At 35.7% G+C, this 72,089-nt stretch overlaps 1 protein-coding gene and 2 long non-coding RNA genes across 7 annotated transcripts in view; 1 reads left to right on the top strand and 2 right to left on the bottom strand.

Annotated features, from left to right (window-relative positions):
• Positions 1-11,518: 11,518 nt before the first annotated feature.
• On the top strand, positions 11,519-36,420 carry HPGD (15-hydroxyprostaglandin dehydrogenase). Of its 4 annotated transcripts, XM_027635876.1 has the most exons (7): positions 11,528-11,689; positions 11,860-11,983; positions 15,913-16,019; positions 26,049-26,145; positions 32,240-32,316; positions 34,203-34,366; positions 35,457-36,420. In XM_027635876.1, exons 1-7 carry the CDS (start codon positions 11,597-11,599, stop codon positions 35,593-35,595), a joined length of 801 nt encoding a protein of 266 aa, XP_027491677.1. In that variant the 5' UTR covers positions 11,528-11,596; the 3' UTR covers positions 35,596-36,420. The 4 variants fall into 4 exon arrangements, with proteins under 4 accessions (XP_027491679.1, XP_027491677.1, XP_027491680.1 ...); XM_027635879.1 differs by lacking the exon at positions 34,203-34,366 and having other exon boundaries at positions 35,457-35,592; XM_027635878.1 differs by lacking the exons at positions 15,913-16,019; positions 26,049-26,145 and having other exon boundaries at positions 11,519-11,689.
• A 3,254-nt stretch (positions 36,421-39,674) lies between these two features.
• LOC113943943 lies at positions 39,675-59,870 on the bottom strand. Of its 2 annotated transcripts, none has more exons than XR_003526515.1 (2): positions 59,564-59,870; positions 39,675-40,276 (listed from the first exon to the last, which is right to left on the bottom strand). It is a non-coding gene; the product is annotated as an uncharacterized LOC113943943 (long non-coding RNA). The 2 variants fall into 2 exon arrangements; XR_003526516.1 differs by lacking the exon at positions 59,564-59,870 and adding an exon at positions 42,793-42,906.
• Positions 59,871-63,197: 3,327 nt separating this feature from the next.
• The window catches only part of LOC113943942, a 20,238-nt gene continuing 11,346 nt past the window's right edge, over positions 63,198-72,089 (bottom strand). The window contains exons 3-4 of the long non-coding RNA XR_003526514.1: positions 71,393-71,565; positions 63,198-63,295 (exon numbers count right to left, since the gene is read on the bottom strand). This is a non-coding gene — a long non-coding RNA (uncharacterized LOC113943942). The remainder of the gene's footprint in view (positions 63,296-71,392; positions 71,566-72,089) is intronic.

Below are 72,089 nucleotides of genomic sequence, written 5' to 3' on the forward strand. Positions count from 1 at the left end.
ACATACACACACACACACACACACATATATATACATATATAGTAAGTTTCCCACATTTTGCTATCTCACCTTCAGTGATGGTAATTTGGTGTCTAATTAACGTAAATCTCATTGATAATTTTTGAACCTATTTAAAATTATACAACATCGTATGGCAATGGGTTCCACAATCCACAGGTGCACTGGAGCCAAATGAACAGACACCCAAAGCACAATGCTTGTGCATAAGTCCTACACAATGCTTAACATTCTTACCCACAAGCTCTAGGTGGCTTAGTAGAAACGTTTCCCATTTAGATCACACACCACATTCTCTCAATGAACTGTATAAAAAGCTTATGTAAAGAATACTTCACTTGAGTGATATGAATCAACCATCTGGGACCATATCATATGCCTCATATCTTGGCATTGCTTTGCTTACTTGGAGATGGTTGAACAATGGTCATTAACAGTAGATTGATACATGTAAGATATATAGATATAGATATAGATATATATGCATAACAATGCTAACTGGCACCATGAGCCTGAGAAAAAGTTCTGTTGATGAGGACTTTTTTAATTACAGTGCTGGATTATGAATATGTTCAGATCACCAGAACACTTTAATTAAACTTTGTTGTAGGCTTCTGCTGCAATGCTTCTCCTGTAAATTGCCTTATAGATTTTGCTGTCTCTGCTGCCTAGAAATGGATTACATAAGTCTTTAGACTTAGGTTACGATTCACAAAACAACACAAATTTTCCCTCCAAAATTGGGAGGATGATCTTTTTATCATGTCCTGATATATCTACTAAATATTTCTACAACACACATTTGAGTACTTTGTGGGAGACTCATTATTTGAAGCAAAAGAAAAGGCAATAATTGTGAGGCAATAAAAATTAGGGGGGAATTGAATAAATGGTTTCACTCATAGGAATTCAGTCTAATACTATTATCCTTATTTGTTTTCCAGGCAGACAATCTGTCTAAATGTGTTTGTCTAATAAGCCTTAAAATGTAATATGCCTTAAAAACCCCTGACTAGAATGGTTGATGTTCAGTTTTATGGAAAATTCTCACATTTCATAAGTACTTTTTTCACTACTAAGGAATTCATAGTCAAGAAATTATTCATGGAATATGAAATTAGAAATTCCGTGGGAAAAAGAACTGCTAGAAAATTGAAAAACATTAAAAATACTGTATATAACAGAAACTATTTATAGCATAACACAACTATTAGAATATAAAGGCCCAGATAAAAAATAACAAAACCAATTAAGGATAAAATTAATTTTGCAAAAAAAATCCTTATTAATAAAATAAGAACAGTCTTTTTATAATGATTTTTTTCTTTGAAACTTGTAAAAAAAAATATGGTTCCATAAGAGATCTAGGTTCTCTTAATACTGAAACTCTGAACATCTCTACTTACAGAAAATAATGACCTGAAATATGGTGTGGTATAGGGAGCTGGAAAGGTGGAATGATCCAGTCTGATTCACTTCACTTTAACAAAAATACTTAAGTTGTAACCAGGACTCATTCTGGTCTTACAGGGTTCATGGTTCACAGATTTTTGTCAGATTATGTTCCTTTTCATGTTCATTCCTATGTTCAGTCTCATATTCTTATTTTGGATTTTTAACTTCTCAGTTTTCGTCATTTTCTTTTACTTTTCTTTTGAAAAGACTAAGCAATTCTTAGCATCTCAAACATTATGTTGTTATTCAGTAGTGTTACAGGATATGAAATAATTCAAATAGGAGCAATATTTCTCTCTTAATTGAAAAGCCATTTCAGAAAATTGAAAATTTTATTTTAATAGCATAGTATTAAGGTACTCACAATCTCCATTCTAAGAAATGAAATTCAGTCACATAAGGAGGAAGGTCTAGGTCCATAAAAAGGTGACTTCACAGAATATATTGGAAGGGACCCACAAGGATCATCAAGTCCAACTCTTAAGTGAATAACCCATATAAGGATTGAACACATGACCTTGGCATTATTAGCACAATACTCTAACCAACTGAGCTAATCTCAGGATTGTATCTATATCTCAGTAATCATGTATATGTTTCATTTCTCAACAGTAGTGCCTTATAATATTTAGGAGAGAAATTAAGTATCCCAATAAATAGTCTGCCTATCTTAACACAAAAATTAATTAGTGTACTGTACACATTTCTAAATACTTTCAAAGGCGCTAAGTAAGAAACAGTAAGAAGAAGGTATTTGCTGTGTTTCTGCATTTGTATCTGGCCTATCTCTGTTTGTATCTGGCCTAATGAAATTCCATCGTTACCCTGTGTCACATGAATGCCAGAAGTACTTAAACCCTACAGGCGTTTTAAATTATATAGGTAAATGACATCTCTCAAAAGACAAAAATGTGGATTGAACAGCCTCCTCTCCCTGATGAGAGGAAAAAGAAAAGAACTAAAACCAAGGCAATTATTTTGCTATGGAATTATTTTGAAAAGTTGGAGTTGCAGGAAAATATAATGTAGTGAGAGAGGCATTGCCATGGTATTAAGCACAAAGCCCAGATGAGTATCTGTGCTCACTGTTCACATCACAGCGTATAGGACTGATCACAAGACTGGAAGATTTTATGCATGAACTAGACAAATATTAACACAGAGTTTACACTTTGCACATCAACACCGTCAGTGAGACAGTTTTCCTGGTAAAAACAAAAACATCCTGAGGGTGTTGTGACTGAGCATTTGTTTGAAAAATACCAAAATACTTTTGCAGATGTAGGGAGTCTCAGTTCTTACTTAACTTGTCTTTACCTGCAGTTTTCCAATTTGATATGAAAATATCTTACTTTTGACACGGTACAATTATGAAGAATTTTAAGCAGGCAAATTCTAATGAGAAATGTGAGACAGCTTCTTGGGCTGTGCTACCAATCCTGTTTATAGATGCCCTCATAATAATTTCTAAGAAAGTACTTTATGATCTCTCTCATTGTGCTGGTTTAAAGGTAAACCAATAGGAGGAATGAAGGCAACTCAAAAGAAATCACAAGTCAGAGTTACAATTTAACAAAAAATAATACAATAATACAATCATACAATTATACGGACAGGCAATTGGTTTTAATCCACAAACCCAGATGTATAACCCAGCACCCTGGGGCATGAACAGAATGGTGTCCGTTGACCCCTGTGCTGAGCCCCACGTGGTCCCCCTGAGTCCAAAGTAAAAGGGGGTGGAAAATCTGTTGGTGAGAGTGCTGGTCACAGTCTGGTCAAGGGTGGTGGTCATAGTCCAGTTTAGAGTGGTGATTGCAGTCCGGTCAAGGTTCTGGTTCTCCTCTGGATCCAACGAATGGTACCAGAAGTCCCAAGACCCCAAGATTATATACACACAGGTTCGCGTGGGAATGCCCAGTAGCTCCCCCAGGGTGGGGAGTTCCACAGTGGGTGGTTGTGAGTCATGAGATATTTTTGGAATCCTTGGTGGCCTGACAGCAGACATGATCCCTCAGGCTGGGTGTGAAGGTGCTAATGACTCCCTGGAGGGGAGTTAACATCACCCATAACTATAATCTGAGGGGTCAGGGCATCACCCATAACTATAGGCTGCTCTGGGCAGCTGCTGCAAATGGTCTATTGTTAATAGTTCCTGGGAAATGACATGGAGGGTGTAGAATACACAGTCTGGGTTACACCCACACAGTGATAAACTGCTCCCGGCTGCTCAAACTAGGACACTCACGAAGATCTCTTATTGAGAAAATTAAAAATAAAATATCAAAAAATTTTTAAATAAATGTTTTTTGAAATGTAGTAGTTTAGTGCATGAGCAAAATTAAATATTTCCTGTAAATACTTTTTATTGTCTCCAGTTCATAGACATATGTGACCTCAATCTTTTCATGGTATTTTCTTAATGAATGTGCATATATGAAATGAAATAAGGTTAAACTACTTTTGCTGCCAGCTTCTGCCTAATTTCAAAATGGAATTAATCCAATAAATGTTGAGGGGTTTTTTAATTCTGTACTGTAACTGCTAATTGGAAAATATTAAAATATTTAAAAGAATGTATCAGTTACTTTTCTGTCACAAATACCTAAGTATGTTACCATATTTGATGTGGTTGTGCATTCTGTTTTTATATGACTTCTGAAGTGTCTTGAAAGACTTATTTATATGACTTCATGCAAAAATTTTTGCAATACATTATAGATTTACCATCCAAACAAAACCGTTGTGAGGTTTCAAGTTTCATAACATAGTCAAAGATATCATTTTTCTAGTAGTAAAAAAAGGCTTTCAGTTAGACAATAATTCTAAAAATGGATAAGTTTATTTCTACTTGCCCAAATAGCAGAAATATAAAATGGAAGAAAGATACCTAGTTATTTACACTGTCTTAGAAGAATGTACCTACTAGTAAGATTTTCAGATATTCTAGAATATAATGGCAAATTCAAACTTAGCCAAATAATTACATTGAGGATTTCAGCTTCTTTCTAATGGTGATATGAAGGAAATCCTATTATGTAAGCAGGAATTCCTTCAGTAAAGGAATTCAGCATGTGCAGATAATGCCTCCACATAGACTTGCACTAAATATTTAGTTGGAGTTTTTAATATGAACAGAAGGATGCTTGTGGCTGCATTCATAAAAAAATAAAGATTCTTATACCAGCATAACATGGTTCTTTTATCAAGCCGCATAGATGAGTTCCTTAAAACCCTGAATGTTCCTTTGTAAGTCAAGATTCATCTAAGAATTTCAGCCAGAAAGTCCACAATATATCATTCTCAATTGTCTAGCAAATACATCTTATTTTCTCTGAAGGTCACACAGCTGAGAATTTGTGAAAGGTACCTGTGTACACCATCCATAAGCACTCAGCACTAGCTGAGAGCTTTTCAGTGATCAAAAATAATATTCATTAATTGACTGTAAACTTCTATTAGTTAAAACACTTCAAAAACAGGCTAGTGGCTAAATTTTTAAGTATTAGCTACAGTCCTCCCTTTGGCATAGGACACTTCATTTTAATAGATTTTTTAAAAAAATGTTATTATTTTTAATATCTGCATCTAAGCTTATATTGATCATACCTGAAGCAAATATTTATGCTTGTTTTTTGTATTTTCACCAATATCAACAATGACATTTCCTTCAGAAATTACAAAATTGATTCTCGTAGTTTTATGTATTTTTTGTTGGTTTTACTCAGTTTCTGATTCAATTTCATGTATTTCATAACACTAAGCATAAAAAAATAATTTAAAAGAATGAAGTTCCTACAAGAAAAAGTGCCATGGTGTTAACATTTGAGATTTTTTAATCATTTCTTAATTTCATTTTACGTGATAAGTGTAAAACTGGTAAGTACATCACTCACCAGTTTTTTTGCTTCCTTTTTCATAATTTTCTTTGAGCTTTGTTTATGTTTTTATGTAATTTCTGAATGTCACTACATCATTCTTATGACCAGATGTTTATCTATAGCACAGCACAAGTTTTCTGTAGCATTTCCAAGTTTTTGCACAAAGACAGTTGTGGAAGTTTCCTAAAACATACATGTAACAATCACTCTGCAGCACAAAATAGTCTGCCCCAGCTCAAAAAATACTCTGTATGAGACAGATTTTTTCTAAAACAGAACATCCAGAAATTGATGTACTTAGATAGAGATGTGTATAGAAAAAAAAAGGAAAGAGTCAAAACACTAGCTTGAAAGACAACTATCACCATCAGACAATACATAAAACTGGAAAGCAGAATAAGGAGGGCTCACTGGATTCATGTCTCCCTGCTAACTCCTTATTTTTCAGAGTTGGAAGGAGGGCTTTCTGAGATTTCTCTTTTTTTGTAATATTCTTACTTTTAAATGTTAAAATATAATAAAAACCTGTTTTTCTCTCCTCAACTGAATATTACTCAAAGAAGGCCCATTAATAGTATTTATCAAATAAAATAATTAATCAGACTCTAGCATTTCAACAAATATCAAAACCCATTATTTTTATCTCTGTGGTTTTAATCCTTAAAGGAAGTAAACAAATCACTTGCACTAGAATTACATAGTTCTAAGAAACACAAGTTACTCTGCTGGGTGGCTGGTCTGATTTTGATTGCTCACACTAGATTTTAAGAAGCCCTTCACAATTTGAGTGTAAACCTACAACATTTTCTTTCCAAATTTGTAGATATTTGCATTCTTGATGGGTTGATAATCAAATTAACAGAATAGAGAGTCAGTCCTGCATATAGTGTGTTGCCAAAGTTGCAAGAGGCATGGGAGGGGTTCACATATTTTTGTTTCGTTTTTGCTGCCAGCTGCCATACTGCTGGGGTGTTTAAAGAGAGTGCCAAATACAGGGTTTTAAAGGTTCTCCTATAATTATATCAGATAGAGAAAGGGCAGGGCATCCTTTAACACTGAATCCTTCCTTATTCATTTAGAGCCTGGCTCGAGCCTTGAGAAGTTTAACACCTTGCAGAACTGCCTTCCTAGCAAGGCCTCATGCTCATGTTCTCATTCTTCCAGCAGACTCAATTTTTTTAAATGTGTTATCTCAGGCATCAGATTAACCCCAAATTTCCTACCTTACCTAGTAAGTTTTTAAAATTTATTTTAATAGTAATGCTTATATCCTCATTGAGCATTGTGTTACATTAATTGTTCTGAGCTTTTATTTTTCCTTAAAAGTATTAAGTATCTACAGTGAAACACAAATAGCTTATTGATCCTCAGTTATTTGATCTATATGCAGGACAATGGATTGAAAACTTTACAATTGTGATGCCTAAGATACAGGCTGAATCAATATTCAGCATGACAGAAGGAATTTGGTCAAGGAAACACATGCTGGAGAGCTCTCTCAATAGGTATCCAGGACAGGGTTCCTAAATCTTTTGTCCTTAGCTTCCTAGGCAGCTATTTTCTTCCCCTTTTCCCTAGATATCTGTTACTACATTATTTTCTGTATTTCAAAACTTTTCTTTCAGTAGTAGTAGATGCTTCCAAATGGACAGGAAACTCTCCCTCTTAGCATTCCTTCTCTAATATCAGTTGAAGGCAATCTAAAAACCAGTCATTGCCTCTCTTGCCTCTCATTTACTGTAACATCCTCCCACATGCTCTGACAAATTGTATACTTTTCAGATATTCTTAAGAATCAGGAAATTGCACTATATGAGTTTCTCATTCCCTTTTTTAATGACCTCAGTGACTTCTCTTTTCTATTTTATAATGCAAAGTGATCTACACTGTATGATTCTCATTAAGCTACTAAACCAAGCCTTTTTATTCTCATATACTGCTAATGCATTAACTGTCATTTCTATTATGACAATAATACTAATCTCAATTTCTATTTCTTGTATTTAAAAAAAACTACTGTATTGTACTGTCTTCTATCCAGCCTGCTATTTTTGAAAAGACAGACAATCATAGGACTGTTTTAGTGTCTTACTCCAAATCTCAACATGGAAGTCTTGGCATCTCAAGCATGTAGTATGAGCACCATAAAAGTAGATTTTTCGCAACTATTTTCTTGTACTCTACTCTGATGTATCCTGTTTTCACTTATTTTCACCAAGTAAATTACATTTTTGTGCATCTACTGCTGTTGTCCTGGATGAACAAAATAATTTAGCCATTCACCTACCATGAGCTGACATGATGTTGTGCTTTAAAAATGCATTTTGACAAATCTCTGCGCCTGTTGCTCATTCAGTTTCTTGCCCTCTGAGTTAGTTAGATATTTCTGGCAACCAGCCTATGTCTTGAATTATTTTATATTATTTTATATTATTTACATATAATATCTGAAATAAAGCCTAGCTGCATAACCTCATCTTTTCATGCAGTAATTGATGCCTTTCAATTTAATACATGCAAAGAGATCATACAGAAATTTCATTATGAAAAAGCCTCTTGGACATGGAAAACTGTTTTATACTTGCTGAACAGTTAAGTTTCTTGTTAAGGAAGGTTTGGTTACACCAGATTAAGTATGTGACCCGAAATCAGTTCTTTATTTACCCCATGCAAAGTTGGACATTTGTGTCATTTCTCTATCTTTGTTTCCCACTTGTTCTTCTCAGTAGAAGCTGGGGAAATGCACTAAGCTACATACCAAAGTGCACATGCTGCCTGTGTTTGTATATCCTGCTATACGCATTGCCTGATAATCCATTCACAGGTATGATGTCACATAGCAACTTGGAAAATACCCTGCAGAGAATGAAGAGATGGTAACGAAAATGAGGAATGGGTTGCTTTTTTGAAAAACCATTTTTGAATGAACGGACGGCATACATCTCAGAGGGATCATATTCCTTTACAAAAACAGATTAAAACTACCTGGAGTCTCTTCCACTTTGATGGCACTGTGTTCTATGAGGAACAGTGCAGCATAAACCATTGACTAAGTAAATGGAGGGAAATGGAAAAGAAAGCACCACAAACACAAAAGAAAAGCAAAAAAACCAGACATTTTGCTAGTGATTTCAGATAATAGTTGTTTGTGATATTTTTGAGTCTAACTAATGTATTGGATAAGAACCCCTTAGGGTGAGTGTTAGCGCACATTTCATTTTGATGAAAAAAATCATAAATGTGGTAAGATTTGGTTTAATTCTACCATTGAATAATGCAACCTCTTCATTTTCTTAAATGAACATACCAGCTTAAATCAACATATCAGTACACAAAGAACAAGGTACCCAAAGGTACTCAATCTTCTGTAAACTGGCCATTTAGGAAGACAGATTCTTTATAGTATGCTACTGTCTGCTGTGACAGTTCTTCCAACTTTTTATGTGAACTTGGGTACTTTTCTTCCTTAAGGATGGGTTATCTGAAAAGATGGACCATTGAAACACTGACAAATAGAAATCCTCATGCTTTTAATAAAGTTTTCCTGAAAATTGAATGAAAGGTTCAAAAATTGTCAATCTATGAACCACAGAAGAAAAATATTTCATAAGTACCTCCCCCCTCAGATTTCACCAAGAAGACTGAGATGCTAACTCTGGATTTCTAACACGGCAAATGTCTACAAGGAGCTTTTTCCTATGGGCAATGTTTTGTCCTTATTGCAAACTTGGGGCAGTAAAGGACTATGTTCCAACAAATTTTTTAAAAGTACCTGTAGTGAGCTGGCAACAAATCCAGTGCGGGTTGAATGAGAAGAGTGTACATATCCCTTACAGTCAAGCTAACTTTGCTGCCTGCAGGGGTAAGTCACAGAGTCATCCTTCTATTACTTCTGCCTAGATTTGGAGGATTGGTACATACTGTTTTAGCTAGGAAAACTGTGTCTTATTTCAAATATATTTTTCCAAATTTACTGGTATCAATATGGAACCTTTTTTCTGCCATCTTGCAAGATATGTCATTTAGATTCTTGAATGGAATAATGGAAAGAGCCTGTTCAGCAACAAAAACAGATTAGAACCCTGGGTTAGTTTATCATAATACTTTCAAACTATTTCAATCTATGATACCCAGGACTATATTCAATCAAGCTGATCTTTGGGATGCAGACTTACAAGCTTTGTTTTATGGAAAAAGTGTGTGCACTCAGATTTTAAAACATTCCAGAATCTCTAAAGAGTCCAGATTGTTCTTAACATTCATGCCAAACTATCAACAATTTAAGAAATGGTTGCCAAAGGTCATTCCAGCTACAGCTGTTTGGAAATGCAAAGGGCATTATTGATCTTTTCCCTTACATAGCTCTTTAAAAAAATATTATTACATCACAGAAATAAAGACCATGACAGATGTTGATAAAGAGTTGGTCATAGGGGGTGGAGAACAGGAAGGGGGGGCTAATCAGGTTTGGTTTGAGGGTGAAAGACTCCACTGCAATGCTATTGTTAGGTCCCTGTGTGGTAATACTGCTCTCATGATGTGACTTAGACCTGGCACTGTACTTGTCTCCCAACAAATTAGGGAAGCTGGCTCAGCTGGTTGGGAAAGAAATCATTAGGCATGGCACTTTAGGTGGCACAAATTTCACAGCTCAAAAGCAATCTGGAGTCCTCCTAGAAACATGGGTATCATATTCAAGCAACTCACTAACCCCAGAGGCCAGTTCTGACTGCTCTTATGAAGTACTGTGAATCATGATCTTTAGGAAAACTAAATGGCTGAGATCCAATTTAGCAGCTGCATTATATTAGTTCACATTTTTAAGGACAAAGGTTATAATAACAAGATCTTGCGTTACCCAATTGACTCAATTTACTCAATTAGGTAACATAGTTACCTTAATGGTTCTGTAATAGTTTGCTGGTGTTAGGAACAATGTAATTTCTTTCTTCTAGGTAATACAAAAGAGGAGAATTTCATAGATGAAGGCAGACTAGTAGAAAATAGGCAGTTGGGATAAGAGAGAAGGCATGGTAGGCATACTGTTGCTGAGAAGTTAGGAGAAATGACAACAGACATTAATGATAGAGATGCAGTCTTGAGTCAGAGTACTTCAGGGCCTTGAAAGCATAAGCAAGAAGTTTAAACCTGATACACCAGGCAAAAGAAAACAGAGAACACAAAAGACAAGCGTGTGTGTGTTAATACACACATGCACTTGCATGATGTACATGTTTAGAGAACTTAAGACTGAAACAATGGAATTTTTCTGCCTGCCCAACACTCCACAACATTGCATTTTCTATGGGATAACATTTGTGAATCTCATAACAGACTGTTAAGCAAGAAAATTTATTTCAGCTTTCAGATTGTTAAGGTCGCACTTATTTCTAATGTACAGTGATATACCTTGGTATTGAGAAATTTTAATTGCATACAGTTCACATTAATGTAGCAGACAGAATCTGGCTTATAAACTGTAAAAGTGGTTAAACACATTTTAAGGTATAAGCTACTTTATCCACAGATCTGCAAGTTTCTAGAAAGCACTTATCTTGATATGTCTAAAAACCATAACATTTAATGGATGCTTTTTCATGCAAATAGATTCTGCTTAGCGGCAGAATAAGAGGTAGAAGGCTGGTGGACTGTTTTGAAGTGTGAAAAAGGGCTCTATGTTTGTTTTTTTCGAGGCTGAACTCTTAATTCCTCACCCTGCTGCTCATGCAACTTGGGCCAACCAAAACTCACACAGCCCGAAGAGTTGCCAAGAGCCCTTATCAAAGCTTGTAGCAGCTTCTCACGCGATTTACGGAGTCTTAAATACTCTAATACACACACATGCATATCCCCCCCTCCACCGAGCGGAGCTGTAGCTGGGACCCGTTCTTCGGAAGACACAGCGATCCGGTCCTCTCCGGAAAGCCCGGGAGTGAGAAGAGGGCATGAATCTGGTCTCCACTTTGGCTCTTGATCTCTGGGGTTCATCCAGGCACTCGGGAGAACGATTTAATGACCCGCTCCGCCCCTACTCCCCCCGCCCAGGCAGCTCCGGGCGGCTCTCGGTCACACGAGAAGGGAGCGGGGGGGAATGAGCCACAGCGGCGGCTCCCCCCTCCCAGGAGGGGGAGGAGGAAAGGAGGGAGGGCAGGAGGGAGGGAGAAAGGAAAGCGGGCAGGTGACACCGCGCTGGGTTGCTCGGGCTCAGCGGGCGCGGGGCGGGCGGCAGGAGCGCGGCGGCCATGCACGTCAATGGGAAGGTGGCTCTGGTCACCGGCGGGGCGCAGGGCATCGGACGGGCTTTCGTACAGGCGCTGCTGGGCAAGGGGGCCAAGGTAAGTCTCGGGAAAGCGCGTCATCCCTCCCCTTCCCTCCCCTCTGCCTCCAGCCAGCACCCACGGGCGCGAGGTGGCGGCAGCCCCCGGGGCTCGGCTCGGCTCGGCGGGGCACCCGTCCGTCTCTCCATCCGCCAGACCCCCACTCGTTTTCCTCCCTCCCCGCTCAGGTAGCCCTCCTGGACCGCAACTCCGAGGCCGGACAGGAGAGCAAGGCGGCCCTGGACGAACAGTTTGAAGTGCAGAGGACGGTGTTCATCCAGTGTGACGTGACGGATCAGGAGCAGCTGAAAGGTAGGGAAATTCAGCGCTGCGCTCCGGTGTAAAGCGCAGCGACCGGAGCGAGCCCGGTCTGCCGCACCGGTAAGAGAGCACCGAAAGGTTCTGGGGGACAGCCTGCTCCCGACCGCTTCTGACAGTGACTCAAAAAGGATTTGTTTCCGAACCTGCAGATGTGAAATATTACTACCACAATTTCACCCTTTTCCTTCGCACGTGGGAAAGAAAAGCCAAAGAAATCTTTTTTATTGAGGTTCAGTGTGTGATATTTTTGCATTAAAGCCTCTGTAGAAAATAATTGTTATTTTATGAGTAATATATATAAACTTTAAAGCTCAGACTTGGTTTTTATAAGGCTTCAGTACAGATTCCAAGCTGCATTCCCTCGTAATAAATTCTGCGCTGGGTTGTAGTGCTCCTTCCATCCAGCACACTTACTTTCATTGCATGCTGCCACAGCTGAAAGCAGAACTGCCACAGTTGAAAGCAAAAAATAGCATGCTACTATACTGTGATGTTATCTGTGGGGTGATAACACCTCACACACATTTTGCAGATGCAGGGAATGCAAGGAGCTTCCCTCATAAATGATTTGCACTTCTGTTTTCACTTAGTGAAACGGTGTACCCTACTGAGTTCCTAGAATATCATATAATGTTGATGCACACCCTTCACAATATTTCATAACAGGCACATCACTTCATCAAAGGTTCATTATTAAATGATACAATCATAGGTAGTGACTCAGATACAGATTTTGACATCCCTTTTTTCAGCACTCTTTCCCCAGATTAATTTCTGCCAAACTAGATGTGAATATTTTTAGTTCTGTTTTTGTTTGCTAAACTTCACTGGTCACTTTCTCAAGAGTGGTCATTGAGCATATCCATTCCTCTTTTAGAAAACATTACAGTTATTCCAGAATTCAGCAATATTGTTTACAATTTCAAGCTAGCATGACAATGCCTAAGTCCATAGCTTTACAGTGCCTGTCTGAAAGAGAGATGCTGGACTTTAAATATGAGATATTCTCTAATCAGCAAACAAAGTCTTTATCAGCTAGGTTGATTACTGACTGTTTCTCCAAGTGGGAGGAGTAACCTAGGACCAAGAAAAAGCATCCTAGGGGTAGGAGTAACATGTGCTGTAGCATGGGTGTTAACCCAGTGTGCCTTCTCTCCCACAATTCCTCCTTTCTTTAGTGCCAGGGTAGTGCAGGACCAATAGGGTGTGAACTGGGAGCTGGAGTGAGCAGAATGGGTCAGCAAGGGAGGTGTTAGAACCAAATTAGTAGGAAAAGAGTAGGATTGGAATGGGCTCTTACAAACAGAAAGAGCAGCTGTTGTATATGCTTCTCTGATAATCATATTAATCCTGCTGTACATTTCTTACCATAAATTTGCAACCATGTCTTACAATCTTTTTGGGTTTATGTGTTGTTTTTGGTGGTGTTTGTTGTTTGGGGGTTTTCTGACTGCTTTATTTTCAATTTTTTCACTTGTAATTGTATGCTAGTGCTTAATGAATTTAGATTAATTTCATACCTAATGTTTAAAGGTCTTATGGGATGAATCAAGTCCTGTATTTTATGTTAAACATCATGTGCATGAATGCAGTTCCTCTTTTTATAACAGTAGGAAACAAGTTCCAATACTAGAACTAGTATCTGTAGGTACACAAGGCTTATGGGCAGGAAATCAGCTGCTTCATCTACTTTCAAGTCTTACCTGTACTCTTTTCTCTGGTGGTTCTTTCAGTCTCCCATAAAAGTCTTCTATTTTGTCCTACTTTTGAAAAATCACCATACATTTACTTTTGCTTTCCAAGGGTATCTTAGAAGCTCCTCTATAACTGCTGTTTGTGCTTGGTTTCCACTGTTTTTCTTACTTTTCCTTTAAAATGGAAACTCCTCTTCGTTTTTACTTCTTCACTCAATGTTTCATATGATCATCTGCTTTTAATTTTTATGGTTCCATAAGCACTAACTAGCGTGCAATGTAAAGGAATTGTTCTACATTTGAAAAGGCAAAAACAAGTCAGATTATACTGATGTGTGAGTGAGAACTTTTCTAAGAATTTACAGCGAGTTCTTCTTTTTGGGGATAGGTAAGAGATGGGATTACTGTAGACAAACTTTTACCAGAAATATTCCAAACATAGATATGAAAACAGCTGAAAAGCATTTGGCTCTTTTCTCAATGGGTAAACTAGAAAACTACAGTCAGTCCATGAATCTAATAAACAAATAATTAGCAAAATTACTATTATCCCTGGTGGGTTTTGAAGGCAAAAGAGTCTATTAAGAATTAGGTTGATGAAAGATGTTATTTAGAGAAGGCCTAAGAGGGAATCAGCCAGTTTCCAAAATTTGGAAGTTAATTGAGGACCCAAATGGTATTTATTTTACTCATTGAAACTAAGTTAAATACTCAGTTCTGCTCGTAATAAAGCCAAAGGTTTCCATTTACCCTTGTTGATGCAGGATTGCTGAGATGAGAAGTGATTAAAGAGTTAAGTTGAGAAAAGACAGAAAGAATTAGCAACAAACATAAGAAAAGCCAAAAAGGCAGACAGCCAAAACTAGAGGATTTAGTAATATTACAATATTCTAGTATGGAATAAGAATATTAGAAAAATCTGTACAATAAAGGCAATCAGACAAATAAAACCTTTTCCATCAGCTGCCTAGCTCTTGTTTTGATGTGAAGAACATGATGGACCTGCAGCATTCAGGCAAAGAAAAGGCTGTAACAGTACTGACTGTTTTTCTTGTATGGTACAAGAAAAAACTTTGTACATCCCTTCAACTGCTGTAAAAATATGTAGGTGTCTGAAAGCTGCTGCTATGCTCCTGAATAGCCAAATACTAAAGATCAGAGAATGAAGATGTTCCTGGGATCATCTTTCAGTGAAATAGTTTCATTAAGACCTATCAAGCATAATTTCAGTACACCTGAAACACTGTAGATTTTCAGTCAGTCATCAAACAATGTTTTTTAAAATAATACTGTAGAGGTGGTGTCTTGGTTTACACAATAATAAATATTTAGTGATAAGAATAAAGGGAAAACCAAACAAGCTATATGTGCATGTAAGATAATGTCTTTAGTCCTGGAAAATCTTAGTTTGGAATGAACATCTGGAAGTCATCTCATCCAACTACCCGGTCAAAGCAGAGGCAGGCTTGATGAGTTTGCTCCTCACTGTGACATCATGATGTTTTTCCACACACATCTTTTATCTCAGTTCTAAACCTTGTCACCTGGGAGAACACAATGTCATTGTGGCAGTTTCCCAGTTCTTTATTTTGAAATTCTTTGGAAGACAGGTCACTACTTTTATCATCAAAATGAAGAAGATTTGAATTTGAGAAACAGATTATTAAAGTTACCACACAAGAAAGATGTATAACATTGTATCCATAAATATATACATTTAAACAAGAATCATGATGAAGTATTTGTACTTGAAATATTCATATTAATTATTCATTAAATAAAAATTGGCTGAATGAAGAAAATTGTTCTGAATACATGAAGCTTTTTAGTTTTCATTTAAAATAGATGGTGTCAAATCTTGAATTCACTAACTGTGTCAAACTGTTACAAATCAAGCTGTAAATGCTTATTTTACATAATTAGGGTGTCAAAATCCTATCTAATGCAAAATGTATAGATGATAAGAACTTTTATTAGCTCCTGTTATCAGACATCATAAAACCGAATGAAAAGGCAACTATGGTATTTTAATCCTTTCAGTTTCCCTGATTATGTCTAATATTAGTGCATATTAGATAAAGCATTTAATTGCATGTTGCCCATTAGTGGCTAAGAAAACAATGAAGACATTTTGATAGACTAATAAAGAATTAATTTGTACACATGTACTTTTATGTCTTACTTTCCACAAATGCTAAGAAATTTCACCCTTGGATCTTCCTATAGATGCTTTCAAAAAAGTAATTGAACATTTTGGAAGGCTGGATATTGTGGTTAATAATGCTGGAGTGAACAACGAGAAGGACTGGGAAAGTACTATACAAACTAACTTGGTAAGCATTATCTCTTTCACATGTTCATATTTAAAGCTGAAATACACTTAACAGCCTTGGCTTGTACAGACTGTGCCATGTGACAGAGCATTAATTATTGGACTGGTAAGCACAGCTATTGAAACAATAACCATGTAACCGCATGTGTACTAACCAAAGAAAGGGTGCGTGGTGGGTCCTTTAAACTGTCTGAGACATGCAGCACTGTGTAGAAGTACTCAGGCTATCTATCACTAGAAAATGTTCTCTTTCTATAAAACACAATGAAATTCTAAAGAGGAGTAACAATCAACTGCCAAAGCAGTAGAGCTGCATCCACAGTAGGCCCAGTGTTTATATGAAGGTTTTAGAATATTTTAGTTACTTGTGAGACTCAGCTGGCCTGCATTAGAGGATAAGTTGCCATTTGCCGTTCAACCAAGAGCTCCACATTTTCTTCACCAACAAAGCAACCATATAATCTGAGCCATTTCACCATTATCACTGGTAGAAGCACACCTCTTAAGAGCACTTACTTGTTAAAACCCAGTACGTTCAACAAGGTTGTAAAATTCATTTTTGAACAGACTATTACCAGTTTTTTGATATAAGAACCACAATATCTGTTTCTCAATGGATTTTTTTTTTAATTTAGAGTATATTACTGGGACATCTAAGCTCCAAAGGAAAGACCAACTTTCTAAGTTAAAAAAATTCTGACCAGCTAGTATTCTACCACCTGTGAAGTCCTAATTCAATGGTGATTTAACAAGTCACCTCATGATCATACTTACTGCAAAGAAAGTAGCAAAAGGAAGCTCTGAAGAGTGAAATGTGAAGATTTCTCATTTGGAATTTTTCAGGCAACAAGAAAGCTCAGAATAAGAAAATTGAGTTTGTTTTTGTCAAAAATTTTGAGGACCAAACTACTTGTCTTTGAATCCTAATGTCTCCATGAAAACAAACTAACAAAACAACCCCAGGACAAGTAAGACAAACTGTATATGATAGAAGTTACAGAAAAATTAATGTCAAAATAGGTATTTGGGGAAAAAAATTAAGTTTCATACCACCTTTCTCTTGACCTTTTATATCTGTCTATTCTTCACATATTCTTCAAGATTTAAGTACATATATTTCTTCCTCCTTCTCTCATTTCTACAATGTGCTGAAAAATCAAACATCAGGAAACTTCATATTGTGAAGTAACAGTACTCTGTCATCCTCAGTGATATGCAATATCAATATCTATTAATACAGATCCCTTGAATTTGAAAGAAGACTTTATCTGTGTTCTAGACAACTTATTTCTATTTTTGTGCCTGGTTTTAACACAGGATATAAGTTACTGTAGACATCCATTCACCTATCAAATTTGCAAACACAGATAGTCATCATTAGAAAAACCAAAGTCCATGTGAGAAACATATTTGGCTGTCACCCACCTTACAGTTTAGCTCAAAAACTAAAGGCACTTCTGATCATGAAATCTTGAAGATATATACTGTCCAGGTAAATAATGTGGTGTCTTAATAATTTTTCAGTGACAAGAGCTTCAAACAGAAGACATTGAGAACCTCCTTCTGCTGTTTTGCAGATGACACCAAGTTGGGTGGGAGTGTTGATCTGCTGGAGGGTCTCTACAGAGGGATGTGGACAGGCTGGATAGATGAACCAAAGACAAGTGTCTGGGGTGCAATAAGGCAAAGTGCCCAATCCTGCACTTTGTTCTCAACAACCTCATGCAGAACTGCAGGCCGCAGGAAGCATGGATAGAAAGTAGCCCAATGGAAAAGGACCTGGGGGTGTTGGTTGACAGCCAACTAGTTGAACGTGAGCCAGCAGTGTGCCCAGATGGCCAAGAAGGTCAATGGCATCCTGGCTTTTACCAGAAATGGTGTGGCTAGCAGGAGCAGAGCAGTGACTCTCTCTGTATTTAGCACTAGTGAGGCTGCACATCAAATTCCATTTTCACTTTGAGCCCCTCAGTACCAGAAAGACATTGAGGTATTGGAGAATATCTGAAGAACGGCAGCTAAGCTGGTATAGGGTCTTATAAGGAGCAGCTAAGGGAGCTGGGGTTGTTTGGCCTGGAGGAAAGGAGTCTCAGGGGAGACCTTATCAATCTCTAAAACCACTTGAAAGGAGATTGTAATGAGGTGAGGGTCAGCCTCTTCTTCCACGTTAGTGATAGGATGAGGAAATGGTTTGAAGTTGTGCCAGGGGAGGTTAGACTGGATCTCAGGAAACATTTCTTCACCAAAAGGGTTGTCAAGCATCGGAGCAGGCTGCCTAGGGAAGTGGTTGAGTCACCATCTCTGGAGGTATTTAAAAGACCTATAGATAGGGTGCTTGGGGTCACAGTTTAGTGGTGGCCTTGGCAATGGTGGGTTATCAGTTGGATATGATGTTCTTGAAGGTCTTTTCCAACCTAAACAACTCTAGGATTCTGTTCTTTTTTTTTTCTTATTACAAGTGATTGAGCAAAAGCAGACCCTAGGTGAGTTTTTTGCTTCTTGTTGAAAGGAACAAAGTATGTCTGAAATACATGTTTTAAAAATGTCTCTGTTTCCCTGATGTGGGATATTTTAAGTATTCTTTGTATTATTCCTAAGAACAAGAATAACTGCTACAGTCACACATTGTGATACACATAATACACATATTTTTTATTTTAAAAAGGGAAAATAAGCCCTTTACATTCCAGTTGTTGTCTTAGTGATATCATTTATATATTGAAATGACAAATATTCCTTGCCCCAGTTTAAAGTACAAAGTACAAAAGTAGAGCAGTACAGAGCAAGATAAATCAGAACAAACACATCTGGGGTGTGTTCTTTATGGCAAAAACAGTTCACAGAACCGGTTGGTCTTCAAGAATATTTTTAAAGGAGTGTAAGGGAGTTCTCTGCTAGTACTGCTTGAGAAAGCATGAAGAACAGAAATGAAGAAGCAAGTTCAAAAACTGGGACTTAATTCACAAGGAAAAAGAGGAAATAAAACACAATTCCTACTTGTATCCATTACAGTTTCCCAAGAGCAAGAAAATACAACTTAATAAAGATGGGGATGGGGGTAGAAGAAGTATCAACTGCTAAAAAGGTATTTCTCTTGCAGTGTTTTCCACCATTTTGCTCCATTTTGTGCTAAACATCCATATGCTCATTACTTTATAAATATTTCTGTTACTTTCTTTTGTTAAGTATTCCAGAAATGCCATCTATTTGTCACCTCAAAACTTCAAAGCTCACGGTGTGAACTTGATCAATATCAGCTTAATCAACTGCTCATACCCATACGAGTGTTCACTCCTGTTACTATGGTGCAAAAGAAAAAATCCATACAGGAATTCCACTTTAAACAGATATTACCAGTGTAGTTTCAACAGTTCACCACACACACACATACAAATGCACAGAATAGCACAGGGGTGTATGACATATATGTTCTTACCAAGAGTCCTACCTACAGCACTCCAGCATAAGAATAGTGTTTATTGCATTCAACTTCATATGAACTTTTACCTTAGGGATCCAAAAATTTCATAATCTGACTTTTTTCTCTTCAAATCCCTAAAGCAAGAAAAGGGCCCACATCTTTATGAGCCTTGAAAATATATGTTAGTTAAACATAATTGGGTATTCTAAGAAATTTTGGTAATTTTATCTCGTGTTGATGATGTAGGCTTTCTGGAACCTCTAAAATTAGAGTGGCCACTATAACTACAATATTTTCTCTGTACAAATGCACTTAGCACATTTTATATTAAAGACAATCCCCCAAATTACATGCAGATTCCCTTTTTATGTTCATGTCAGAGGTTTCTGAAAACTGACACAGCTTGCAGTATACAGTTCAATGTAGCAGGACTGGTATCACATTTTCTTGCATTTTAAGTATTACCTTAAACAAAAATTCAGAAGCACTTTATGTGACATTTTGACTACCTTCTTGTTTTATTATGCCAAAAAATTAATTTTGTACATATATTTAAACAAATTTCCCAAATGTAATTACACAGATTAATGAAAAAAATTGAATGCAAAATCACAACTACCTCCTGTTTTTGTGATGATTTTGCACACTTTAATACATTATGGCAAAACTTTAAATTGCAGGCCAGAAATTGGGCACATCAAAAAAACCCAGTCACATGGAATCCAATTATTTAAGCATTCCCCAGAGAGAAGTAGAATTCAAATGCGTTACTAGACAAAATGTTGCAATACCCAACAATTCCAAGTTTTTACATTTTTTATGGGTTTGCATAAGTTATTTCCATAAATGAGAGAGGTAACAATTTGCATAAATTTAGAAAAGTTACTAAAAGAAGTCTACCAAATTCATAGTTTGTCCCTGCAAAATATTTGGATTGGAACTATAGAGAAGATAATGCAACACTGTATATTTACGTGTGACTCCTTTCAATATAGCTCACGGTGCAATAAATGTTCCAGTAATTAGCAAACCTTGCAAAATCAGTTTGCTCATCAGTAAGGAAATACTCCTCAAAAGGGCAGTTAATGTCTTGGTAGAAACCAGAAGGGTAACTAAGTAAACATCAGAAGTGATTAACTGAATTTATTTTTGGGACAAAGACTTCATGATCATCACAAGGCTGTTCCACTGTGCAAGCCATACAAAGGATCCCTTGGGAGTATGCTGCAGCCTTCGTCTGGTCCATACACATTGCTTGCCTTTCCCAGTGTACCAGGAGAAATGACAAGGACTGAACTTTCATCCCAAAATAATGTGACCCAGACACATAGCTGGATTCAGCAGCTGGAAATAAACAGTGGATCCCACAACACAGACAAAGGCAAGCACTGTTTCTTAATGCCATCAACACAGAAACAAACCAAAACAAACTGCTATCTGTAGAAGATAAAATGGTATATGTGACTGATTTACAACGTTTGCCTTCTAAGACAACTAGAAATTCACTAGCTCAGTCGGCTATTCTTCAGCATAATTTTATATCAGGGGACCAAGTGTCTATGGAGAGATGTAGCCAAAAAGAAACACTTCCTTTGAAATTAGTGACATGAGGGTCAATCCTCTAAGTGCATAAAGAAGCATATAAGTATAATTATTTTTATTATTCATATTGCATTAGGAAGGACACAGTGACCTACCTTAATTGCACAGTAAGTCAATGAACTTTTTAGCTTACAGTTTTAATGTATGTTTATAGCAACCACAGCTGAAGTACAATGAAAAGCAAATGTCTTTAAACTAAGAAAGTACTTAAGCATAGCTATTCAAAAAGCAATGGTATTCAAATGTCCTTCGTGAATGGAGGCGTGTGGAGTGGAAACGGGGGAAGTAAAGAAAACTACCATAAAAAAACTAAAAGATAGTGTTTCACTCCAACCTTGTAAAAAAAGCTATGGATTTGCAGCAAATGAACAAATCCTACTGCACATTCCTTTCTCCTTTTTACCTCTCCCTCCCTAGACTTCTTGTTTTCCACAGTTTGAGCTGGAAATTCAAACTCAAGAGCCTCCAATTTCATTTCGTAGAAATTAAATTAACCTCTACATAGCAATGCCAAGGGACTTGCATCCTTGCTACAACTTGTCTACTTCCTAGAAAATATACATTATAAAAAAATCAGTCCCACCTTCCTGTCCAATAGCAAAATGCTAAAATTTTCCATGGGTACCACTAGCAGCACTTAGTTTTAGACTTTTGAACTCTGTCTTATGCAGTTTACAAGGTACTTTAAATGTTTCCTTATAGATAGCCATCAATTTACAACATCACAGTACGAAAGGCAAATGATCTTGGGTCAAATTCCAGCTCTGTGCTAACCTGCTTTATGAAACCGCAAGTCCATGGCTCTTTCATTTTTGTTCATTATCCCTAGCACTGAACTATGTTAGCTCAGGAACCTATATAAAACGTTAGGACTGATTACCCTTTTTTTTCCCTCAAAGGAATTCATATTGCTGTACCATCTTAATAGCAATATAGTACTTATCTTCAACACTGAAGAGCGAATATATTTTCTCAGCATGAAATACTAGCATGCATAAGGAGACAGCAGAAGTATCAGACAGAGGTGGAAGGGAAACCTTATTAGATAGGTAAAACTCCTGTTAAATAGGAGAAACTATGTCAGTTGGAATACCTGCCTTGAAACACTAGAAGAAAGCACTGTATACTAAGTTACCTTCAAAGAAATTGTCACTTGCAAAAGATGATGATTAATGATGTTCTGAGCACCATCACTGAAGAACCTTTTTTTTCTTTTCTTTTTTTTAAATGGATAAAGCTAGAATGGAATACAAAGTATGAAAACTGAGTTAGAGGTATAATGTTGGGATCCAAGAATTTGTACACATTGGCTGGCATTGGTTCCCAAATCAGAAAAAACTGAATTAGTGCTCTATTGAAGACTTGGAGTCTAGTTAGAATCAGAGTTTCAATATATGATTTCCTTTAGAATGATACAATTAAAGCTATACAGCCATGGGATACATAGAAATGTCAAGAATCAAGGATTTTTTAAAACACTGATACCTAAATTGCCATTTAAGAAATCATTAAATAAGTTAGCAATTATTGATATGATACTCTCAAAAATACTCTCAAAAGCAATTGCAAATGCTCAGAGTATTTGCATAATTATTTTACAATGTTTATCATGCTGTCAGATACCACTTTGAGTTTATTACTTTATAGTACTTCAGAAGGTCTGATCTCTAATCTAAATATGTAATTTATGAAAACTAATGTTTATATTATAACTTTATTGGAAAGAATCCCAAATTTTCCACTGGCACTTGAAGAGTAAAATTGTCCTCTTGGGAGACCACTCAGACTTCCAGTGCACCTTGATGGCCTATCTTCATTATGTGCTATAGCAAAACACTGTATACTGGTAAGAAAATAAACAGCAGTGTTGCTAAATCACATGGTTTTCAACAGCTAGAAGGACAGTAATTTAGATTATTTTCTGATTTTAATGATACTAGTTTTCCATAGCCAGGGTCAAAAAAACTGTGTGAGAGTCAGCTGTCCTAATTCTTGATTAACCTACATTTAATTACAAATCTGACAAATTTCATACTCTTTGTTCTTGAAATGTTTATGAACAACATCCATTCCACTAACTTCAGTTTTAAACAAAGGAACTGTAAAAATTTCAGCTCTGAATTGCTTTCCTGTACAGTCTCTTAGCATATTTTTATCTTAAACCAAGTCAGACAATTTTTTTAATTAGGTAATTTTAAAATTAACTTTCCCAGAATTTCTATTTGCAACAGACAAGCTATGAATTATTGTTGGTTAAGAGCATGGAATTAAATTATTTTAGAAGTTCAATTAGAGAACTACACAATCTGAAGAGACCTTTAGTTTCTTTCAATTTATGGAAAGGAAATGAGAGACATTTTTAATCATATCCCAAGCCCAGAAAACTGTGCAGAAAACACATAATTCTTTGCCCATCTCACTTTCTATTGTGTATTTCATGGTATAAGGAAGTAACAGATGATGATCTTTCTTCTAGAGTGCAGATTAATCATTCTGACGTCAACAATTAGGAATCCAAAGTCACATATGAGAGGAGGCCTGAGGCTGCAAATTGTGCACTTGCGAAGATGGATTTCATAACAAAACCAAAATCAAATGTGCTATTGTTCTTTGGAAAACAGTAATCCAAATACTGTTTTTCTTTGGGAAACCTCTTTCCCATTTGAGTGTTTGACACCCAGATTTGAGGAGCCAGCTTCCCTTCATGAACTCAGCTGGATCAACAGGCTCAAATGGAAAGTGGCACTAAGTCTGCTAAGCACACATTGTTGACTTCCATCCTATAGTAAGTTCTGCCACCGCTATCTTCCTTGGGGAACTACTGAGAGAATTTTCTCTCATGGAGAGAGGTGGATTCTGGAAAGAGAATGGGAAATCTATCACGCAGTGCTTTTCATCTGAAGTGTCACCTGCTGAGTGTGCAGACAGATAGGTTCTTCTCACCCTGCATATGAGGTTCAGAGTTTATCTATCTGCAGAATATAGTAATTCTTTACTTTACCAGCCTAAACATCATAAATAGCCATTTCACCCCAAATCAGTCACACTCAATGAAGTATTTGCAAGGATTACAGGTAAGGATTACAAGGATATAGCAGGTGTAAGGGGCAATATCCAAATGGAAGTCTGTCTTTATTCTGAAGACTACCTCTCACAATACCTTTGTGTAAAGGAGAACATGTTCCCAGCCACTTGAATAAATACTAAGTTAATGGATTCTAGAGAGAAAAAAAGAACAATACAGCAATTTTCATAAGAGAGTCAAGCAACCCACTTTTTTTCTTGTTTTATAATTGTAGTTTGTACAAGGACTAATCTAGCTCTATTATCTCTTAGAAGGCTGGAGGAATAGAAAAATCCTTAAGGAGCCCCAAGCTGCTTCCTTCTTCAATTGATTTATGTTCTCTAATCATCCTAAGTGGAATTCTCTTTTTCTGCTCAACAGGCTGAGCCACTGCTGCAGGGCATGACAGGACCTGCACCTGCTCTCCACAGACAATATTAACCCCTTTTCTTTCTAAAATATCTTTTGTACAACCCTTTTCTTCATAAATATTTTCTGTACATCCTATCATAAGTATATATTAAAAAATACCACCCACCCTTAAGTCCAAATCTAATTTCAATTGAGGTGCCAGTTAGTTTATGATCAGAATAAGTATGCCTTATGGCAAAGCTACTGGACATTAACAATCTTGGGTTTAATAAATCAAATTTATATGTGACAATCAACATTAAACAGCACTAGATTACCTTTACAAGGGGATTTGCTACTTTCCAGAACATGTAAGAGAAATCAGATTTACTTTGGTATATTTCAAGACTGAACAACAGTGAAGAGAATTTTGAAAAACAGAAAGGTTCTGTTAAAGCTTCTGTTATAGCATCCTTTCGATAATAATCAAAATATTTTTAAAAAACATGTTAGCTGACACAAAACTTCCCAGGAGAGAAACAAAAAAAAAAGCTTTTCTATGCTGTAACACTGTTTCACTAAAGTTACTGTCTTCCACCAGGAGCCCTGTCTGCTGCCTTTCTCTTACTGTTTGTTTAAATCTCAGGTAAAGTGACTCACTCTCTGGGAGAAACTGTCTCTCATGATTCATCCAGGAGGCTTATAACCCCAGGCTTGTTGTACATTTGGACATCTCAGTTTAAATGTCTGAAGTTCAGTGAGAGGAATACCAGCAGAATTTCTAACTGCATTAGGGATCAAAACCAGATTTTAAGGAATCAGGATTATATAGGTTTCAGAAATTTTCTTTTTCCTCAAAATACTTTCTTAAAAAAAAAAAAAATTGTAAAAATCACATACTGCAACTAATATTAAGCTAAACATTTCACATTTCTTAGAATGTTTTTTTTACCTTATCTGTATTTGCCTGTTTGGGCTAACTTTCATTTGAGAGGACTAGTAAAGCTCCCATAACTTTAGCCAGAAAATAATACAGATCTTTAATATCCTGGGACCAGAAATATATTCTTAATCCTAAAAACTGTAAACTTCTTGTGACTTGAGCCAAATGCAGTTTTAAGTGTTAATGTTATTTTCAGATACAGTCCGTACAGTTTTTTATTATGCATAACAGTGTGTCTCAACAAAAATTATGGGATTTAGATCAGTTCATCTGCCACTTATATTTTTAGATAAGGTGTGTGTTTGATCTATAATTTACTTATTTAATTTCTTTCGTGGCTCTTATTTCACTTTGCAGTTTAATTATTGATATCTTCTTAAGAAAAATAAGTAAACTGCTATTACTTCTATTTATTGCAGTCCCACTTCTGAAGTTATGGAGTTGCAATACTGTGGAGTGTCTTTTGTGTTTATAATCTTCAAAGTATGAATAGGATCACTGGTAAAGCAATACACACCACAATAAAAACAAGTTTCAGTTTGTAGGAGCACAATAGAAAGATACTTTGTATACCATAAATAATTCAGTAAAATATTTTAATAGTTTCAAATAATCTTTGAATATCTTTGATAATTCCTTCCCCTTATACCAGACATCTGTGATTAGAGGAACCTACCTTGGCCTAGAATACATGAGAAAAGGAAATGGAGGCAATGGAGGAGTAATCATTAATATCTCATCCTTAGCAGGTGAGAATATTTTCTGCAAAACACTTCCTACTACTTTTTTTTTCTAAAGTAAATGAATCATACTTATCAGTCATATTTTTTCTTCTTTCTTATGGCTCTTCTCTGTTTATTTTTCCATGTTTATATTTATTTTGACATGGTTTTCATCATAGCAACAGAAGCATATCAAATCACTACAACTTTCATTTGCTTTTTTAAGCATAGTTCAATAGAAAAATCAGTAATTTTCCTAACCTATCGGTCTCATATTTAGAATCTTGTGCATGATGTAAATTCCTCCATTCAATTCCATAGGAGGACAGTTGTAGGAATATCTAAGACTAGACTGTATCTACTTTACTAACAAAGATTGTCATACACCCACTCTGTTCCAAGTCCTCTCAGATGTGATCTACTTGTGCTTGAGAAGCCATAAAATTAACATATTTCACCGAGCTTAAGCAAGTGTTTTCTTTGCTCACTCTTTGTCTATGCTATAATTGTGTTTCAACTTATCGGCATAAAAATAGCATTATATGGGTCAGGGTTATTGCTGCTCAGCTGTGAGGCAGAATTCTGCACCATTTCCTGTGGTACAGTCAATGTTGCAATGACTCGGCTCACAGCAAAAAAGCACAGCTGAAGGGGAAACTATATACGGACAATGATGTCATCTGACAACCTTCCTCAAAAAATGTGTGGGGAAGTACTTCCATTCTCTCTTTTTCATTTGAAGAGTTTGTTCTCTCTTTCTACTGTTATACTGTCTGGGAAAAATAATATATATGCTAGCTTACACTTGGATTGTCAGAGCTTTCTTTGGTATCTGTGCAGATTAACAAATTAGAGCAATTTTTTCCAGGATATTCCTATCTGTCTTAACAATGAAAAACCATTTAAGAGCACTGGCCATAGTTACTGACTGTGGATAGGTGTGGATGTTCTGAGCATTAAGTTCTCTTGTAAACCTTAGCTTTTGTAATAAAAAGTCTAGTTCACCCTATTAAGATAGTGCATATGGATCCTGAGGATCTGACTTAATACATGCACATATCTCATACGGGTGAGAGGTTCTTTATTAAAAGCCTCTGTGTACTTTTAAGTCAGCATTTGTAATACTGCCTAACACATTGCCCACTGACGCCTCTAAGTTTATCCCTATTGGCTCGAATGGACATTGTATGAGGATCAAATTAACCTGAAGGAACTGCCGTTGCAGTACAAGAGTTCATCAGCACAAGTAAAAGATTAAACATTTTCACAGGAACACTGGTGTCCAGGCAGTGCTTAAAAAAGGGCAGAGGTAGCAACTAGTTTGATTCCTTTTCTAAATAGTCTCACATATGCACAAAATGACTTTGTTTTTAAGACCTAAAAGCTTGGCTGTTCTGTTTGTTAAGAGCTTGTAAGAGCTGTTTTAATTATTTGATTAAAATTTGCATTTATTTACTTGATTTTTTAACATATCCATTATGATTGTGGGTATCTAACAAAACAAAGTGTTCTTTGTTTTGTTTTCTTTTACATGGCTTGTATTTAGGAATTGTTTCCAAGGGCGTAAGAAAAAACACACTTTAAAAGCTAACATATACTAATTTTTATTGCTTACTTATTTACTACTACTTGTGCTTTATGACTCTAATTCTCCTCTCCAGTTGGAAGGTCTAGGTCCTGTAGTTTATTCCATACATGAAAGGCAAACTGCCATTGGCTTGCTTACTATTCTTTTTGAGTGTTTTCTCAGAACTAACTTCTGTTGATCATTAAATTTTTGAGTGGCTTTGATCCCCCCTGTGGAAGATCTCTATAAGATGCATACAGCAACTATTCCTGTGTCTTGATGAGCAACAAAAAGAATTGTATTTAGTGCTTACATAACATTCAATAATATTTGCTTTACACATTAATTAGTTTCCAGTTCTCCGCCATGGGAATTTTCCCAATGATTTGGACTAGGGACAGAATTAAGCCTTACAGATTTACATTTTCAAACACCCATGGAACTACTTAAATGCTTCCTATGAAGTCGATGCTTAAAGTGTTCATTCAGCTGGATTAAAGCCAGTGTCCACCCTGTCTTTCCAGTATTGGGTCTTCCTTTCTTTAGTCTCTCTGCAGGACAGGACTAGGTAAGAGAGGGAGACAAATATGTGAGCACATGCAGCAAGCACTCAGCTGTGTCTCAGATCTATAAATCTGATTGTTATTGGATTTGTGTATTCATATCAAGAAGAAGTAATGCTGCTAAACTGAAATAATGAGAAATGTATTTTACTTCTAACTTGGCCCCATAAAAAATAATTCTAATGACTGCAGGTTTTTGTATTGAAAAAAATTGATTTCAAATTCAAGGAGTAAAATGTTCTAAAATTTCTTCTGTAGGAAGCTACCTATTACCTTTATTTTGTTTAATGGAATAGTTACAAGCAACAGAGAAACCATACAAAACTAAATTTAACTCAAGAGATTATTTACCTGATTGAATTTAACATTGTCTTCTACCTTGTGGTGGCTGGTACCTTACACTTTTTGCAAGTAAAGGGAGAAAGAAAGTCATGCATACACTTTTGTCTTGGTAGTTTTCATATTTTGAAGAAGGTATTTTATAAAACTGAATTTGTATCTGTCTGGATTCTAGCAGACAAAAAGTCTTCAGAGTTTTCATAGAGGGTTTAAAATGGTAAATTTTTTAGCATACCACCAAGATTGAGAGGTTGTTCGATATGCAGTGAATCTGGTCACCTTTCTGTTGTACAGTCATATAAGTGCTTTGATTGCACTCAACTTTGAGCACTCAGATTCCACAAGCAGCTTGTTTGTCCTCCTTTTATATGGAAAGCTTCAGCCCAAAGAAATACTTAAAGTACCCATCATAGCAAACAGGCTTTAATAGGATCTGATTCTATATATATTACAAGAACAAAACTAAGAATATGGTTAACATCACTGAGTAAGGACTGTATCACAGTGATACAGGGGAGCAGAAGTGCCAATGGCTGTACAACCGGGGCCTTAATTTCATGATCATGAAGGAGCTTCTGGTCCCTCCGCTTTATTAAAAGAAGGATACTGAGCAGAATCCAACAGAATGAAGTTAAAAAATTTAGAAATTATTCCCTTGAGACTTCAGTTCACTATTAAAGGAATCATAGAAATGGCACAGCTTAGAATTTCTGCTAGGATTTCTGAGTGTCTTTTGTTTTGGCACTCAGGAGGACTGCTAGGATGTCATGAGGGTATACAGTGAAAAAATCAGAAGGGTCAAAGTCCAACTAAAAACTAAAAAGGTTAATAAATCTTATTCAAAGAGACTTGTTCAAAACTCTGAAGGCAATATGTGTTCAGTGGGGAAGTATAACTGGGGAAAAATGCTTAATTCTGTTTTCATCAAAATTCTTCAGCAGACTGAAGGGAAATTTCAGTTTCAACAAATCTTACTGATAACAATACAGCCTTATTGATACAATTTTCCACCTCCAGTACTAATTTCTCAAGATGTGGATATTGAAACTATTGACCATGATAAATAAGGTGTTGAAGTGAAAAGCCTGACACCATATCTCCAATGGTAGAATGATCTTGCCACTCTAACAACAAGGGGACTAGAGTATAAGCAAGGGCAAGAGCTGTCTATGTCAACCTGCCAGCAACTGAGAAAAATAAAAAAAGAGCAGTTAACACTGGTTTTGGTAAACCAAAGAGCATTTTGAGTCAACATGAAATCATTTGCAATTCACTGTGCAGCAACATCCAGAGAAAGAAAAATGTAGGCATAGCTGCCCCTCCTTGTTAAGAGAGATTAAAACACACATATATCACTTTCTAGAAGTACACTAACCCATCCATTTGAACACCCTCCCCTTCCTCCCCCCACTATTTTGTGCATAATGTTCTCTAGTCTGTTTCACAGCCATTCTGCATTGCATAAGATAATTAAATATTCATGGAAGGAGCAAATAGAATCCAGATTTTCTAACAAAAGGATGTCCTAAGTAATATGTTATGAACTCATCTTTGCTCACTGATTGAGTTGAGCAGGCTCAATATCACACAGTGGTTCATCACAAAATACTTGCTAAGAAAGTCCTTAGGACACATCACTAACAAGTTCAGCTCTTTCCAGTGCAGGGAAGTGGTTCAGAACTGGAAAGCCCACACCATGGTTCTCAGTACCAAACTCAGGAAGAAAAGTAAGACAGGGCTGTCATTGTTTTGTGTGAGAGGTGCTAAGACTAGTCTTAGCTGCTTGGGCTGAAAATGAGTCAATTGATTATTTCGTGGTTCTCCACTTCAGCAAAAATAATAATTTCAATTAGAAAAGAACTGGCTTTTTTAAAAAAATTATTTGTTCCTCCCTTTCTGCTTAGTTATTCTTGCTGTCTTTACCATTTAAGTAAGTCTTTGAACCTTATTCCACTTCATTACTGTGAGCTGTGCCCTTCCTTTGTTTATTTCTTGACTTTCTCTTCCCTCTCAAGTAAAAAGTAATTTGTCTCACTGTGCTTAAAAAAATAAAAATAAAATTGCCTCTAAATTCCTCCTCTGTGTCTCTCACTAAATTGTGGCAGTTTTATTTCTGTTTGCTGCAGCCTAATTGGAATTTTTTTTATCTAAAGCACGTAAAAGTACTTAAGAGTCTTTTTAAAAACAGTGTCATAATATTTCTAATGTGCTACTATTCCAATGTTTCCAATAATTTGAAGAATGGTGATGATCATCAAAATTCAACAAAAAGAGGAATATTAAGCCTGTGTTGTGATCACAACCCACAGGAGACAACACAAAAGCCATTTTCATAGAGTGAGATCTCAAGCAGAAGTTTAACACATCAGTCCAAACTAAGCAAATAAATACAAGTTAAAGAGAACAACCAGCCACTAGGTTTAGTTCCTCACTTTCCACTATTGAACAGTGCTAATAACAGTCTTGGATTCACTGGATCACCAAGGTAGCATATAAACCAAGATAAAACCTTGAAACTTTCAGGTTCGTAATTAGAACTTCGTGCTGCCTTAGAAAGTTTTTTCCTTTAGACAAAACAGATTCCAAAAGAAAGAGCCCATGCAAGTCTCTTGGCAAACATATTTTTTCTGGTAAATCCATATTTAAAGCTGGGAAGTGAATTCCTCATCTCCACTGAGATAAGTCCCACCCCTTCTTGAATGTATCACTTAAAGATATGAAATACGAAAAATGAAAGTAACCATACTAGATGTGAGTTATTAATTGAGATGACTTCCAATAGAATCAAACATTAAGGTATCAAAATCCCTATCCAGTTTTACAATGGCACATTAAGGAACACAGACTAATTTTATCCTCTAACTTTAGGATAGGCTGAGGTTTGCTATTCATAAGGACATGGCTCTCAGGTGAAACTACAGCATCCATATGGTCCAGTTCAGCTTTCATTGTACAGTGGAAATTGTTGGCATAATGGGCAGGAATGAATATGCACTCATAATCTGTCATTTCTTCTTGATTAGCTTCTTTGGCCATCGAACTCAGTCTTACTAGAACTAAGTTCTTAATTTTCCTTCAAAACCTCTGTTCTCTCTTCTTTTTCTACCATAAATAAAAATTTCTGCTCTCCCCCTCTCACCATCAAGGTTCACAATGTTAGCAGTCATTTGTTATTTTGCTTCTCCTTTTCCCACACTTCCTCTCTGAAGTCACTGTAAATTAATGCAGGTGTCCAGTTCACATCAGCTAGGGTGTTGGAAATCAAAGCTTATCTAAAATACTTCACATCCTTTATATACTTAAATACTTTACTAATTCATAGAACATGACTCAAAAATCTCATTCTTTAGTGTTTTCTTCCAGATCCTGTCCTCTCTTCTAAGTCATACTTCATAGATAAAACTTTTCCCCCTAAAAGTTACACTTTCTTTTATTACTGTTCTTTTGACTCTTTGTGTTTTTATCCGTCTAATATCTTTTACCAGCCTGTCTCAGATTATAAAATATTATCTGCACATTTTTACTACTCTATTTTGTTGTATCTCTATAAATATATCATAATTTTTTTACATTATATACCTATATGTGTGTTTAAGGTAATCATAAACAGGAGTTCTCAACATCTTTATTCAGCTATCTTTTTATTTTAAAGGACTCATGCCTGCTGCATTTCAACCTGTGTACTGTGCTACAAAGCACGGTGTAATTGGATTCACACGATCAATAGCAGTAAGTATGTGTTTTGGAAAAGAGTATCAGCAGCTCCTTCAGAACATGCTGAAGTTTTTCATATTCCTTCTCTATAGCCACAAAACTGGAATTAATTTTCTGAAAGGAAACAAAGTGTCTGAAGCAGTGGAGGTTCCCTCCTTTCACAAAGGCAATCCAGAGATGGAATAAGTATGGCATCTGTGTATTTATGACCAATTTGAGGTTTTGGGAGCATGGAAGAAAGACGTTGCAAAGTAATTTAGGGAGAGTGGGAGGAGCCCAAAAGCCAAATTCTAATCCAAGCTTTAAAAATTTTTTCAGAACCCCATCCCAGTCACTTAACATTTTGTTTTCCTTATTTGCCAGTCAAGTTGGTTACTTTTTTTAATTATAAATAGGCACTAAAGTGTACAAAAGTGACTCGGACTCACCATTACTTATTCTTACTGAGTCTTAATACTCCAAAAAGGCAAAATGACACATTCAAGATGGGACATGTAAGATGACCATATAGTAAGTCTCAGGCTCCGACTCCAAAACTTCCTAGTTAAATTGAACAGGTAGCATAATAAAGTAACTTGGAGGGAGCAGATATGGTTACTTTCAATAGATTAATCTACTCATATAAGATTTACAACCTGATTTCCAGAATTATTCGCCGAAAATAATACTTTGGATATTTTATCCATATTTTATGCCCCCATGCCCACATAAATTTAAATTCTTTTTCATATTAACCTTAAGAGAATAGTATAGATAAGTGTTTCATATACTACATCAAACACATCAAGAACCTGACACCTAGGCTTGCATTTTGTTTTTCTCGTTATAAATATAGATTACACCATCTAAGTGCAAAAGTAAATTAGAGGAAACACTGTCTTTATGTAACATAAGTATGTCAAGAAGAAAAAGAATAATGAACATAGCGAACCACAGTATTTACCAAGGAAGGTAGAAAAGCCTAATGTTGGGCTGGTCTAACATCTAGGACTTGACTACCTTTTCTCCCTCAGACTAAAAGGGCAGACTACTATACCATGAAAATGACATGAGACTTGCATAATACCCAAAAGGATTCCTGTTAAATATTAAAATAAATAGAATGTAGTGTTAACATTTATGGTTATTCTTGAATATGTCATGTATAGTTCATAAGTTCTGTGCTAAGAAAGTTCATCCAGCATTCAACGCATGCCTGAATGCTGATCAGACTTCTCTGCTACATACATACTTTGGTAGAACCACAAATGAGGGTACAGAACAACTTGTGCGTCTTGCTTTCATCATGTTCCTGAACTACTTCCTGAAAAAACTAGTGCCTCTTTCCTGGAGTTCACAGGGACTTTCCTGTGGAGATGCTCAATGATAGCTTCATACATTGGCAGGGACAACAGAGCAGCTGGAAAGGTTTAGCATTACAGTTCTAGGCATAAAGACTAAATCCTATTTCTGTTGATGTAGGAAGGCAAACACAAACTGGGAGATACTGTTTCTTCATTGCAGAGTTTTATTTTAATAAAAAAGTTCAGGTATTTGGGAGATTTTTTTTCTTGGTTTTGCTTAGAAGAGTTACCTCATCACCCTAGAATACTTTTAATGACATGCTAAGAGCACTAATAACAAAAAATATTAGAAAAAAACAGCATCATGCAAATAAGAGTGTTGATTTCTTGTAGAATTGTTCTCCCAACAAAACAAATAGGTTTTTTCCTAGTAATCTAGTATGATTACTACAGGAAATGTGCTTCAAACTTAGTTTGAAACAAAACAATCAGTAGTAACAAAATCTGCTTACTAAGCAAGGCTGAAAAGTACTTAGCGTTAAATCTCATTATCTAAAAACTTACACAATACTGTCTCAAAATGTTGATGACAAACGTCTAACCCTTTCTCTTTTCTAGTTAGCTGCTAATATGGACAACTACGGTGTAAGACTCAACACAATTTGTCCAGGATTTGTCAACACACCAATTCTTCAGTCAATAGATAAAGAAGAGAATATGGGACAATATTATTCATATAAGGATGAGATCAAAAATATGATGCAGTTCTATGGCGTGATGGAGTAAGTCAAGTCAGATACAGTGGGCTTTTTCCTTTTGTTCATGAGGAACAAAGACACACAGTAGCACTTTTAGAAAAATTAAAATAAAAGGGAAATGCTGCCTCAGACAAAAGACTATCAAATGTTTTCCTATAAACAAGGAAAAAAAGGAAGACATCTAAAGCTATTTTAACAGCACCACCGTCACAGTAATATATCCCCATATGCATTCCCAATTCCCAGCAAAATGCAAATCAAATTCCTAAGTTAAATGCATTGTGTTTAGTTTTTAATAGACCTAGGTGTTCCCTCACAAATTTCTTTAATCAAACTTCTTGTGAGATACAAGGTATATAATTTGCATTGAATTTTTGCAAAATTTGCCAGTGAAACAAGACAGAAGACCAAGAACTGAAAAAACTGGACTAAATTCATAAAAGCACAGTAGCAGCCATTGTGCATCAGATCAAAGAGTTATCTGACCCATTACAGTATTGCCAACAAAGGTCAAAAGCAGACATCTCGGAGAGCCTGTGAGAACAAGACAAGTATAAAGTGGGTTTTTTTAACACTTTCTTAGTTTCTAACAATTGGCTGCTCAGATGCTTCTGCACAAAGGAAATGCTATGACTGTGTTGTTTCACCCATACTTTTCCATATGTAAAATACATTGAACCTATTGACCACAGCAAACTGCATGTGAAATTATCCTTATGCTAATTTGTATGTCAGTCCTGCTACAGAAACAGCAGAATATATAAATCAACAGCAGAACTGCAGATGATTGTGTAAGGATTACTTCTGTCCATTTTCCTGGCAGAGAAGACTTTGATAGGAAGTCCAGTAGCATTTGGAAGTCCACAGGCGTTTATCAGAAACTAGAGCAAACAAATGAGGATTTGTAAAGCAGCCACTTTACATGTATGTCCTGATTGAGGAGACTAAATATCTCTCCTGAAACACTCATACCACCTCTGCTTTTCTTCTAAGGAAATTTGCTCAAACAAAAATTTGTTTAATTTTCAGGTTATATAGATTTACACCGAGTTTCTTTTACTTGTCCTTTTCACGTTTTATTACATCATGAATCTGAAATAACTTTTTATTTCAGCCCATCAACAATTGCTGAGGGACTGATAACAATAATTGAAGATGATACTCTAAATGGAGAAGTAATGAAGATTACAGCATCCCAAGGGATTCATTTTCAGCAATACGGCCAAACACCTTTTCCATCATCAAAGAGATAAATAATTGTTTTGTGCTAATTACTCCTGGCTTTTCTTACATATAAAAAGTTTGAAAAGAGTAATTTTGGGGAAAAGGGTTAATGTTTTATCTATAGCAGTAACAGTGTTCAAACGTTTGCTATAACAAAGAAATGGGCAAGAAAATCTGGTGTGGGAAGATGTTACCACTCTATTCTGATTATAAAAACACTAAGATTATTTATTTAGTATAATAAACACACCACCCTGAAGACTTTTTTTGTTGTTTAGTAATAGGGGCCACTTTTTTCATTCTGGTAGTTCTGATCTACAGACTCCAAGTGTATTTCGGTGGACCTGACTTATTTCTTAAAATTCTTTTCACTGTTGTGCCTACTTACATCTTCAATTCTTCAGACCAGGAATTCAATTCAGGAATCTAGCCCATAAGCTCTGTAAGGAGTTAAGAATTTACTTTTTCTTATGAAAGTTAAACAGAACAAGAGGCAAAATTCAAATTCCTTATATATATATATACATATATATAAGTATGTTCAAAATTCAAATTCCTGGTGTATATATGCACATATATATTAGTATGTTCCATATCATATAGGAAAGTACAGATTTTTATCTTCTTAGATTTTAGGTATTTATAAAATAATCTAGAAATATTTTTGTTTTCTTTTTTATATATATATATATATATATATATATTTGTGTGTGTGTGAATTTTCTCTCTCTGTATATACAAGGATGAATACTTTGGCATTGTTTGAAATGTCTGCTTACTCCTTAGATCTTATTTTCCAAAGCTTTAAATCTAATTTCTTTCCTGATTGATTAAAATATTAATTCAATCCTGAATAATCTGGGTCTTTTTCATGTTTTATACATGTCTGTTTTGGTTTCACAATACATATTCTGAGATGCAGCATGTCATACAGTGGTAATGAAAATAAAGATTGAGCTTCCTACCTCCTGAGCACTACTGGACCTCCTGAATCCAGGTCAATCCCCAGCTACATTTATCCCACAAACCTAAGTACTCCATGGGTTACGTGCCTGACAAAAATAATTTTTTACATGGTCATTTAATTAGGTGATGACCTAAAAAGATTTAATAGCTCCTGAGAAAGCTAGAAAAAGTTAAAATTTACCCTTCTTAGGAGTACAGACTTTAATTTCACAGATCTTTTTTTCAGCATTGTATCTGAAAGAGTGGAAATACCAGCACTTACCTTCTGTGAAGCTAGGGGGGAGAAGAAAAGAAATAGACACTCATACTTTTAATTACTCATTCTCCCATTTTTTTGGCTATGTTAGCACTATTTTTAAAGCCCATTTTGAATGCACACATGATGCAAGCCACAACTTTAACACCCCTGGTAGCATCTGCACATCCATCTGGACTGGAAAATACTATCTGATTTGATAGTATTAATTTCTACTTTTGTCTCAATAAAATGAGAGCATTTCTAATACGGGGCAGACTAGTGTAAAAGATGTGATGTAAACTTGAACTCAGCATGTGTTAGTTAGGTCCTAATGCTGATAATTATCTACCTCTGTATGTCTCCTTGTTAAGCAGCATTTAAAGATAGTTTATAAACAAGTGAAGGCTTAATAATAGTGATACTATATGCAAAACATGTAATGAGCAAACACCAGGTTAGGAGAGTAACTCAGCAGCTTCTCTTAGTAACACACCTCAAATAATGATGGGAATATTGTTGATAATATATTGCTATCTTGACTGCTTCTGTTCATCTCTGCTCCTTGCTGCTCCAAAAGAAATATCTGTTAAATAGGGTGGGTTGACTTTCCCAAGGGATCCGTGAAAGCATACGTAACTTAAGAATGTTAATAATAAGAGGCTAGAAGTCCAATGTATGCTCCCTGGGAGAATCAAAAACAGAAAGATATGTAAAGTTAATTAGAGCTAATCACTTTAGACATTGCTCAATTAACTTGTGATAATGCACTTGTAGAAAATTCTAATTGTATGAATCATCAGTATTCTAAGAGTGGATTCCATTTATGTGGTATATCAATAGTCACACAAGAAAATATCAGATTCATAAAATATACAATTTGACTCCAGGACACCTGGAAAATCTAAGCCTGTATCTGGGAAACAATTTAAGTCACAACTTTTTGTGTGTATGGGTCTTTTCTTCTGGTTTAATTTTGTAGCTCAAAAGACAGATGTTTTCAAATCAAAGCCATACAGAAAACTTCATGAAAGGCACATACTGCACTGATTTTCATCTGATAATCTGATAAGGAAGTCTCAGAATGCAATATATGCTCATTTGATCAAATAAACATTTAAACTAAAATAAATCTCAAATTTTTAGCACATCTGGAACTCAATGAAAGAAACACAATGAAGCAAAACTCTTGGTGCAAATTATAACGGAGAAAACTAGCCATCAAATTTCTACCTTTTAATTAAAAAGTGCCCCAAACCAAATATTACAGCTTTCCAGTTTCAGTTAGTCTGCATTTAAACACATCTGAGGGTTTTATCTGCACAGGAAGAACAAGTCCTACATATGTTTTGGAAGGGTTTCCTGTAAGACTTCCCCCCAGCCTTTGGAAGTCTTCCAGTAAGAAAGAAAAAGAGCATATGTTTGATTTACAGAGAGAAACACCCAGAGAAGCAGTACGTAGAAAGATGAGTTAAAGGGAGAAAGTGAGTTTCATTTTTGCAAAAAATTGTTTTTAAACTTCATCTTAAGTTAAAAGTCTTGACATAATTCCAAGACTAAATTTATTTTGCCTGGGAGACCATAATTTTTAGAACAACTGTTCCAGTTCCGTAGGGAAAACACAGCCCAAAGGAAAAATAAATATTTTAAATGAGATACAACAATTGCCAAGAACATAAAATAACAAGTAATATTCTAGACTCAAATAATGATCACCATTTGGAATGAATACTCAATCCCATGTGACATGAGTTTACTTTTCAGTGGGTCCTTACAGTTTCAACTAAGATTTTTTTAAGGGTAAAGGATAAATATGACTAGTGAACTCCATCTTTTCAGTGGTTATGATCCTACACAAAAGTCCAAATCATATGGCATTTCAAATGCTTTGTTACATGATAGTTTTACTTTATTTCTTTGTTTAATGCCTTGATTCAAGGCATTTAGAAGGTAAATAACTACAATCATTAACATAATTATGTAGATAATAAATTACATTATGTAGACTTCAGAAGGACACGGAACTAATTTGTATTATGAGTATCATAAAATCATATGGGTCTTAATTTTATTATTGAGGGGGTGAGCCATGCAGTAACAAGTCCTTCTTGTAGTTTCTTTAAATTAAGGAAGTCCTGATTTGAGAGACTAGACTTTCCTCTTGTTTGGGACATAAGCTTTACAAACAGTGAATCAAAAGTAAACTTTAATAAACTCAAAATCTGATTTACTCTGAAATGTTGAATATGAGACTAATCTTTAAAGAAACAGCATTAGATGCTTAATGCTATGGCTTTTGGGCAGGATGAGACTCCTCTGACAGATGATGATTTCCTTCCTCCAGTGTTGAACTCCTCTAAACTTTCTACACACTGATGCTCCAGCTTGAACTTCCCTTTTAGCTAAGTCTGTTTGCTTTGCATCAAGAGACGTTGACAGTTTTCAGCTCCAGAATGGAGCTTAATCCAGATGGTTCAATGAAAGTGAAGGATAGTACCATATGACTTGGATTTTTTTTTTCCCCTCTAGTACAGAAAAGAATAGCTTAATGTCAGGTCGAATTTTAAATTCTAGGTGAGAAAGACAGTAAATAAGAGTTTGTTCTTACTCTGAAGGGGACAGTAAACAGGAAGAGAACAGGTCAGGTAAAAATATATAAGATGAAAAGAGGCTAAACTTGAAACATATCTAAAATAAATAAATTAACCCCACTCTTTAAGTGGAAAACCATTACTGTGAACTGAATTTAAACCTCAATGTTTTTTGACTTGTATAGAGACAGTCTAACATGGTATTCTCAGGGACTCAGAGGATAAAATCAGGATCTTCACAATAAAAATTAACCTTAATGAAAAAAATCAATCTATTTCAAGCAATCATTCAGCAGCGAAGCATTTGCAACAGTTATATATACAGCTCCTTATATTTTTCACAAGCTCTGTGTTAATTCACTGCTGGGACTTGCTGGGCAAATCTTACAGAGATTAGTACTACTGCAGAGGTGGAATTGATTTCTTGCTACAAGAGTTGTGCTTTTTCAACTTTCACTTTCATCAGAGGGTTCCTAGCCCTCCTGCTTTCACACAAAAGAAGCTACACAGGACTTGATGATCATCTGGTGACAGGTCTGACATCTGGTCCAGGAATTCTGGAAGGTTGAAGGCTCTAGATTTAGCATCATGAAGCAGAGATTTATTGTAGTGACATCCAAGAAGAATGCAAAAGATAAGTGGCCCTTATCTGTCACCCTGGCCACTCCTCTGCATCTTTCCCCCAGACTACCTTAAACACAAACATTTCAGCAGTGAACTACACTCCAGCTACACCAAAACACAGCTGTGCCTCTTCATCAGTCACTGAGGACATATTCACATAAGACATCACTGATTTCATACAAACCGTAAGGTCAGTTTAGTAGTTCCCATGATGCTCCATGTCACAGAAATGGCTCAAGGTATCTCAGTAGCATTTTTGTCTCTGCAGTGAGACCTTTCCTCAGCAGCAGCAATCTTGAGAAAGCCAAGAAAGAAGAATAGGAAATCAGGCTCTCAGTTACACAGCTTTGAACTCTTTACTATAGGACATGAGAAAAAGCACACTTCTGCTTGCTTTCAGAAAAAAAAAAAAAAAAGAAAACACAAAGACAACTTTTACTGCCCTTTCTCACAGCTGCAAACAAAACCCAAAGAAGAAAAGAGGAAATACAGATATTTCTGGAACACAGGAATGTAAAACGTCTCAGAAAAAATAGTTTTATTTTAGCTCATCTAGCCATTTCTATTTACATAAATGACTAACACTTCAGAATTTTGAACAGCATTTGACATTGAAGACTTCTTTCTGCAATTAACACTACAAGCAGTTAACTTCAAATACACACGAACAGTGCAGTTCTCAAGAAAGACCCAGAGATGGGCAGAGAATACTGAATTCTCTGCTACTTATTCTGGAACAGTTCTTACAAAAATGAATAAGCTTCCTTATACAAAATCCTTCTGGCAATTTCACTTCAAAAAGATATACTGTTCTTTTACGGAGCTTTTATTTTTCTGTGCACTTATAAATACACTGCCCTCAGCAATGCTTACAAATTAGCTGACACTTATCAAAACTATTGCTGTAGTCTTGATTTAAGTGAGTTACTATACTTGGCATGTATTAATGTAAGGCTAGGGAAAATGCAGATAGCATTCTTTTGCCTATCTATCTATATATATACACATATACACACATATCTTCACATATATGTATCTATATATCCACACACTCACAGACCACACACAATAAAAATTATCATTTGTTCTAGAGTAACATTCACTATTTATGCATGTGCCTGAAGATAGTAACTTTTACAAAAGTTGTAAAGCATTATTTCTCAGTTTAACTCCCAAATCTGGTATCTGAAGTTCATGGAATATGCTTAAATCTGTATAAACTAGCAGGTTTTACCTAGTCTAAGTCTAATTTGCAATTTCATTTTTCTTCTCAGTTTCCGAAATATACCAAAATTAGATTTACTCTTTAATTTAAACACTCATACATTAGCTGATGTATAATCTTTGACATATTATGTATCCCTAAAATTCCACCTGCTGAGGTAAATCTACTGCCTTATCTGTTATAATTTCTTATACGTTATTTTATATATTATCATAGATAATCACAATCACTGAAATGTTTGTGATGCTATACACTGGTCACTTCCCAGATATTTCAGGACAGAGCCTTTGGAATCATAGAATCACTTAGGTTTGAAAACACATTTAAGATCATTTAGTCCATCTCTGTGGAAGGACAAATTTACTTTTTTTCATATATGTTTTCCTCCTCTTGTTTAAACCGGTAGCATTATTAAGTTTTACTTGTAGAAGGGGAAAACAAAATTAAACAATAACCCCAAAACTCGAAGAAAACCCAGCTTTTCTTTGAAAGCTACCCATCCAAATAATAATTACAAGAAAAAGCATAAAAGAACATACATTGCTATTACATTTATTGAACAGAACTGTTCACTGAATATAACAGTGGGTCCTACTTAAATAGAACAACTGTGCTACAATGTGGCCAAAACAAAAAACATGATCACCTCTGTGACTGTGTTCCTTGCAAAACTATAAAATATATCATCTGAGTAGCCTCATTATTACTTGTCATTTCCCATTTTGTTTAATATGTCAACCATTAAAAAAAAAAAAACCAAACAAAAAACCAAACCACCCCCACAAAAAAACATCTCAAACATAGAAAAAAGGTTTCCATAAAGCACAAAGCTTGTGCTACTTGACTGAAGACAAGCAGCCATATCTTGCAGTACAGATATTTGTCTACAACACACACATGGTGCAAACTCTGTGGCTGAAACAGTAAGGTTCATTTCTATGAATGACAGAGTCCGTATAAATAATGGTAGGAATAGTAAGGTTGCTACTGGTCATTAATTTTCCCTCAATTTTTCAATGTATCATACTTTTGGAAAAATAATTATTTATACAGCTTAAGGATGAAAAATGGTCCAGTAATCACTCTACACACTGAAATGAAATTCAAAATGTTCTTAAAACATTTGACCATGAAAACACATTGGTAGCATAAATTAAAATACTACAGGGTACCAACAAAGATCTGTGGGGCAGATCTGTTTAACAGACATAGGGACTAAAACCATCTTAGACTTTGTTAATAGCGTTTTCAATTAGCAATAGCTTAAGCAATCATAGTCATTTAAATAAACTAAATGTGCTTCATTTCTGTAAATTTCAAGCCTTGGTGCTGCAATTACAACAAAGCATTTTTGTTCTCAAATTAAATGAAACTTTAGCACTGAAACATTCGTGATTTTGAGGAAACATCTGCATGCAAAGTAGTATTTGAAAATGCATGCTAAGCTTCAGGGAAAAGCTTAGATGTCATCAGCTTCAGTGAAAATGAACCAGCCTACAAGTCAGCTGAATCTGTGTTCAAGTCTCTGTGCTATAGACAAAAAATAAAGACATAGCATATAGCATTGAAGCATTAACTGCACTACGTGGATATAGGTACTGAAGGCATGAAGTTTTTTTTCTTTGTCTAATTTTCCTGTGAAGACACCTTCTGTGAGCTGCATTAGCTGTATTAGTTTGTTAGCTCTTTGCCTCCAACTTCCCTTAATTTCTGGATATTCTGAGAAACATTCAGTTAAAAGTCATTTTTGGCCTAACGCAGAAAACTAAAGTTCATATCCAAAAGTACTGGATCACAGCTTCCGAGATGTGTAATTCTGGAGAAAATGCAGAAGAAATTGTTAACTTACATGGACGTGGGTACTAATGGTAAATGCTGCTCCAGACCATGTGACAAACTGTGAAGATTTGATAACAGTATTTGAAAATATGCATTAACTGAGTTCTTGCTCAATTTCTAAACGAAATGCTAATGTTAAACCAAATTGACCAAAAATACTCTTTCACTCCTCTGCAGACAGAGGTGATCAAGTCCTCAGTTCTAAAAGTCAAACAACATTCCAGAAGAAATGAAAAGAGAGAGAAAGAGCTGTCACTGTTTACATCTCTGTAAACAGGCAAATAACTGCTAATAAGCAGCATGACCATCTTGTCTTGGAACTCGGCTACCTCCATAATATTACAACTTTGAGGAAAGATCTGACCTGCAAAATCATTGTTATTTGTTTCTATTTACTTTACTTTTTTTCTTCCATGTATTCTGGTAGGTTTTGTATATTTAAAGCACTTAGAATGTATGAACAGGCCTCTAATCACCTGTAAAGCAACGTAGACTACTGGATCCTCAATATTTGCCTGATATTCGAAATTAGGTTTGTGGATGATCAGAAGCTTTGACAGTGGTATTTGACACAGGAGCTGCAGTCTGACTCCCAAAGTAGAAATGTAAATTACAGTAATACAGAAAGCAAATGCATTTTGATTTGCAAATCTTTGTGTCAGATTTAGCAGCTGTTCATGTCTGATTTAAACCCAGAGACTGAAATACAACTATTATAATAGGAATTCTAAAACCTAATTTTTCAACTCATTAGTAATTCATGCGTTTTGATCAAATTTTCGCTCTCTAGTAATTCATTAAAGCATATCTTTGAAAGTCAGTTGCATAAAAAGTTCTACAATTAGACAGATTCAAACCAATTCAGTAGCTTTGTTTACAGGGCAGCTGCCAAAACGTGAGTCACTAAGTCAGCCTGTGACATGCCCGCTTGTATAACTTGTATTCTTTGGCAGCATTTGAGGGGTTTGTATATCTCTTGTTGGATACATAACTCTACTCACATATCAAAAAATGAAATGGAGTGATAAATTTGTATAAAATTAGTTTTCAAACTGTACTCATTAAATCCAGCGGAGATCAGTGTATTTTTTTACATCCTGCACCACCCTCTTACTTGGTGACCAAAGAAAGGGCAAAAACTTGAAGCTGGTAAATGGCAAATCTCTTGCCTTACATCACAATTTTGATTAAAAGAAAGCTTTAAAATCCACCAGGATACTATATCTTCTCTGATAGCAGAGGTTGGTAGATATACAAAAAGAACAAATTTAATGAATTTGTCACAAGCACCACCGACTTCAGCCTGCTGCATATCGATAGCCACCTCTGTGTGGAGAGAGAAAGCACATTCTCTCTCGCTCTTTCTCTCCATCTACTTAATTGAATTAGGGAAAGGACAGGTGAAAGAGTAATAAATTTCAAGCACATCTGTTAGCTTTTTAAGCTAAAATTGGATTCAATACCGAAATAATTGGTCTCCACCATTCAGAAATCTGTTCCACTGTTTTTCTGCAAATTTTATGCCTCTGAGAGTTGTTTCCTAACTAAATGGCTCAAGCAATAAACATTTTGGGAGATGATTTGCTTTGCTTCCTTTAATGTCTAGAAAATGGTTAGGCTTTTTAAACCATCAGCTTTTAGCTCGATAACCGCATTTCAGTTCTAGATTAAAAGAGTCTCTGGTCATCAACAGTGACTTTTTTCCTCCTAAACAGATTTATTTAGTGGAACAATCAACTCTTAACAACTTGATGACTCTGGCATCCTCTTTAGGTGGTATAATACAATCCAATTTCATAAGAGATTTCAAAGCTAGTCAGAGCTTGCTTAGCAGTTCCTATTTATCTTTCTCTGGAAAAGAAAGGAAATGTTTTGTTTGCTTTTTTGTCTTGTTTTCCCTTGAAGGATTCCAGTAGGCCAGTTTGAAATCCAGAATATTAATTACTTTATATACCATTACATCAACGTGATCTGAAGGAAACAGATTTTTCTGAGTTTCCTGTTCTAAATGATGTGAGTTCAGATAGAACATTTGATAGTTGAGGACTGGGGCCTCTCTACATGCAATCAGTTCTTCCTTATCTAGTAAAGCATTGTTTTTAATTTCATGTTCTGTTAGTGCCAGGCTGAAACGAAATTGCATTATTTTTCATATTTGACCTTTCCACACCTACAACTTTACCTCTTTACACTTTGAGGTAGGGTGTCTGATGGTCAAGGATGAGAAGGAGAAATAAAAGTAGACATTAAGGAAGTGAATCTGTGGAGCCTGAGGTCACCTTAGAGGATACAGAATCAGCGTTTCCCCACTATCTAGAATCAGATTTGTATTGTGTAAGTTTTGCTTGAATTCTGGTGAAACACATTCATCAGATGACTAAACAGAGAAGAACTTGAAGAGGAACTTGTCACCCACTGGCTGGAGATCAGTACACAGCCTGAGAGGTGAAGTGTCAAAATTCCTATGAGGGAAGAACATGAACCGGTTTCAGTCAAGAGAATGAAAGGTAAGGAGGCAGACAAGAATCCACACAAGATGCAGGAAAGCCTTGTCGAGGTATCTCTTCTGGGACAGAGAGTTGCCTCTGCTTTAGTCATCTATGATGTTTTAAGTTATCTAAACACTCTCAGTTATGATCCATTTCCCATTAAAAGTTGGACCAGATGATTTTTCAATGTCTCTTCCAACCTTGCCTGTTCTGGGGCTGTGTACATTACTTTTTTAACACCCTCTATATGGGTCATATTATGGTGCTCCTGGAGCTAGTCATTTTCAGACCACCATAAAACCCCACAACCAGGATGAACTCTAGTTTGTTGACAAATAGTTTATATCAGATGGTGGCAAAATGGCATAAAGACCCATTGTACAGTGTACAGCTAGGAATTTCCTTCCTAAAAAGAAATCGTTCTAGGCTTCGAGTCAGACGTAAAAGAAGGTCAAAATTACTTTATGGATGCATAGTTTTCGGTTTCTCTTGAAATCACTGGGTGTGGCTGTAAAGTTCTACTTCCCATGCCAGAACCAGAGGTTTAAAAATTATACACAGAAGAATGGGCTTCAGGATTTTATCTTGTAACAAGTAATTGATAACAGCAGTGTTAATTGTAGTGTAATAGGAAGAAAAAAAAAATACACAGAAACCTGAAACCAGTTGGGAGGCTGGCCACTGCCTGAAACAGCAAAGGTCTGCTTCCATGTGCACAATCTGATGAAGGAAGGGAAATATCTGTTTATAGTAGGAAAAAAACCCCAGTGCTGCTGGCAACATGAGGGCACCTCACACAATATCTTCATTGTTTCTGAGTTACCCTTGATGGACAAAAATAAAACATCTAATTTAATCTGAGAAAAAGGGTTTTTTTCTTAAACTGGCCTGGAATTGGCTGTGAAGAGGAGCTATCTAACACATCTCCTAGGCCATGGTACGCTGCTACTTTAAGGAAACCCCAGACATTACAGATTGGGATGGAAAAGAATTATATGAATGCTTGTACATCATTCCAACATCAACTCTGCCAAGGAGGAGGTCTGGGGTGTTTTTACTGCACCTGCTTTCCTCCCATCCTTTCTTGGATTATGTGTCAGTAGGAATTGATTAGCTGATCTGGAGTATGCAGCAAGTGCATCCCTCGCTGCTCCTAATTATATAGCAAATCATGGTAAAAAACCCCCACATTTCCAAGCTTGGAAAGCAAGTTGGCAAAATGGATTGAAAGGCTAAGGAGGGAACTTAAACTCATAGGTCCCTGCTGCAGTGTTTACTGAGATATAGGAATATTCGGCTTTGCAAAAGCAGACAATTTTCAAGATGGAAGGCAAATTATAGAATCATAGAATCATTAAGGTTGGAAAGACCATCAAGATCATCAAGTCCAATGTCAACCCAGCACCACCACCATGTTCACCATTAAACTATGTCCTCAGGTGACACATCCACATGTTATTTGAACACTTCCAGGCGTTGTGATTTCACCACTTTCCTAGGTAGCCTGTTCCAGTGCTCAACAACCATTTCAGTGAAGAAATTAAATGTGATTACTTTAGTAAGGCAGGATTCCTGACATAAAAACATCAAATTCTAAATTAGTAAAATATTCTCATACCTTTGATTTCCCTGTAATGCCCTATTTGTAAGAAAATATTTTTGTCTGCGCTATCCTCATGTTGAAAATGCTTTTAATACTTTCTTAGCATTAAGGGGAAAAACAGAAGTTTAATTTTATCCAAAAGATAAAAAATGTTTCATATGAAAATTTTAGTGTCAGTGATAAGTGCAATCCTGAATTTGTTTGATCTGTTTCAGACTAGGAATATTAGATGCAGTTACTAATATTATTTCCTTTGCAGGAAAGCTGGGTACCTCAGAGTAAAGTATTCTGTTTCAAAGCTAATGTGCGTTGTTTCACCACAGAAAGCATTTCCAGTATTACTGGCCTTAACTCATATTGTTTGTTCTCAAGAATCCTTCTTGGAACTGAAACTCACCTTGACCCTGCATAACTAAGTGCTGCGACTACCCTATTGTGCAGGGGTAGCAATTTTATTTTTTAACTAGTAACTGATACTCAAATATGATTTCTATTTTCTCATGAACACTAGTTGTCATACATTTATCATACTACACTGCAAATAGATAAGCTTCCAATATACAATATATTTTAGAAGGAAAGAAACTGATTGGGTAAAGAGTTGAAAGATAATTTCTTTCTATTAATATTTAAAAACCTCTACGTAACAGCACACCACACCTTCCCTACTCTGTTGTAAACACTTGAAGTAGCCAGACAGGTTTTTGAAGGTCACATTGCATTATTATGGATGAAGTTCCATAAAAAGGCTGAATTACAATGTTCCTGCTATCACTTGTGGCAATATGTAGAAATAAACATGTGACCTGTACCACAGATGCTGTAATTTGTAAGTTTTTTCAAAAAGAAACATATTTTATAATGTGTTTGATGGTTTGATGTTTGATATGTAAGTTCTCCTCTTTTCCAACTAACATATAATCACTTCTACTACACAAGGCCCATGACAAAAAATGGAACAAAGTATACCACCTTCTTTTTCTTGCATTAAAAAAAAGTGATGAAAGTAAGTTTACTGAAAAGTAACAGCTTTGGAGGACATGCTTAAATACAAAGATAGTACTGAAATTTAGGATGACAGGTTAAAAGGAAACAGAAAGCACAATCAAGAACCTGCCTATACCCGTGCTGCCTCTGTTCCTTCTCTGCCAGACGTTCATCCCATTTGGTCCTGTTACAGGCTTTCCCAATTAGTTGTTCTGCAAACAAGTTAGCTGCTGACAAGGTGCCACAGTAATCCAACAATCTTTGTACCTCACAATATGTGTGACAACTTTCAGAAGATTGAGCCAGTTCGTATCACTAGACAGCACTAACATCAGCACTGGTGTGAGATCACGGAGGTGCAAGGATGACTAGCAAACCCACATCCTGATCATGCAGAAAGATGTTTATAAGTACATGACCAGGTTTGCATGTTTGCTTTTCTTTCATAGACTTGGCCTGAGGAGAAAAGCCTATTGGATTGATTAAACACTTCATTTCCAAACTATAAAGTATACTTGTCAATTTAGAGCCGCTGAAATTTTGAAGGAATTAAATTGAACATTCATAATTTTCTCTCTTTCAGCTTCAGTTTTTTTCTCCTCCTTTTAGCTGTCTGCTGCTAGTTTGTTATTAAAAAAAAAAAATAAATCTTTCATTTCTCTGCACTTATATGTTTTGAATCATAGGATTACATATATCACTAATTTCCAAACAATTTGCTATTTCTGGTACTCTATGAAACCATTTTTAATAAATATGAATGTCTTCCCTCTCACTGGAAACCTTGCACAACCAATGCTACAGAAGAATATGAAAGGTGTATGAATCAAATATAAAGAGAAGATGGAGAAACACATTGCAAGGAAAATGCCTTGTGAAATTCTTACTTTCTAAGAAATTTCTATGTGAAGTTTATTCTCAGAAGAAATAGTAGAGTGTAAAATCAGTAGCCCTAATTTAAGCTTAAAAGCGTTTCAGAAAAATTATATTAATTATAAGTCCTGACTTTCTGTTATAAGGTTTGCAGACACAATCTTTATAGAGTGTGTATGGAAAACCAGGGAAAAATTACAAAGTACTACATTGTGGATAGGCAGTGGCAGCCTCTCTTTGTCTTTGCCCAACAAGTTTTCCTCAGACAGAGTCAGAACTAGAACAAGAAAAATGGTTTATATTTACAAGGAGCAGGTAATTCTGAACCTCTTCTCCTAGTTTTTTGCTAGAGCACACTTAAGTGCCTCTTTCATCCAGGAACTTGTTGGAACCTCTTACTCTGTCTTGGGTCTATCAAACTACTGACATTGATAATAAACTTCTTTCTCAACATGCCCTTACTGAAGAAGAGGAACTTTCAGAAGCTAACAGTACCCAGCAGCTTCTGGCAAAGGGATTTAAAAATCAAACTAGAAAACAAAGAGTGAAAAATGGAGGTCATAATAAATAAAACTGAAATTCCAAATAACACCAAAAGTTACAATAGAAACATTTCACATTGTTTTCTGGTTTCATCTCTTACTCAGCTCTTATTTTGACATAGCCTCTAAACATTTATATGGCTAATACCACAGTAAAACCAAAAGTCTTTCTCTTCCCGAGAAAACACCAAGAACCTCTTTTTTGGAAACACAGTTTTTGCTGAACATGGGTTATGTAGGTGAGCCTCTACTAGGAAAAGCCGTCTAGAGTTAACTAAGTTTAATTTTTAAAATTAACTGCTTCGACTTAAATATTTTGCTTCCCTTGAAACAAAAATTGTAAATTGCAAGCTTTTGTTCGCATACTGCTCAATGTAATTTCTAACCGCAAATGAAATGAAATATGCATTATTTAATTTGCTTGCATGCTTTTTTCCAGAGTCCACTCTATGATTTCTGGAATGTTAATTACTTCATAATTTTTTTCTCTGCACTATCTATAATCCTGCTGGGGATCCAGACAGAGAGAAATTTAGGCAAAATTAAATAGATTGTAGAAAGCCCAGTTTTGGAATTGCATTCTGCGCTGCTATGTTATGTTTTACTACAGTTCCCCTTCTCACATGAAAGAAGCATATTCTTTATTTTCTATGCTTGATTGCGCAGAAATGAATGACTACAATTTACAGTGGAGCACCTGAAACAGGGAAACATTTAAGATTAAGTCCTATCTTCAAGAAGTCTTTTACAATTTTCCTTAATGGAGATAGCATTTCGTATGGTAAAATTCATATGGGCACTTGATGGCTATGGACCATTGAAACAAACTTTTGGGTTTGTTTCTGACTCTTTAACCACTTCATGTGTCCTTCTTATACAAATCAGAGCTGCGCTTTGCACCTAGTGAGCCTTTAGTGGAGAGAAACAAAATACTTTCTCTGGGAAACACTAAGAAATGAAACAACCTGCAAGATTACCACCAACATGACCCCCTTCTCAGCTACCACACAGAAGACTATTTCACTCTGTGTTGAAATTTCATATTCTAAGAGTTTTGATTTGCAGATTGAATTTTGAAGGAAGAGTTCCTGTAATGTGCAAACTCTGTTTATCTCACCAAAACTTCATTTCTGTTTGTTCTGGAAGCTGCTTGTCTGAATTTAAAACGAAAGCACTTGGTTTGCCCTCAGGGCTTAGTACAAACAAAGATTTGGGAAATAATTAATTTGAATGCAGAAGAAGTAGTAAGGGAAGAGTATTTACATGTAAATATCTTTTTTTAAAAAATTCAGAAAAAATCTGCAAACTGTAGGAAATATGCAACTGGGAAATGAGATGGTCAGATAAGCAACAAACTATATTTTTTTGCTTAACATGATACCAATTTAAATTCGCAAGTATTAACTGTGAAATATAACCGGAAAATGTACTTGAGTCAAAAACCCAACAGCAAGATACATAACTACAATTCAGCAACAAAAGAGTATTTCTAAGTAACATATCTATAGAGAGAGTAAAGAGCATGTATATAATAGACAAACATAAATATTAACAAAATTTCATGAGAAAGCAGTGAAAATACTGTTGGTTTAGCTGTAAATAAAAGCTGGTTAAAACTACTAATCATAGAAAAAAAACACTCATAGAGATAAACATATAAAATGTGAATGCAGAGATAAACGTATATGCTATTTGATCTGTACTAAAGAAAAAGATAATGTTCTGGACATTTTTTTTATTTATTTATTATCTCAGTGGGGTTAATTTGTTTCATATACATGGTGTTGGTTTGGGATTTTTAATCAACCCTGACAGTTCTCCAGTTAATTATTAAAATGCCCAAAGCTTCTGCTTTAGAAACTTGAGGACTTCTTGTAGCTGACATAATGGAAACAGAATTGAGGAGTTTCTAAGCACTTCTATGAGCATACTGTTCAGAGCATAAGAATAGGGACATCCTACCACATTATTTGACTGTTAAGAAAGGAAGTGCTGTTAAGAAGTTACGTAATATCATCACAGATGTGGGTGTATTAGTGGTAAAATCCTAAAAAATTTAACAGTTAGGAGTTATGAATTCATATACATGCACCTCCATCCTATTGCCCAGATATCTATATGACCTTTCGGTATCTCCCAAGCACCATACCTACATTTGTCAGACTTTTATTTTGTTCCTATATTTAAAAAGGATCCAGGAGGAAAATTACTTCCTTGGTTTATGGCCACAAGTCAGAATAGCCCTGAGCCACATTGGCAATGACATTCCTTATCTGTCGCAATCTTGGATTCCTTTTGTTTGCTGGGCTTTTTGGGAACACTTTGTATAGTAATTACTCTAATCTTGTTCTCTTTCCTAAAACATTTCCACATTAAAAAAAAAAAAAAAAATGGAATGTAATGCAGGATAATTAATTTATACTGTTAGAAAGAAATCCAATAAGCTGGGAAAATCTATTAATTTCAGTCACTGTAAACAGGGCAGATTCTGAGCACCAAAACTGACTACAGTCGGGCAGAAGACACAAATGGGAATATTCAGCAGCTGTTTCATGGTGTTTGGATTTTTTTAAACAGAAAAAGAGGGATCAAAATTGTTATGAAATCCCTGAAAGTGAAACAGCAAAGTCTTTTGTGTTCCTTCCTCCTACAGGGTCAAGAAAGAAAAAAGTTAGTGAAAAAAGGTTGTAAAAAAAATTACATATCTGAAATGCATGCAGTTTCTCCTGCACTTTTCTGGTACACAGGCTTTTCATTTAGTCTTTTTGGATGTTTTCTCCATTAAAACTATAAGCAGTGTAGAGTGAAAGTATTTCTCCCTGATTTACGTAAACAGTAAATGTATCAGAGAGTACACAGGAATTGTCAAACTTCCATATCCTGTCTCTGATAGCAGTCACTATCACTGCAAGAAGAAAGCAAGCAAGGGTAACAAGATATCCTTATCAACATGGAAAGCTGTTCCCACCCTCTGAAACTGATTCATGTACAGAAGATAACTAGCCTCAAAACAACTGTAAAAAAAAAAAAATGAATAATCTTGCTACCTCTACAAAGTGGCAATCTGTCCTTTAGTCATTTGGCTTCGATGTTACATAAAAATTCTTGACCTTCTAGTGTATTTCCAAGAGAACATCTCATTTCTCCATCACAGTACAAGATCCCATCTCATGCTCAGTTCTGTTGCCTAATGATAGATGACCGTTCTTTTTCCCAGCCAAAACACACACACTTCTAGTGCAGGATTGCCAGTGGCAGCATACAAAAACAAACTGTACCAGGTTTCTACTCTACAATCACCCTCAAGATATATCAATGATGTTCAAATTATGCCATGCATTTGGTCATCATAAGAATTTAGAATTTATTCAGATATTATTACACAGCTTTCTATGCAATTTCTAGCAATATCAGAGTAGATTCCCTTACTCTCTCTACTTTATCAGTGTCTAACTACAGGACTTCTGTGAACCTTGTGCTGCTTCCCAGCATCAGACAACATAATTTGGAAAAGTCATTGACGCTTTCCTAAAATGCATCTAATTCTTCAGGCATGATGTGAAACTAAGGAAAAGAACAATTTAACTTTTTTTCCACAGCTTTGGTACTCTGTTACCTGTAAGAAGTCAAGTCTTCTTTAAAGTAATCTCAAACGTGAATTGAAAAAATGAAACGAAAAACCAAAAAGGAGCTTTTTCAAAGTGAGTGTTGAAAATTTCCACTGGGAAAACTGCAAAGAAAATTCAGCATAAAACAAGTTTAAATATGCTTTATAATAATATTGTCCGTTGCAAACTCATTTAACTTTCTCTATCAAAAACTTCAAAAATGTTATTCACCAATATCTGATATTACACAAATAAAATTTCTTGTGAAAAAGTCAGTTTTCAAAGAAGGTAAACAAAAGTTACAATGAGTAATATTGTTACTTAACAAAGTTACAAGTATTCTTGTATTGAGAGGGATATAAATGACCTAGGGACTAGTAAATCCTAGTATAAGGATTTAGGTGAAACTTTGGAGAGAGTTTTAATTTACCAGTTCACCTTAATTAATCCTGTGTTCCCCTTGTTGCTGGGTATTATTACATCAGATAATTAGAACAATAGTATAAAATTTCAAAGTTAATTTTTTTCCTTATCTTTTGCATCCAGTCCTTCCATGCCATTCCAAAAAAAATGGAAGCTGCTGGATTAGATCATCTAGCATATCTCAATACAGGCCATGTCAAAGCTGAGTGTGAAAAAGAGAGACAGCAAAGATAGAGGCCACTGAGTACTCTTAAAGTGAAGGTAAATTGCTCAGTATTAGTACAAGATATTCTGGGAGCCAACACAGAGCTGCAAACTTCCAAAACAACTTACGCTGCCAACTATGCTATTTAATAAATAATTAGTAACTGACTAATCTACTTTAAATTTCCAAACTAGAGTAATGTGAGGACTTATTATACAAGAGAAAGAGGGAAAGTATGATGTTTACATTCTTTTCACATAGCAGTATCATTTTATGAAGAACTAGATAAATAAAAATAGACCACATAAAAAGAATTTGAGCAAAATTGTTCAGTCTTTCAGGATGTTGGATATCTCCATTATTTTCTCCGTAAGTATGTTAATTAATTCAGGATTCCCACAAAGGAAAGTCTTATTATGAATCACCTCAAGTCTGGCTGAATTTCACAAGGCCACAGGAATGTTCCCACTCTGAAATGTACATTTAATTGGAAGGAATTAATCAACTGTTTAGAGTAGAAGAAAAACACAATTGACTCCATATGCCTGAGAGCTCAGTAGTAAACCTTTCCACAAATGAAGGTTTCTACCCCTACACAGAAATGTAGTGGTACCTGGCAAACCCCGTTATTTCCAGAACATGAATGGGTTAAATTTTAATGTGCTCTGATGGAGGCCAGTGCTGCAGAGTCATCCCGCAATGAAAAGAAACACCACATTGCAACACAAAGGTCTCTGAACAGCCTGTACAATCATCAGTTGGTAGCACGTCAATGCTAATTAAATAGAGTTGACACAACTTTTGTAAGAAGGTGTGGAGAAAGACGCCTCAACCTGGGAAAACTTGCATAGTTTTCTTGAGTAACTTACAGTTTTAGGTAACTAACAGTTTTAGTAAACAGTTTTAGTTTAGATTTATATAACACTTAGCAGTTCTACCTGGGAAAAAGTATTACATATGTGTACTCAAAAAAGAATGGGAAAAAAAGTTAATCTGCCTGAATGCCACTGAAGTAACATGTAATAAGTGGAAAGTGAGAGAAAGAAAAATAAAGTATTGGTACAAAGTAATTCAGCTTACAAGGTAGAAGGATTCCTGATGCTTATGGGGGATAGAAATTCACTAATGTTATGCACGTTATTACAATAATACAACTCTATTTTCTGAAGAGTTGCTAGATGAGACAAAACTATTGATTTCATAAATCCAGCAACACAAATGCATAATAATAATGCACAAAAATATATTAATCACTTCACTGATCAGAAAAGTAATGTTTTCCATTTATTTTAAAGAAAATAATATTTATATACTCTTAATTCCATCTATCTTTCAGATAAGTCCATTGTGCTATTTTGTGTGGTACCTATACATAGTCATCTGAATGTTTTCCATGCAAAAAGATTATTCACTTGAAACCAAGAAGTACCCACTTGTGAACAGATAATAAGGACAGACTTATTCTCTTATATAAGACTCTTCACATGCAGCACAATATGCCCAAATTCATTAGGACAGAGTGGATAAGAAAACTTTGGAGCAAGACAACCTACTATCATGGGTTACCTGCTGTAGGCAGTCAAGCTCCACCCAGCCAATTGCTCACTCCCCCGACAGCAGGATGGGGGAGAGAATCAAAGGGTAAAAGTGTGAAACTCATGAGCTGAGACAAAGACAGTTTAATAGGTAAAGCAGAAGCTGTGCAAAGCAAAACAAGGTATTAATTCACCACTTCCCATGGGCAGGCAGGTGTTCAGCCATCACCAGGAAAGCTGAGTTCCATCACACATGATGGTTACTTGGGAAGACAAATGCCATTACTCCAGGTATGCCCCTTTCCTTCTCTTCCACCAGCTTTATATACTGAGGATGGCACCTTATGGTATGGATTATCACTTTGGTCAGTGGGGATCATCTGTCCTGGTTGTGTCCCCTCCCAACTCTTTGTGCACCCCAGCCTCCTCACTGGCCAGATAGTGTGAGAAACAGAAAACAGTTTGACCCTGTGTAAGTGCTGCTCAGCAACAGTACGAACATTCCTGTGTTATCAACACTGTTTTGGCCAAAACCACAAAACATAGCACCATACAAGGTACTGTGAGGATTAACTCTATCCTGGCCAAAATCAGTACATTCACACACAACAACAAAAAAAATGTAATCAGACAAATAAAAATTTTTTAACAAGATATAGGTCAAATATGCAAGCAGAGTCAGCTCAACCCCATTTATAAACCAGGTTGTTATAAGCCATGAAAAGAGAAAAAAATAAAAAAGGAGGGGTAGATGCAGTCTCTCTGAAATCACTATCTACTCAATATTTTACACTTAAGGAAAGTAAAACATCAGCAAGTGATAAGAGCAGGAGTGTACATTACAGTATTTTTTAAAATTGTTTTTTCCTGTGAATGTGGGCATATATAGACACAAGCCAAACAGCTGTCTCGAAGTTTTAAGCCAATCATTTTTTTGAGAGAAGGAATTTAATGAACATTTAACAGAGCACATATTGAATTTGAGATATCTGAGCCAATCATTTTTTTGAGAGAAGGAATTTAATGAACATTTAACAGAGCACATATTGAATTTGAGATATCTGAGCATTGAAAGAGAAGACAAATTGCAAAAATATTTCTGAGTGTTTTCCCCTCGGTACAGGTGAATTGTGTTCAAAAAGACAAATAGGAAGGCTGAGAAAAACACTGGACTTTTTTTGTGTAATGGTAGCCTCAAAGCAGGTACATAGTGAGAAACCAATAATGCAGAAGAACCAATTGCAATGAAAATTACAGAGCTTTGTTCTTCTTGATTAAAAAAAAAAAAAAAAAAAGAACAAAAAACATAGTCAAAGACCATGTATTGAAAATATTAACTGACCCAGATAAAAAGAGTGCATGTTTGTTAAGAAAAGTCCCTGTCATATCTTTTTTTGTGAAATAGGTCTTGGCCCACTTAAAACACCTCATACTGAAAAAAATTCATAAATAAGTTTTAAAAAATCAAGGACATAAACAAGTAGGGCCAGTGAAAGTACTGTTTGTGCTTTCTCTCCTGTCTCTGCTTCTAAAAGAAAGACAAGTTATTAGTTTACACAATGAACCTATTTTGGCTGGACAAAGGAAAAGCAGTGGCCATTATTGTCTGAGGCACTGCACAGTCAGCAAAAGCAGCAGTTTTACGTGCTTTAAATACACCAGGAAAAGATGACAGTTTGTGATGCACCAGGCTTTGAACAATGTGTAGGGAGGAGCAAAATTCCTGAGAACAGAAAGCTCTCTACCACACTGGATATCAGTTGGAGTTTATCATGATACTCTGGAGTCTGGCTCTGACCTGTATCTTTCCTTTGACCAGATAAAAACAGCCCAAACACATGCAACGATTAGAAAGCATAAAAAAATCTCTTACAAGTGGACACACCAGCAAGGAAGTCAAAGACATTGCCTGACAGCGGAACAAAGTAAGCATCACACAGTTTTTTGCCTGAAGCAAGAGAGTTCTCCATGAGCTAGAAGCATGTGGGACAGCACCTGGGTACAGCTCAGCACTGAGTTGTGAGGATGGCTTCAAGGCAGTAGGGGGTTCAGTGACTTAATGTCACAGCAGGCAGAGTACCATGAGGTCCCAATTAAAATTATTTGGCAGATATGCAAAGACTACTGTTAGTTGGAACAGCAAATACATTTACTCTGTGGAGAACAAATTCATTCTCATGTCCAGTGAATGTACATTAGAATGCCTTTCCTGTATCTGACTCATTTGTCATTTTAAATACTATAAATTAAGCATAGTTGTTGTTGATATGCACTTGCATACAAAAATTCATGGAAAAACCCAGAAAATCTGAAGTGTGAAACAACAGCAGTGAGGGCTGTGAAAAACAAAGCTGCTACAGTAGCAAAACCAGTAAAGTTTGTTGCTGCATCTTGACACTACAGAGTGCTGATATCTCAGCAGTGACAAATCAATATACATGTCCTTGATTATAAAACAGCTGCTAGTATGACATTCTCAGTTCCTCATATTGCTTCCTCAGTGTCTACAGTGAGTGCTACACTGCAAACAAAACTGAAAATGTCTATTAATGTTTATTAGCAGTTTCTCTTTATTTGAAAGGATGAATCACCTCTTGGCTCCCCGAAACTCTGAGTTAATCTTAGCCACTCCTGAACTGACTCATACTCACTATTATTATTGTGGGGACTCCAGTGAAATACTCCAGTTCATATTACTAGTGCCATAATGCATCTGATTCAGGATGATGCTATGACCCTACCACTATCACATATGACAGGTGCTTATAATAAGATCCAGAGCAAGTCAGGATTGTCAGGGCTCCACATGTGAGTCTTTACATAACCACCTTACTAGAAATGTGTAAAATAAAAGGTGCTATTCCTTAGAACTATTAGTTAAACACCTTTTTGCTAAGGATTTCAGAAACAGTAGATGCAACAATGCAGTAGCATGATCCCTTAATGGACCGTTTACCTTCAGGTTACAAATATCCTGCTGTGACTCCTATCAGTACAAAGTTAGTATCCAGGTCACAGATAACACAGCTACAACTGCTACCCAGAAAAATTATGTGGTCTACTGCCTGTACTCTAAAGTAGCCTCCCAATCCTGTAGAGTTGGTTTTTTGAGTTTGTTGATAGTCTTGTTGGGTTTTTTTCTTCTCTTTCCTTTTTTTTTTTTTAATTCAAGTGACATTTCCCTTTCCTGTTCCTCCCACTAGGTTTTGCGAGTAGGAATCTGAATGGGAGAATAATACATAGGTCTATCAATCTGCAAGCTGGGGAAGTCATCTGAACTAAAATATACTCCTGAGCTTGCTTAGACAGTAATGCACAAACCCCTTGGAACTGTTATTCTAATTGAAGTGATCCAAAACAAAATAAGATAACATAATTCTATTTTATTGGGCATGGAGTTGGTAAGGATAAGACAAAGTGAAGAAATAACTTCTTATACTTAATTAAAAAAAAAATAAGAAGATACTTTTCACTACTTCTCATACCTCCTTCAGTAAATGAAAAGTCAAGAATTTTGTTACTGAATTTAATGCAGAGTGTGATTACCAGACAGGATGGTTCACCTGCACTATTGTATTCAACATTCACAAATATAGTTGCTGTGGAGGATAAACCTAATTACTAATAATCATCCCTCTTTCCTCTCACAGTCTAAACCGGACTTTATTTTATTCCAGGAAATGACCTTCATTAAGTCTGATGTCCTCTTCTGTGCTAGGACCATATGCATATTCTCTCGTGCTCTGGACCACTCAGTAATCACAGAATCCTTTAAGCTAGAAAAGACCTTTAAGATTATCCAGTCCAACATTTAACACAGCACTGCGAAGTCCAGCACTAAACGATGTCTCCAAGTGCCACATCTACACATCTTTTAAATACCTCTGGGGATGATGACCCAACCACTTCCCTGGGCAGACTGTTCCAATGCTTGAAAATCCTTTTGATGAGGACATTTTTCCTCATATCCAATCTAAACTTCCTGTGGCACAAATTGAGTCCATTTCCTTTTGTCCTATAGATTGTCACCTGGGAGAAGAGATTGACCCCTATATGTCTACAACCTCCCTTTAGGTAGCTGCAGACAGTGATGTATCATTTGTGACACTTCTAACATTCCTCTTATCCCCACTTTCTCCTGCTCCATACACCATGTTGTTTTTTTGAAAAGGTTCTCTAAGACTTCCTTCTCATCATTTTTCTCCAGTGCCTACTTTTATTAACTATTGTGATGGCTCTTCCTCCTACTTACCAGTTTTTAAGTGGGTTCCTTTTGCCTTTTAAAGTTCGTGTCATCAAAGCTCCTGATAAAGCTAGTCTTCCAGGTTTTTAATCCAAAATTCTTTTTACAAGCTCTTGAGACTGGGAAGATTATTGCTTCTTTCCTTACAGTACATAGCTTTCCTCTTAAAATTTTTCTGATAAAGCTTTTGCCACCTGAACAAATGAAAACATTTGAAGATAAATAACGTAAATCTGGATTTACTGAATCCAACTACCTTATTCATCTTCAAATTTGAAATTAAAGAAATAAATTATTTCTTGAGTTTGTTTATCTTTTCCACTTATCTGCAAAAAGCCAATATAAATCCATTCAGTAAAACTGAGCAAGAATTGAGGTAACCTTGACCACGAATCTGTAACAATCATGTTACATAGATAACTATGGTTTTACTGACAAGACATGTGCAGCAATTTTCTTGTAAGTGATAAAACACATCACTATCAGTGTTGGATGAGCTGCAAAAGGACAACTTTAAGTCTGATTAAAATTCAGTGGCCTATTTTAGCACACACAACTATGCAGGACTTACACTTGAATGCTCCATGAAGTACTGACACTGATGTGATGAAGAAGTGTGTTCTGAAATAGAGAAAACTGAGAATCGAGCGGGCTGGCACTGAGACTGCCAAGAAATTGACACACTTCGTGACTCAGCCCCACTGACCCAATAAACTAAATGAGACAAATTGCTTTCAAGAAAAAAATATTTTCTGAAGGCAGTCAGAAAAGTAATATCCCACACAAAGTTCATATCTGTTCTTTTGTGTTCAAAACACTGAAGAATAATTGAAAATCTCAGCATTAAGCCTTGATTCTCTCACTCTGACTTTTATGTGTATTACTGAAACTCAACCCTTTCCGGGCCACTTATCTATGTAAACAGTTTCCTCTGAAGAATAAAATAATCCTTTCTGCAGCTTTTATATTATTTTTTTAACATAAAATTCCACTCCTTTTAAAGCTTCACTGGGCAATGCAAGCTACCTCATTTTCTACAGTATTCCTCCAGTCCTAATTCCAATTTAATTCTTTCTGTATTTAATTTATATATTTGAATTATTTTTCATTGGTTTAATAATTCTGGAATGCAAGGTATACGTTATCTGTCATGCCTGATGTGTCATGTTTGTCTAACAATTTTCAGCCAAGTAAACTCAATGTGGGTTTCTTATCTCTACTTATCTTTGATTGTAAATTCCTCAGGGCAGTGACTGAGACCTCAACAAGGTACTGAAATATGCTAGGCAAACAACAGTAGTTGACCTGTACAGTAAATTTCCATGACTTCACTGACAAACATATTGTCAAACAGTTTTCACTACAATAATTGTCAGTCAACTAGCAAAATTCATGAACATCATACCAGCCTCAGAAGCTGATTTAAATTTAAGAAGCATATTGAAGCTGTACAATAATCTAGGTAATATAACATAAATCCTACTGGGCACCAAAATAGTAAACATATTTGCACCAAATATGTTTAGTTGTTGGGATTAACCAAACATATTCTTTGTTGGCTATCTTCCATACACTGGCAAGATGTTCTTTCCATCTTATCTCAATACACTTGTGGAGACATACAACACGCAGAACAGCTGTATTGTTAATCAGTAACATACCTGTGTAAAGCACTAAAAGCCTCAACACTTCCCTGAAGTCCACACAGATATGTTTGTGCCAGCCAGATAAGAAATAGGCCAAAAGGACAAAGATAAACTTCTTAGGCCTCCAAGACTGTAGTATAGTTTTTTTGCACTGCTACAACACAGTAAGGTTTTGAGTGCCTAAAGATGTTATTTCATCTAAATTTGAATAGCTTATTTCCAAGACTTCGAAATATTCTATAGTCTATAATATCCTAAATACTAGGACCTTAAGAGTCCTTCATTTTCTTTTGAATGTGTGCACTAGTTTTGTACAAATGAAAACAGTCAGATCTCAAAAAACAAACAAACAAGAGATAAAACTCCCTTTTTTGGCCACAAGAAAATACAATTATTCCTGATTTTTTCAACTGAACAATCTAAAAACAGCTATAAAGCAGTGTGGCAGAACACATATTAACATCTTATAATATCAAAAAAAAAGGCTCATGGCTCTTTGGTTGCCTCCCAGCTCTGTTCAAAACAATACCTATCTAAGCCCTTTTTGGGAGTTAGATTAGAAGACCTAGCAGATATCCTGTGTAGCTCTTTCTGGAGAGCAGGGCTCCTAGCCATCTTCAGTGCCTCCCAGTTGTGTTTCCCAGTCCTTTGCAGCTGCACCAGCTGCTCATGTGCACAACGAGCCATTATGCTGGAGACTCTCTAAAATGGCACGGATGAAAAGCTGGGGTTTTGGCAAAATAGTTTTGTGAGGTTGACATTCTCCAAGACACACTGCTACATGTAGTATAGACTAGTATTTTCTTGTGAAGTTTGCACTGTATCTCCATGATTAAGGAGTTTTAAAGATCAGAATATGTATTGTGGGTGCACACGAAATTCCACTCTGACTGGCCAGAGAGAGATCTGTCTGGTTGAATGAAATACACTGCAGCACAATTCACACAGATATAAACACTTATGAAAGACACCTTTCTACGTTAAGCAGAGGAATTAGGTAAAACCCTCAACCAGCTTATAAGTGGAGGGAGTGAGGGGGGAACCCACAGGCGGAACTCACCTCCCTCAAAAAAACCTATCAGCCTTATCTTGAAAAAATGTAGGACAATTAAAAGCCAATAATACTTATGGGGGAGGATTTTGTTTCTTAACATCAAAACAAAATATTTTTTCCTCATAGAAGCTTTTACTCTGTATGTTTTGATGATAAACCTTACCATTGATTTTACCTTTGGGCTAAAAGGTCCAAAAGTTTTTCATCATCTTTTGTGTTCCTTCATCGTGCATTATCTCATTGCTCAGAGCACTTATGGCTTCTAACCACAACACAAAGGGCAAAAAAATAGTTATAGGTATTTTAAATAAATCATACTAAAATGCAGGAGTAATGGAAGTTACTGTGTCACCCAGGATCTGAGTAATTACAATAATAAAACACATAGCAATTACTTGCAGCTATAAATTTTTAGGTTACCTCTAACATTCTCTTGGGTTTTGCAGAACAATTTATTTTAGCTCAGAAAAGTTAAAAAAATGTACCTACATCGCCATCTTGTGGAAAGTATCCCTTTTCCATTTATTGGATTTTGCTGGATCAAGCACCATTTCGAAAGGAAATTTCTGTTTCTTTAGTATGCTGCTCTTACCTATCAGACACGTAAACTTTTATTTATTTTTTTAAATAGGACAGTATTAATTTAACTTCAACTCATTTTCCTACTCTATAACATAAAAAAGATGAGATAGATTCTGCACCAAACTTGTAGTTCAAAGTGCAACTCAGATAAAACCAGCAACTTGGAGAGAAAAATCATATTACACTGAATGCATCTCAGTGACCAATTGGAATATTCTCATTTTCCAGAACCAGATTTGTAAAATCCCCCTTTTGAACACATCTTCTCACCTACAATTTATCCATCACCTGCTCAGCATTTCCAATAAGGCCACCAATAACACCTGTACATTTCTCACCCTCAGAGGAGCTATAATGGCGCAGAATTCATGACCAGAGTGGGATTAGTTCTGCTGTGAATATGAAGGAAGCACTTCATCATCCTTTCCAGGTTAAAACATACTTCCTTCCCAGTGTAGCCTGTAAGAACCACGAGGTATGTATTTTTCACACAGGGCTGGTAAATAACCATTAATCAGTTACAAGCACTGTTATATAAGATAGACTCAGAAAAAGGATAAGAACTTGCCTAGTTTTCTAGTCATTAAATGCTTTATATTGAGATAGATAATTTTGAAGGAACTATCCATAAAAGTTAAAAAGCAAAATACCATAACACGTAAGTCTTCAGCATGAACAATAACTGCAGCAAAACTACAGTTGGGATACAAGTCTGGAGTTTTGCAAACTGATGCCTCTTTTATGGGCTGTCAGTCTGATATATTTAAAAAACATGTATTCAAGTCTTTCACATTTTTACGTGGACCTACTCTATCTTCAAGTTAATCTCCCTTATCCATCTCTACCATACTTCCACAGGCCATTATGAGTATGAATACATGTTTATGTACATCACATTTCCCAAAGAGGTCTAAAAAAATACTTTGGCATTCTTGAGCTCAGGCAGATTATACAGCATTTTCTTAGCAGTGTTACTCTATTGTCACCAGCAGGAAGACTACTGAATTCTAAGATCCTGAATGCCAAAAAAAGAGTCCATTTCAGTCCTGTTTGCCCTCAAAACACAAACAAGCCAACCTTTGTCCATCAGGTATAGATAGGGCAAAGGGGGGTGGGAGACGTGGAACATTTTTTACTTGAGTGGAAACTGTAACAACCAATAAGACCCCCCTCAGTTATGATGAACTACCAGATTCAGAAATCCTCATCTCCCCCTGATTCAGATCCAGTTGTGAGAAACAATAACAAAATTATAAGAAATTTATATTTAATAGGTTTATTTTTTAAAAATAAATACTAATCAATAAATAACATGTATGATAGTCTTCCGCATCTCAAGACCGTGAAATTATTTTCTCAGAGATATTTTGGGGAAGGTACCATTGTCCAAGTTAGGTCAATACTCATAAGAGCCTGGGATTTTTGGCACAAGAGAGGAAAGTGAAGGGGAACTAGGTTCTGGGGAAGTTTCAAATGAAGATAGGATAAATCCAGGTACAAGTGTGAGAAATTCTGAACCCACCTGTTTAATAAATTTCAATAAATTATAACAAGCATGAAAATAAATACTTAATAGAAAAATTAAATCCTTTCAAACACATTTACACAAAAATGTATATGCATACATTTGGTCTAAGACCAAATATACTGTCTTGAACAATGTATAACATACTTCAATAGTGTACACAAAAAAAGTCTGTGTCAAATAATTTCCACTAGACTGCAGTACTTCAGTCATTTGCAAAATGCTGTCACAAACTAATCTTATTTCTATGATAAAAATTAAACAAATATATGTTGTCATATGTATATTTTCCAATTGTGTTATCACAAAATAAATGCTATTTTAAGGCTGATCTAAAGATAAAGGATGAAATTATAAAATAACATGCTAATATTTTTGTCATTGTTCTAGTTTTTGGAGAAATACATATCTGTCATGGGAGGAATGACTGGATTACAGTGCTCAAAAAACAAAGATCCTCTCACATGAAATTTGATTGCAAATAACCAAAATGCATTAAGAAGGGAACTAATGCAATTCTCAACAAAATTAGAATGGTAACAAGAGGTTTACATTTAACTATTTGTACCTGGTTACAACTTATTCTTTGAATTCCTACTCTTTGTAAGATGTGATTATTTTAGTAGAGCTCAATATGTTGTGAACATGCGTGTCTGTATTACTGCAGTGATAGATAAACATATAGATACAAAACATATGCACAGAATTAATATTCTTGCCAAGAATTTTGTATTCATTCTCAGTACCAACTGACAGATATCTAATTGGAGTAATGGATGTCTAAGTTTCTGGAAAGCTATTAATCACTTTCACATACTTAAGGCCATTCAGTCATTTCTTCCAGTGTTGTTGAAAATGCAGAAATGTTTTGGAATAATTCAGTGTGTTGATGGTAAATATGCTGCAAGGTAATAATCACCCGGCATATCCTGACAGTAGACCAGATGTCAATTGTATCTCACCAACTGAGCTGAAAGTAAACTAGAAACATATAACGCTACTGTGAAAGGTGTCTCAATGAAAACAACTCAAAGAAAAATAAAACCTGTTCTCAGAATTCAGTTAAATTCAAAGAAATTCCACCTTGAATTTAGCTCAGACAAATCTGAAGACTTTCAGAATTCATCACATGCTGTATGGATAAATACATACAGTGTTTCTTAATATATTTGATAGGAAACATATGACTGGAATGTTTCAAACCTTGGGGATAAGCATAAACTTAAATCTACACATCACATATCAGAGGTACCTCACATGCCTAATAAAACAAATAAAGAAAAAAAACAGCCAGCAAACAAACAAAACCCACAAAGCATAGTTCTTGGCTATTTGTTAGGTAAATTCTTCAGATCCTGCAGTTAAAGCCACAATACAGCAGAATACCAGAACACATTTTTATATATCTAATTACATGAAGTCCCTGATAGCTCCACTTAAATTGATTCCCAAAAAAGACAGAATTTTCATTACATATAATGAAATTAATTATTTTTCTGCCTTTTCCAGTGGAATAGTTGGGTTTATTGTTAGTTTTCCCTTTATCAGGGAGTACATATAATTCCATAGAATACTACAGAAACCATTATATCGGTGCTACACAGGGGGTAAACTAATTTAACGTAAATTAGCAATTATGAGGAAGCAGATAACCTGATCTATAGATGACCATATATTACACATAAATATGACTATCTGCCTTTCTTAAGAGTTAAATTATTTTATGTATTTAACTGCAGATGGAAGTACTCCACTCTGTTTTGCACAATCCAGTACTCATCTACTCATATGAGTAGACCTGTCTCTCACTTTATAGAATATATGGGTAAAATTGTTCCATACATGCCAATGCCAAATATCCTAGATGTTTTGGTTTGAAGCTCCCAGGAACTAAAAGGAAACTGGTATCCTGAAAAACTAGAGCTACAGGCCAGATTCACCAAAATTGACTCTATTGTCAATTCTTAATATTGACTGTATTCTTAATAGTTTTCCAGTGTTTAAATATCAAATTACTGATGATGTATTAAGTAACTGTTTTCCAGCTTCAGCTTAGACTTGTAGGCTCTATGTCAGCTCAACTGTAGAGAATTAGAACCAACCAAAGAAATATTTTGAGATGATAGTTTAGCTCTATTGTTGCAATAATACTTTCTACTCACTCAGTTAACATAGTTATCAGAATAACTGTCTGAATTGGAATTTATAGAGAAAATAGGTTTAGGCCCTAAATAATGAATCATTTGTAGGGCATCTCTAAGGGCTCTGCTTTGCAAGACTCTCTCAAATCTATCAAATAGCTTGCTTGGTTTTAGAGAATAACAAATTCAGGGATTGTACTCCTCTGTAGTTGCCTACAAAAGTTTATCTGATGTTAAAAAACAGGTGCAAAGTTTCATGTTCCTAGATATATTTTCTAATATTTTTTGCTAGTCTGTATAAAATGGAAAGCTGATATTATGTAATAAATGCAAGCTGAGAACTAAGTGTCCTTAATAATAAAAAACTGCAAGCTGTAAGTCAAAACAAATACCACCCTTCAAGACTTTGACAAAATCACTTCCAGTTCAAAGAATGCTTCTCAATCCTCATGCTACCTTTTTTTTTTTTTTTAAATTCATCATTCATTCGTGCAGAGATAATAACAAGGCGGGTTTGTCACGGAAAAAATCTACTCTAAAAAAATTAATTTTAAAAACTAGCATCTCTATTACTACATTGCCCTTCTTCCAAAGATATCCAAGCCAGGAATCAAACATAATTCCAAACATAATTATGAGAGGTCTTTTTTTCCCCTACTTTTAAAACTACTTCAACACACTTTATGCTTTCCTTTAATTCAGAACAGAATTAAGTTGCTGTGCCACAAAGAGCAAACTGTGACAGCTGATTTCAAAGCAATCCTTCAAGACAAGTCCTGACTGCCATGCTTGTACTCAGCTGAAGAAGATTACTCAAAGGTTGGATGAACAAGAGCTGCTGTTATACAACCTCAGTGGTCTCAAAACTGTAGAAGGAAACATATGGGTAGCATATCAGCACTGAAAATGGCAGGTCTGCAAATGTGCAACATCCTCCTGATGGCCATTATTATCATATAAGCCCAGTATTCATACATAAAAATATGAAGATCCATTTTTATTGCTTTAGAGCTGGACATCAGAAATCACTTTAATATTTTAGAGCTCTCAACTCAGTGTGTCTGAAAGGACCATGGCACCATGCTCTGTTCAATAAGGATTTGATTTCTCTGTATTATTTAAACACCCACCTTTAGGGGATTTTGTGCCCTTTTTCTCCACAGTATACTTGCATAATTTCTCACAGATTCTTGGAAACTCATAAAAGTTTTATATATGTGTGTCAAGGTAAGAATAACCACTTTCAGGTAAGTAAAAGTAATGTCTATTAGGAAAAGCTGTAGACATCAAGAGAGCTAAGTAATTCTGAGTTGCTTTAGGGCTTTGACTTTGCATTTATTCAAACGTGTATCTCAGGAAAATCCCTACTTTCTACATGTTGCTTGTATTACTGGCACACAAAATACCTTCAGTGCTATACTCTTGCACATTGAACAGTTTTTCAGGATGCAGAAACCAGTAACTTTCTTTAAAGGATTTATTTTTTAAGCATTCCTCCTAAAAGTTACAATTTTGTTCTGCTGAGATTCCCAAATATAGTTTGAGCCTTCAAATTCTCCTAAATATGAAATGACTGTGATGATCTTTTAAAGAGAAATTGTACAGTTTATTCAAAGTTAAGTGATTGGTGCACAAGACAATATTGCCACAGACTTCGGTGGTGCAGTATCAGGCCTTATAAGAGCAGTCATTCCTGCCTTTTCTGTGACTTCTAAATTCAAATTATTTTACTGGCAGTTTTCTCAGAAGAGTTGCATTTTTGAACATTAGAGAATGTTTACAATGTTCAAAGCATTAATTAATAAAGTAATTAACTATACCCCACAATGTTAATTTATTTAGACACTATTCAAAAGACATAAGATCACAGTATTTTATTAAATATTTAAACTGTCTAACTGCTCATTAAATATTTAAACTGTCTAAGCAAGACAAAAGTTTTCATAGACTGAAGTGTTTTTCTTCACATATATTATTCTTTATACTTTCTACATATGCAAATGTCTTTATCTCTCTCCTTTTCAGTACAGCTTGAAACAACAGAAAATTATGAATGAAAAGACAAGAATAGACCAAGCAGCAGCATTAATTCTGTATCACGATCAATACCCCAAAACAAGTTTTCTTTCTGCCTCCCTTCCTTCTTGTTATAATTTCTGCAGGTGTCCAGAAAATGTATCACACCAAACAATTACAAGTCTATATCCCTGAGAGAAATTACAAACACGTTCACTGTTTTGCTAACACTTTGCTAAACTTCCTTTAAGACAAGGATATTCTCATGCAATAGTGATACATATCAGACAAAAATATAGCATAAAAAATAATAAATTAGTTGAATTAAGGGCTATACAGGAGGTCAGAGACTTTAAAGAAAATCCAACAAGCCATTTCCTCAAATAACGGGACTTTAATATTCTCTTAAATACCATTCACTTACTGTGTAAGGAATGACCTGCTCCAGACTTCTTTACACATAATAAAACAAAGAGTTAAACTTGTGAGTATTGATACCTAAACAACCTTATAAACATGTGCAAGACTGACATGGCCATAAAAACTCTGTTCATCCCTAATAAATCACTCCTTTTATTTAAATAGCACTGGTATAAAAACAAATAACAGTTACCATCTAGATTTACAGTGATGTAACTGAGGTCAGTGCTTGGATGCATGTGTTTTAGTGAATGGTTATTTCTATGCACACTTAAAACTCTGAACCATATAGAATTAATGAGGCTGCAAACAAAGGAGAATAAAGTTCTACTTATAATTTGTCTATATGCCTGATACACAGCACTCATGCACAAACAGAGAAACCGGTCTCTCTACAGCAGAGCTAGGTGAACTTTATATTTAGAGGCTTATATTGAGCAGAGGGAAAGTAATTGCACAATATAACATGAACCAACCAACTAACTTTCACTATTGTCCTGTTCTGTCTCTGTACAGGCAAGTGACCACTAGATTGCGTAAAAAAGAAATATGTGTGATTTCAAGTGGTCTGTTGAATAAAAGTAGAGGACCCAGCAGCTCAGTTCTGGAAAGAAAATCAAAGTCATACTGAACATAGACAGATCAATTCAGTAAGCACCACAAACTACAAAACACCTTTGAACGTGCACCATCAATTGCAGAAATGGTATTGTTTAATTTAGCTGGGAAAAAATGCTGTGACTGTTGGAGTACTGCATTTCACTTCACGTGGGATAGAGAAAAGAGGACAGAGAAAGCGAAGGAGACCAAAACTGTTTTTCTGTCTGTACTCTCTGGTAGGGAATTGGGGATATGCTCTCTATGCTGCCAACAGAGGCATTCATATCACGTGTCCTTGAAAAAGCCCCTAAAAAGATAACTGTTTTTATAGCTTATTTCACTCTCCAGCATTGTGCTGCCAAGCACTGTAGGACACGTAGCAGAACTTAAGTGAAACTGAACTGACGAATCCCTTATAAGTGTTCTGTTTTAACTTAATAAAATCATGCTGGTGTGCCACCGAGAAGGTCCTCCCCCCATAAGTTACAGTCCAACTACATTATTGCAACCAACAAATGGAATTCACAATGAAGAATGCAACTGACTTTATTATTTCACATCACTTAGATTCTAAGTTTGTTTTGAAAGCCTCTACTTTCCTTTTTTGTATCCACAAAGTACATAAGGCAACAAAGCCTGATGCATTTAAAAGAATCTGAGAACACTCTTGGAAGAAAAGGAATGCACATGAAATTATGATTTCTGGAATACTTATTTTTGTAATCAAATCAAAACTTCTCTGCACCTTGCTTAAAGCCATCTTGCCCAGAAATTTCTTCACACATCTAGAAAAATCTCTGTAAACTCACTTCTCACATATGGAACAAGAGAACAGCAAGAATCAATTGCTTTCAAAAACATTTTTGAAAAAATATAAACGCCATTTCTTTTGCTCTCAAGTTTACACATATGATCATGGTATCTCTATGATTACCATGCCACAGACTCAAGACACTGCATAAAATGTTTGCCACTTCTTCACAAAATTCATTTTGTTTGTATACAAAAACAAACCAATGAACTCCTAGCACTTCAGTGGTCTCTCACCATTCCACACCAGTTTCTCATAAGTTGGAAGGATTCCACAGAATCTCCAAGGACAAACTTTAGAAGGAGGCTTGAGTTAAAAGATCGGCAGCACATAAACCTGTCTTTTTAATGGCAACCACTTTACATTGTTTAGCACATTTAGCAGGATTTAAGGATGAATCTAATACAGTCACAAACTTTCAGAAAAATCCTGTGAGGTAGAGGGGGAAAAAATGGTGAGGGATGAAATATATAGTCACTGCCAACAGGTCTTGAGCAAGCACTGCATGAGCAGGTGAAAAAAATCTAGTGACTGTGAAGAGCTTGATGACAGCTCTGGGTCTGCTTCCCTTATTTAACTGTTTCCACTTATATTCACCTCTGCATCTGTTACATATTTAGGGGTGTTTTTCTTAGTAGCTTTGGATCCATTGAAGCAGGTGAGCACATATTTAAAAGACAACTAAAAAGAAAACAAGACATTAAAAAGAAAATAAGACATTAAAAAGAAAACATTAAATAGTTCAGAGAAAAGTAGAAGGAGCGCTCTTTGCAAATAAAGGCAGCAAACTCATTTTAATTGAGTTTATGCCATTTGAATGTAGACAAATTAATCGAACAGTTTAATTTTAAATGAAATCAGGGGAACATAATTTGATGCATATAATCTCTCTTGGCAAGGACTTCTCAAGAAGGACAACAGCAAACACACGCACATACCACCTGCAAGTATCTATCATACACCGATCTTCCTTAAGCAGCTTTCCCCCACCTTCCCACCCTTCTACATTAAGCAATTATTTAAAACTCACTTTATAATCTTACCTGTTTTCCTCCATATTTATGTGCTGACAGAGGTCCCAGGTCAGGAAAGCATGTGGTATGCGCTTGAGATCCAAGTGCATAATGGCAGGGAGAAGGATTAATTCCTCCCAAAATGCCTTTCTGAATATGAACTCTTTGGCCAAGGGTGATGAATTTATGCTTTTGTTTTCAAGCTGTTCTTGGAGGGAAAAGGAAAAAAGAAAAAAGTAACCCACAGACTTCTCTCCAAAGTACTTAACATCTTTTGATTCATATGTAAATAGGTTTTTGTTAGGTTTTGGGTTTTTTTTTCATATATAACCTTACTTTAATACCTTAATTGCTGGGTAAGACAATATGTAGCTATGTTTGGGACTATATAATGTATTTTAATACTTTTCCATATCAATTAATTTTCTTTGTATTGGTGAGTCTGTGTAATTTTGACAGGGACTTGAAGGACTCAACAGTCCAACAGATTGTAATTTCACATCTAAAAAGTTTAGAAGTGTTGCAGAACTACTTAAGCACTTGACCAGCTCCTCCCTCAAAGAAATACAAAGGAATCCAAACATCTGTATTAAAGTGCAGTTACATGATACATTGTCTTGTCTTCAGACAGCTAAGCCAGTTTAAGATGTTCCCATGCATTTCCTCCCTGACACCAGCTATTCCTTCCTTCATTTAAGCTGCTCCCTGGAATAAGCCAATTATATAA

Source organism: Corapipo altera, unplaced genomic scaffold (assembly GCF_003945725.1).
Source record: "Corapipo altera isolate COAL_440 unplaced genomic scaffold, ASM394572v1 22b, whole genome shotgun sequence".
In the NCBI taxonomy this organism is placed as follows: domain Eukaryota; kingdom Metazoa; phylum Chordata; class Aves; order Passeriformes; family Pipridae; genus Corapipo; species Corapipo altera.

Excerpts from the sequence above, each read along its gene's own strand:
- HPGD (XM_027635876.1), top strand. The coding sequence starts at position 11,597 with ATGCACGTCAATGGGAAGGTGGCTCTGGTCACCGGCGGGGCGCAGGGC. Across the intron at positions 16,020-26,048 it reads GTACTATACAAACTAACTTG|ACATCTGTGATTAGAGGAAC; the intron begins GTAAGCATTATC and ends CCCTTATACCAG. Across the intron at positions 34,367-35,456 it reads CAGTTCTATGGCGTGATGGA|CCCATCAACAATTGCTGAGG; the intron begins GTAAGTCAAGTC and ends TTTTTATTTCAG.